This window comes from Muscardinus avellanarius (assembly GCF_963383645.1).
Source record: "Muscardinus avellanarius genome assembly, chromosome: 10".
Lineage (NCBI taxonomy): Eukaryota > Metazoa > Chordata > Mammalia > Rodentia > Gliridae > Muscardinus > Muscardinus avellanarius.
Genome location: NC_137796.1, coordinates 1,949,308 through 2,019,554, shown reverse-complemented (window position 1 = coordinate 2,019,554; position 70,247 = coordinate 1,949,308). Strand labels below are relative to the sequence as shown.

General features: G+C 57.9%; 1 protein-coding gene across 3 annotated transcripts; it reads right to left on the bottom strand.

The window, feature by feature from the left end:
* Positions 1 to 47,357: 47,357 nt before the first annotated feature.
* FBXO31 (F-box protein 31) lies at positions 47,358 to 68,668 on the bottom strand (the record flags this gene model as incomplete). Of its 3 annotated transcripts, none has more annotated exons than XM_080704046.1 (9): positions 47,358 to 47,580; positions 48,324 to 48,667; positions 49,517 to 49,670; positions 49,761 to 49,870; positions 50,706 to 50,780; positions 51,417 to 51,584; positions 51,889 to 51,965; positions 57,933 to 58,004; positions 68,338 to 68,668. In XM_080704046.1, 9 exons carry the CDS (start codon positions 68,666 to 68,668, stop codon positions 47,358 to 47,360), a joined length of 1,554 nt encoding a protein of 517 aa, XP_080560172.1. The 3 variants fall into 3 exon arrangements, with proteins under 3 accessions (XP_080560172.1, XP_080560173.1, XP_080560174.1); XM_080704047.1 differs by having other exon boundaries at positions 49,761 to 49,867; XM_080704048.1 differs by lacking the exon at positions 57,933 to 58,004.
* Positions 68,669 to 70,247: the final 1,579 nt, after the last annotated feature.

Below are 70,247 nucleotides of genomic sequence, written 5' to 3'. Positions count from 1 at the left end.
ATAAAACATGGAAACGGAAACTGCTACACAATTAATCTTTTTTCTTCTTCTTCTTTGCGGTACTAGGAATGGAACCTAGTGCCTCTGAGCTGCACCCCAGCCCTATGTTTTAGTCTTTATTATTATTTTATGTTTTTTTTGTTTTGTTTTGTTTTTGCAGTGCTGGGGATGGAACCCAGGGGCATTCTATATCCAAGCTACACCCCAGCCCAATTTTTTTTATTCTTTATTTTGAAACAGGGTCTCACTGCATTGCAAAGACCTTAAGTAGCTGAGGCTGGCCGAGAACCGTGTTCCTCCTGTCCCGGGCTCCGAGTGCTGGGGTTACACTGCGCCCCACACAGGGTCTCGTCCTCTCACCTCCTGCTGCTACACATTCAAAAGGCCATGTTGTCTGCCACAAACACATGGACCCCGTGCTTGCCCGCTTAAGCAAACAGCTTCTGATGTCACCTCGCCTGGGGCTCCTGCCTGGTGGTGAGCGCCCCGGATGACTAGGGTGGTGGTGTTGTGAGTCCCCAAAAGCGGTTACATGCCTGCAACTGACTCACTCTCTCTCTCTCCCTCCCTCTCTCTCTCCCTCTCTCTCCCTCCCTCCCTCTCTCCCTCTCCCTCTCTTTCTCTCTCTCTCCCTCCCTCTCCCTCCCTCTCTCCCTCCCTCTCTCTCTCTGGTGGAACCTGAGCAAGGCCTCACAGTGTTCCGATGTCAGTTTCCTGGCCTGGCTCTTTTACTGCGGCTGCATCAGAAGTCACCCCTGCGGGGCGCCCCCGGAGACCTTAGGTACTATTTTTGCAGCTTCCTGCAGCTCGACCATAGTGTCAAGGAGTAGAAAATGAAACCCCTCCGTATTTCCTCTATTCCAGCCAGCTTTCCCCCTGGACTCGAGCCGTGCTCTTTGTAAATGGTAACACACCTGCAATCATCTGGTCAGGGGGCGGCTGGCGCCAGGGGGTCCCCCCGGGGAAGGTGCAGGAAACATTCCCACGCGCTTTCTGCAGGGGGAGTGAGTGGGCGTCGTGCCGGGGACCCTGCGCCCCTGGACTGTCCAGGATTGCGCCTCACGCCAAGCGGACGCTCGAAAACTCGGCAAACAAAAGGGACTGAGGACCATCACCCACTGACCCGGTGGTCCTGTGGGAGGCCAGTATGCCCCAACTCAGAAAACCACAGAGCACCTCGCAGGGACTGTCCTCGAGAAAAGGGAGGCATGACTGGGTGGGCCGGGAGGGCTGGGCCCTTACAGACCCCGGGGATGCAGCGGGGGTGACAGGTGTCCCTGACCCGAGGCTGGGTCAGCAGACACTTCAGCTCCTCCACCTCCGTCTCCACTGGGCAGCTGACCCGTGCTCCTAGGAAGCGCACCTCAGGCTCTCGGCTTCCCCTTCTCCGTCTACACAATGAGAAAGCCATGGGACCGCTCTGCACAGGGGTTCTCGGCTCCAGCTCCCCACGCAGCAAATGTCCTGTGGGTGGAGTGGCTCAGCAGCGAAGCTGGGCCGCGTCTCCGCCCCAGCCTGAGGACTCCTAACCGCTGGGGATTGACGGTATCCATGCGAGCTGGGGTGGCGGCACAGGCCTGGGTTAGGGTTAGGGTTAGGATTAAGGTGGTGGCGGCACAGGCCTGTCATCTTAGCACTTGGAAGCTGAGACAGGAGGATCACAGACTCAAGACCGGCCTCAGCAACCTACCCAGAGCCTATTGCAAAATCAAAGCAAAATGGGGCTGGGGGTGTAGCTCAGAAATAGAATATCTCGCCGGGCGTGGTGGCGCACGCTCGTAATCCCAGCATTTGGGAGGCTGAGACTGGAGGATCGCAGTTCGTGGACAGCCTCAGCTACTTAATGAGGCCCTCCACAACTTAATGAGGCCCTCTGCAACTTAGTGAGACCCTGTTTCAAAAGAAACAATAAAAAAAATATAGGGTAGGGGATGTAGCTTGGAGGTCAAATGCCCCTGGGTTCCATCCCCAGACCCACAAAAAAAAAAAAAGAAAAGAAATAGAATATCTCTGAGTTCAATCTGGAGGACGAGGAGGAAGAGGAGGAGGATACCCACCTAGATTATATTTAGTAAAATGGACAAGTCTAACTTTTCCATTGGAACAGTCACCAGAATTAGTTTTGTAAGTACACACTTATGCCAAACATGTTATGAGCTGGGCGTGGTGGTGCTTGCCTGTCATCCCAGTACTTGGGAGGCTGAAACAGGAGGATCAGAAGTTTGAGGCCAACTTCAGCGACTTCGTGAGACCCTCGGACACATTAGCAAGACCCTGTTTCAAAACAAAAAGCAAGCCGGGCGCGGTGGGCACGCTTGTCATCCCCGCGCTTGGGAGGCGGAGACAGGAGGATCGCGCTGGTTCGGAGCCAGCCACGCTGGCGTAAGAGACCCTGTTTCCAAATATAAAAATATAAAATAGGTCTGGGAGTGTAGCCCGTGGGAGTGTATCCTGGAGGTAGAAGGGCTTCCAGGAACCCCAGTACCACCAAAAAATAAAAAACAAAAAGCAAGAGAGGCTGAGAGTATAGCTCAGAGGTAGAATGACCCTGGGTTCAATCCCCAGCACAACAACAAAACAAAACACGTTCTGAGATCAATAAGCCCTTCATAATCCGGCAGATATTTAATCCTCGGGCTACTTACATGTGTTTCATCCCCAGTACTGGAAAAAAAATTTACTCCCCAGAGAAGAATTACAAAATTTTTTTTTTTTCCTGGTATCAGGGATGGAACCCAGGGGCAATGTACCTCCGAGCTACACCCCTAGCCCTCTTTTTTTTAGTCTTTTTATTTTGAAACAGGGTCTCATTGAGTTGTGAAGGGCCTCGCTAAGTAGCTGAGGCTGTCTGTCTGTGAACCTGAACCGTGGTTCTCTGGACTCCGCCTCCAGAGTGCTGGGGTTACAGGCGAGTGTGCGCCACCGCGCCGGGCTAAGCCACAAATCTTAATTTGTTTGGGGGGAGGGGGGAAATCCCAGAGGTGGGCTCAAATGATTTTCTGGAAACAGGTGACCCGTCGGGATTTATGAGCCCACGACACGGACAGAATGAGTTGTATGTATATGACATGTTCCTGGCAAAGTGTCAGCCATACATTTCAAAACTGTGTTTTAATTAACTCCAATAATAAAAGGCAAAGGCACTGAGTAACTAAATTCCTGCCTCGAAGCATTTTTTTTTTTCACTTAAATGGATCCATTTGTTTCATCACAGACCCAATAGAAATTCATAGCCCCAGATACGAGGCCCGGCTGCCCACCTCGGCCTCTGACCACAGCCCTGGCTGCGGGCCGGCCAGGCCGCTCCAACTCGCCCGTGGTCCCCAGTGATGAGGCTTCCCGGCCCCTCGCACTACAGTCGTGTTAACAATCGTGGTGCCAGATGACCACACAGTGCCTGCCCCATCCCCTGCGAACCGGGCGCTCTCCAGTGGAGACCCCCAGGAAGGCCCCCTCCACGCGGCTCCCAGGACTCCCCCGGCCCAGCCCCAGGGCTGCCATCTGCGCTGCGGTCTCCCGCTCGCCATGCATGACATGGCCGTGCCAGAGCTGAGCCCGCCCGCTGGGCACTTGGGGGTCAGGGGCACTGGAGGGGTCTCCCACAGAGAGTCTTCTCTTCCAGGCAGGCTCGTGCCAGCCTCAGGGCCTTTGCACGTACCGCTGCTCCCTTACCTGTAGCATCCCTCCTGGCCAGCTCCTGCCCCTGCAGGTGGGAAAGCGCCGACTCCCAGGGACCCCTTCTCTCCCGGACACCGTCCTGACCTGTCACCGGGCAGAGGACCCGTGGGCCAAGCGCCCACACACGCCTGTCCCCTGCACTTCCAGCACGGCTCATGCGACCCAGACACGCGAGGTTCTACAGTCTCCATTCGTGGCCCCTACCAGACTCAGGACACAGAGCCCGGCCAGGTATTTGTGAAGACTCGGAGTTCTGGGCCTGCGGCCTTCGAAGGAAAGGTTTCCACGCTTGTGCTCTTCCGGTTTCCTTCTTTCTTGCTTTCCAGGTTTACAAAGTGAAGTGAGCTCACATAAAGGACCAGGCTCTTCCGTTAAAGAAAGAAAAGTGAGCAGGCGCGGTGGCGACCATCTGTAACCTCAGTACTTGGGAGGCTAAGACGGGAGGCTCGCAGGCTCAAGGCCGGCCTCCACAAGGCAGCAAGACTCTCGGCAACCTAGGGAGACCCCGTTTCAAAACAACAACACAAAGTGAAACTGGCTGGGGGTGTGGCCTCGAGGGCGAATGCCCGGGTTCAGTCCCCAGGGCCACCAAGGAAAAGTGTGTTTCCCAGCGACTGATGCATATACGTAGCACACACTGCACATTTTATACAACACTAGTCCACGTGTGTGCAGATTTGCCTCTAAGGACAACTTAGTACTTTACGATATGCTTTCAACATTTCCCCATTGTTCCAAAGTAATATTTTTTGCTATTAGAATATATAATAAAGTTCTCAGGGGAAGAAAACCCAGGGTCAGTCTAGGCCAGCAAAAGAAACAGACTAGGAGCTTATATGACTTACCTTCGTCTCCAATAAGGGAAAGGTCTGAAAGTACTTTATACCTCCTCAATTTAAAAAATACACTGGAGCTAGGTGAAGCGGTACACGCCTGTGTTCCCAGTACTCGGGAGGCTCAGACGGGAGGGTAGCAGGTTCAAGGCCAGCCTCGGCAACTTTAGACACTCAGGAATTTAGTGAGACCCTGTGTGTGTGTGTGTGTGTGTGTGTGTGGTACTGGGGTGGAACCCAGGGGCTTTTCTACCTCCGGGCTACACTCCCAGACCTATTTTATACTTTATTTGGAAATAGGGTCTCACTAAGTTGCCGGGAGCCTCACTCAGTAGCTGAGGCTGGCTTCGAACCTGTGCGATCCTCCTGTCTCAGCCTCCCAAGCGCGGGGATTACAAGAATGTGCCACCACGCCCGGCTGAGACCCTATTTTAATTTTTTTTAAGAGCTGGGAATCTAGCTTAAAGGTAGAATTCCCCTGAGTTCAATCCCCAGTACCCCCTAAAACATTTTTAATCCAAAGGGCTGGGGTATAGCCCCATGGTAGAATACCCCTAAGTTTAATTTTCATTGCCAAGTTAATTTTAAGGATAATATTTTTAATATATCAAGTTAAATAAGAAATAATACTATGAATATCGATTTCACTTTAATTCTAAAATGTGCCTACTAGAGTTTTGGGGGGGAGGGGATTGAACCCAGGACATTCTGCCTCTGTCTACACCCTCAGCCCTTTTTCTGTGTGCGGGTCTGGGGATGGAACCCAGGGGTATTCCACCTTCGAGCTACGCACCAGCCCTATTTTTTATTGTTTATTTTGAAACCAGGTCTCACTGAGTTGCAGAGGGCCTCACTAAGTAGCAGAGGCTGCCCATGAACCACGTTCCTCCAGTCTCAGCTTCCCGAGTGCTGGGATGACAAGCGTGCCCACCACGCCCAGTTTACTTTTTTTTTTAACAGCATCTTATAGGTTAATGATGAGTCTCACTACTTGCTAAGGCTGTCCTCACACCTGCAATCCTCCTGGCTTGGCCTTCCAAGTACTGGGATTGTAGAGAAGACGCTAACGCGCATACATGTAGCTCCTGCTGTTTGTAGCAGAGGCCGCTGGCTTGGCGGCCCCGGGCGAGTGACCTCACCGCTGGCTCTAACCGAGGCACACAGGCAAGAGCGGGGTTTTTTTTTGCAGCACCTGACAAGCATAGCTCCCAACCCAGCCGTTCTCCGGGCGCGCCCTGGTCTGCAGGGCCTGGGGGCCACGCCGCCTTTGTTTGGTAAAGGGCCGATTGGCAGGGAGACACTGAGCAAAGACAGCAAGCAAGGCCCTGCCCTGTGGTCAGAGGGACGCTGAGGACATGCAGGAGGCGGCAGGTCTCTAACTGGAGGCCTCAGGACTCAGCCAAGCTCCAGGTGCGGAGGGGAGGAGGGAGGGGACCGAAGGAACAGGGGAGCGGGAGGAGGGAAGCCCAGCTCAGCCTGGCAGAGGTGGAGCGGGGTGGAGCTCGCAGAGGGCCAGGCCTTTCTCCTTAGGTCTCCATGCTTGGAGGTAATTATTTAAACATTCTGTACCTTTCAAACCAGCAAGCAGCAATTTCCAGCCCCAAACACCCTGTGCTCCCCGTTCAGAGAGGGGTAATGCAGCATGGGCTCCACCAGGCTGCAGGAAGACATCTCAGCCCGGGATGAGAGGCCATTCTGCTAGGCTCCCTCACGTGCTGCTGCTGGCTGGGCCCGCAAAGCAAGAGTGCAAGGACGGTTTGTGACCCACTCACGCCCCACACCAGCGGCCCTCACACTGTGATGGATGAGGGCCAAGGACTCGCCCTGAGCTGTGTCCAGGGCCCAGACTGCACTTAGAGCCCCGTATGCTCCGAGGGGAAGGGATAACGCTGGCTGCGCCTCCCAGGCACACTCCTAGTCAGGAGCAAGTGGGAACCCTGTTTGGCAGAAACTGCATCCCTGCTGCACTGCCCACAGGAACCAGCCTGCGACACACAAAACTTGCTGGTGCTGGTCCCAAGCTGCCAGGCCTCGAGGCCGTGGGCCCGCATTCCCTGTCCTGATGCCTACAGAGTCTGAGAAAGGCTCTGCCCGAGTCCAGCTGATAAAACACAGGCTCTCCTCTGCTCTGCTCTGCTGGCTTACAGTCCCACTAAGTCCCCCAAAGGACAGGCCGGAGAGTTCCCAGAATGCACCTGGCACTGCCTGGGCTTCCTCCTCCTGTCTGTCTGGCATGGACCTCCCCAGCTCCCCTGTTCCCTCAGTGCCCCAGGCCCCTCTGCTTCTGCACAGCTGTGGTCTCCCTCCACTCTCCGCACCATACTGATTTACATTTCCCCTCACTGCCACAGCCGGCTGCCGGCTCCGAGACGCCGAGCACCTCTATCCAACCCTACGGTATCTGTACATGGCAGGTGCTAACTGCAAGCAGGGCAAGCGGGGGGGATGCACAAATGGATGGATGGGTGGGTGGATGGGTGGGTGGATAAATGGATGGGTGGATGGGTGGATGATGGGTAAATGGATGGACGGATGGTAAGTAGATGGTGGATGGATGGTGGGTGGGTGGGTGGATTGATGTATATGGATGGACTGATAGGTAAGCAGATAGATGGGTGGATGAATGGTGGGTGAATGTACTGATGTATGGATGGGTAGGTGGGTGGGTGTGTGGATAGATGGATGGATGATGGGGAAATGATGGACAGGTGGATGGATGGTGAATGGATGGGTGGATGGGTAAGTAGATGGGTTGTACATGGGTGGTGGGTGGATGGGTTGATAGGTGGATGGGTGGGTGGATAAATGGATGGATGGATGGATGGATGGATGGATGATGGATGATGGATGGATAAATGGATGGATGCATTAATTGATGGACAGGTGAATGGATGTATACATTGATGGATAGATGGATGGACAGACAGGTGGACAAATAGTGGGTGGCAGATGGATGGAAACTGACTAAGGAAACAGTCCGGAGTCCTTCTGGGCCTTCCCTATTTGACATGAAGCAAGGAGCCCAGCATGAACTCCAAAGCAGCAGAGGGGTTTGAACCCTCCCCACCACTGCGTGGCCCTGGACACGTCCCATAACACCTCTGTGCGTGGTGACGCGCCGCCCGCCTCACGGGGAAGGAGAGCGGTTGCCCTTTGGGAAGCGGTAGACCAGCGGCCAACACGGGGCAGGACGGGGACCCTGGGGCGTGTCCACCGCACCCAGGCCCCACGCAGGAGGCCCCTCGCCCAAGGCTGTTTTAGTGCTGGCGCACTCGCCAGCTGAAAACCAAAGGTGGGGAGTTAAACCTCCGGCCGCAGAAGAGGGATTAGCAGCCTTGCGTCTGTTTACTTATTCAGCTCCCTGCCTCTCTGGAGGAAAATATCCTGAAAGATTAGCTTATGTGGCGTGAACACCAGGCCGCAGTGCAGAGGAGGGGGCTCTGTCACCCCAGCTGCGCGAGCCTGGAGGAGGGGTTCCGCAGGTGGTCCCGGCCCAACTTCCTGGAGGCCGGGGACAGAGCGAACGGCCCTCCACGCATGGGACTACAGCGTGAATGCACTTTTTAGACCTTGAATTAAAAAACGGGAAGGCCGTGTCCATTCTGCCAACTCCACACGCTTAACTTCTAAAACAGCAACCCGTCGAGAGCTCGCAGGGGACGCAGGGCTCACCGTCCAGAGGAGCCCAGGAGAGACGTGCGCCTGACGCGGCTGCACGGCGTCCTCCTCTGGACGGCCTCCCCTCCAGGCCTGGGCGTTCACAAGCGACTTTGGGAACTGTTTGTACTGTGGCATTACAGCTTTCAGAGGGAGTCATGGCTCGGTGCCCGCTAAGAAAATGTCCCATTCCAAGTATAAAATCAACCCCTGAGGACGAGGGGAACCTCAGAGCCTCCTGTCAGAGGTCATCCATGCCATGCGTTGTCAGGCGTGTGAGGCCAGAGAGACCCACGTGGGCAAAGATCAGACCTGATGCCTGGAGGCCAAGCCGGTGTGTGAGAGGGGACTTTGCAGAGGAAGCCCCAGGCTACGTCAGCTCTGCTCTGCCAGCCCTGGCAAGTGACAACACCGTCCTCAACTCATCCTCGGGTCTGCGAACAAGATTCAACCAGGGGCCGCTCGGAATCCCAGCATTCGGGAGGCTGAGATAAGATTCGTGGTTCGCAGCCAGCCTCAGCTGCTTAGTGAGGCCCTCTGCAACTCAGTGAGACCCTGTTTCAAAATAAAGAATAAAAAATAGGACTGGGGGTGTAGCTCAGAGGTAGAATGCCCCTGGGTTCCATCCCCAGAACTGGAAAAAAAAATTCAACCAGGGGTGGCACTTGGAGACACTCCTTCGTAAAGTGCTAGACGGGTTTCAAAGCAGAGCTGTGGTGGTTGCTATCTACGCGGAAAAGGGGTCCCTTCTTTCTCTTCAAGGAAGGGGCTGTCACTCCTTTCCAGACCCCTAGATCCCAGACAGGCTGCTGGTCACTCACTAACCGCTGCAGAAGGCGAGGCTTGGTGGCAAAGGAGCTGAGCCCCTGAGATCTGCATGGAGACTTTGGGCCTGGTGACAGCTAGTCTCCCTGGGCCACATGTCAGATAGTTCTTTTAAGAAAATACTGTGTTGACCCAGCTTTGGGGCACTGGACAGAGGCCAGTCAGCTCCCCCTTCCCAAGTACCTGTCAAGTCCACTCCAGAGCCACCTCCCTCCCCATCAGGGCCCCACCTCAGTGCCATCAGCCACCTGCCTTTATCCCCCAGGACCAGGTGCCGACAACTGAGGAGAGCCGCTAGGCCCTGGAGCCTGCAAAATTGTTCAAATTAGCCTGCCTGCAGGAGCCTGAACACACCCTCAGCTACTACTGCTCCAGCTGCCCGGGTGCGACCCCACGGCAAGATCAGCCTGGTTAGTAACTGAAAGCTCAAGCATGCAGACCAGGACAGCCGCACAGTGCAGTGCCTACAAGGATGGGGACAGGGACCCGACTCTCATTCCCTCAAAGCTGCATTCAAGAGGATGGCAGAGCCAGGCGTGGTGGCGCACACCTGTCACCCCAGCACTTGGGAGGGCGAGCAGGAGGGCCACGGGCTCCCGGACAGCCTCAGCTACTTAGCGAGACTCAGCAACCTAGTGAGACCCTGTTTCAAAATAAAAAATAAAAAGGGCTGGGAGTGTAGCTCAGAGGTAGGATGCCCCGGGTTTCATCCCCAGTACAGACTAAGGAGAGGGAGGAGGAGGAGGAGGAGGAGGAGGAGGAGGAGGAGGAGGAGGAAGAGGAAGAAAAGGAGGAGGAAGAGAAGGAGGAGGAGGAGGAGGAGGGGGAAGAGAAGGAGGAGGAAGAGGAGGAGGAGGAGGGGGAAGAGAAGGAGGAGGAAGAGGAGGAGGAGGAAGGGAGGAGGAGGAGGAAGAGGAGGAGGAGGAGGAAGAGGAGGAGGAGGAGGAGGAGGAGGAGGAGGAGGAGGAGGAAGAGAAGGAGGAGGAAGAGGAGGAGGAGGAAGGGAGGAGGAGGAGGAAGAGGAGGAGGAAAGAGGAGGAGGAAGAGAAGGAGGAGGAAGAGAAGGAGGAGGAAGAGAAGGAGGAGGAGGAGGAGGAAGAGAAGGAGGAGGAGGAAAAAGACAGCAGAGATGAATCAGACACCATGCTCCTCTCTGCCCAAGCCAGGAACACCCTCAAGCCACAGAGGGGAGCGTAGGCTAGTGGTAGGTTTTGTGAGAACCTGACACATTTTCTTTCTTTCTTTTCTGAGACACACCTCAACGGCCAGGGAACTTCTAAAACAAATTAAACCACAATTAGGGCCAGGAAGGAGGTCTCCCCCAGGACAGCAGCTGTTTGATGTGGGGCTGTTTGTTTGCTTTAGCGCTCCTGCCATCTCGTTCCTGAACAAAGGGTAGAACTGCCTCTGGATCAGGCGAGGAGATCTCGGCTGGCACGAGTCAAAGGCTAGACAGAGGGCCCCACGACCAACGTCCCAGGCCCGGGACCCACAACCCCAGCACGCGTCTCACTTACCCTCCACGTCTCCGATGATCATGACACCCTCCACGTGCCCCCGGGGGGCCTGCTAACTGCCCAGTTCTCTCTGGAAGCCCTGGGTGGTAGGGACTGTCCTCCGGGGCCTTCTCCCAGCCTCTTGCCCCAGCATGAACGGCAGCTGGGGAAGCACCAGCAGTGACCTCAGGCTCCATCTTCTAAGCCCCTGCCCACCACGCCTATCCCCAGCCCGGCCACCCATGACGTCCTCCTGAGGGGTACCTGGTCCTTTGCCAGCCCCTGCGAACATGCCTTGTGCTAGGGATGTGTGTCTTTGGTGATCTCTGCCCTCGGGCCCCAGCTTTGCAGACATGGGGAAAGCTTTGGAGGGCAGGAGATGAGAGTTTCTCTAAATGAGCTTGACGAAGGCACAGACAGAGGAGTCCGTGGAAACTGGGACCTGGCTTGCGCTGGTATTGGAAAATTGCTCCAGCATTAATTTCCAAAAGGTAAAAAGCAGTCAGAGCCTGGGTGCTGGACGGGCGCTCAGGCAGGAGGGCGGCAGCTGTCACGACGCGGAGCTCCCCTCTCTCTGCTCTTTGTTCTAATGTCTGCCCAAAGTAAAGCTGTTAGCCCTAAAAATATGTAGAGGCAATCTGTGCCTCTGTTTACCTTCTCTTCCTTGTGATCTGGCCTGGGTATAAGAAAATAAACTGTGTTACTTCAAAGCCCCCATCACTGGCGGGCAACCAATACAGCCCAATACAACAGAGGTAAAGGCAAAGTAGATTACTGACCCCCGCACTTAGTAAGTGCACTGTCCGGAGACAGAGGCACCACCTGCCTAAAAATAAGTTACTAGACCGTTGCCTTGGTAACGCTGATAAAAACATACAATACAAAATCCGTGTGTAAAGGCTGGGGGTGGAGGGGGAGAACTCCATTCTGGCTGCCCAGTGCACCTGCTCTTCTCTTCCCTTTCTATTTTCTACTCTTTTGTAAAGGCTTGTTAGAGCTGCACTGAGCTGCCTCTTAGTTTTAATTTCCCTGTTCAACAAATTCTAGTTGATAGAGGAAAAGAGCCCACGGTGCGTTATAACCGTACCACGGCTGAGGAGTGTTTACCACAGACCATGGAGGCCTGCCCACCCACACGTCCACGGGGCTCTGTGGTAGGCTCCCCCTCCAGCCACACTGCTGACGCCTGGGGACAGCTCCCACAGCCTGACCACGTGGCGTTCCGGCCCCCGAGCTCAGGAGCTGCCGGCCACCATATTCCCATCCACAAGGAAGCAGGTGCGGAGGGTGGAAGGGCGGGAGTCCGGAGGCACAAGTGCTGCCCGGTGGCGCTCCGCTGGCCCAGCTGCTGCGCCCGCCTTCATCCCAGGAGCCCACTGCCCCCCACCTGCTCCGGCTCTATCACACACACTCGGCTCTGTCCAATCCAGTTCTGGTTTTGTTTTTGTCTGTGTTTTTAATGGTGGAGAGATACACATTTAGCTCATCTGCAGAGTGCAGCCATCGCCACTGTCTGCCACTGTCTGGTTCTAGAATCACGGTCCGCTCTCATCACTCCGGAAGGGAGCCAGCGCCCGTGATGGCCGCCCCGCCTCCACGCCCGGCCCTGTGCTCACTCCTGGACATCTCACACACGGCATCATGCGGGACCTCCATAGAGCACAGTGTCGGAGAGATTCTGGAGCCAAAGTCTGCGTCCTCCTGTGGCACCACAGGTGGGGACTTTTCTGGGGTTCACCCACATGAACATACCCATGGACCCCACTTTGCACATGCAGCCCAGTGCGCTGGACAGCTAGCTCGCCACCAGCTCATACACAGAGGAGAAGGGTGCGACACCCCACACAGCCGCCCGCCCTTCAAGAGCCTCCGCACACGGCCCGCCACCTGCTGCAGCGTGCACTCCCAGCTCGTCACTACCTACTGAACCCCTGTCCACAGGAAGCGACTGTGGTCCCCTGAAATTCTGCTGCTGAGACGCCCCCTCCCAGGCCCCCCGGTCACAGCCATCCTGCGAGTTTGTAGCACATACCTATCTCAAGGGACCTGCCTGCTGGCAGAGCTCTCACGCAGAGACCTGTGTCCACACCGACGTCCCCGCACCATGCACACAGCACCAGGACCGCCCCTCTCCCCACTTCAAGTCTGAACGGCTCTGCAGAGGGGCAGAGCCGATGGGAGCTGGAGAGGGACAGGCTGAGGGCTGGCGAGGCCGACTCCACTGGAGAGGCAGCAGGCTGGGACGGGCCAGGGCTCGCCACCTCAGCGAAACCTTTGATCCCACTCCTGGGGTCTTCTGATTTATGATATGCATAAAGCCAACTGATTACAGGCCGACCATGTTCACCACCCGCACCTCGGCAGCACCCAGGCTGCCGTTTGAGGCACCAAGGACCCAGCCGGCACATCACAAACCCTGCCCACCACGCAGCCCGTTGGGGACTCAGCCAGGCGTCAGACACCACCAGAGCATCGGGGCTGCCCCACACACTGAGAAGCCGCCGGAGTCATACGCGGGCGCCTTGGCCCTGGCCTGCTGATGGCTTCACCATGCTTACCTTCTTTATTTGGGGGGCAGGAGAGGGTAGTTGGGGATGGAAGCCAGGGCCATTCTATTTCTGAGCTATGTCCCCAGCCCTTTTGATTTTTCTATTTTCTGTGGTACTTAGGATTGAATCCAGGAGCATTCTACCTCTGAGCTAATTCCCAGCTCATTTTATTTTTTATTTTGTAACAGGGTCTCACTAAGTTGTAGAGGGCCTCTGAAGTTGCTGAGGCTAGTCTCGAACCCGCAATCCTCCTGTCTCATTCCCCCGCATACTGGGATTGCAGGCATGCGTCACCAGGCCCGCTCCCTGCTGGCTTTGATATGAAAAGGCAGTTGAGGCCCATTGTAAACTGAAGCCGTGCAACCATGACCCGTGCCGTGGGAAGACCCAGACCTGGTGTTGCTTGGTTGGTTGGTTTGCAATGCTGGGGACGGAACCCAGGGGCATTCTAGCTCCGAGCTACACCCCCAGCCCTATTTTTTATTCTTTATTTTGAAACAGGGTCTCACTGAGTTGCAGAGGGCCTCACTAAGTAGCTGAGGCTGTCCGCAAACCGCGATCCCCCTGTCTCAGCCTCCTGAGTGCTGGGATCACAAGCGCGCCCAGCACGCCCGGCCAAGACCTGATGCTATTAAAACTTTCTCTTTGCCACGTTGACTCACAGGCCGCCTCGCGTCGAGGCCGAGTGACCGAGAAGCGCAATGCTGACTTCAGGTGTTACATTTCGGTGGCTAATGCTCCCACCTGGGGCAAATTCTTCCTTAATAAGAATGGCAAGGATGAGCTGGGTGTGGTGGCGCGTGATTCACGGTAGCCTCAGCTACTGAGGCCCTCCGCAACTCAGTGAGACCCTGCTTCAAAATAAAGAATAAAATACAGGGCTGAGGGTGTAGCTCAGAGGTAGAATGCCCCGGGTTCCATCCCCAAACCCACCAAAAAAAAAAAAAAAATGACAAGGATGGCCGGATGTGATCCACATGCCTGTAACCACGATATCTGGGAGGCTGAGACAAGAGGATGATAGGTTCGTGGCACCTGTGTGAGACCCTGTTTCAAAACTAAAAAGGGCTGGGGATGTAGCTCAGAGGTGGAATGACCCTGAGTACACACACACACACACACACACACACACACACGACGATATTTTTAAAAATCCCTAAATAGCCGGGCGTGATGGCACACACTTGTAATCCCAGCATTCGGGAGGCTGAGACAGGAGGATCACAATTCAAGACCAGCCTTAGCTACTTAGGCCCTCTGCAACTCAGTGAGACCCTGCTTCAAAATAAAGAATAAAATACAGGGCTGAGGGTGTAGCTCAGAGGTAGAATGCCCCTGGGCTCCATCCCCAGGACCACACACACACACACACACACACGCGCGCGCGCACACACACACACACACACACACACACACGAATCGCTAAGTAACAAAAGCACTGCCCGCCCTGAGGCAGCAGGTCACAGCTCCCGCCATTGACAGCAGAAAACGCTGGGAGGCGGGAGGCGGCAGCCCCAAGACCTGTAAGGAACGCTGGGCTTGGGAAGTCAGCTGAGAAGTGGGAAGAGACACCTGACACCTGCACGGAGCGAAACGCCGAGGCACTGCGTCCCCTGGGAAAGGCCTTCGCGTGTCAGGGGGCTTGTGGGATTGCAAATGTGTATAAATGTACTTTTGGGGATTTTTTTGTTTTGTTTTTTTTTTTTTTTTTTTTTTTTGGTGGTACTGGGGTTCCTGGAAGCCCTTCTTCCTCCGGGCTACACTCCCAGACCTATTTTTTATATTTTTTTTTATTTGGAAACAGGGTCTCTTAAGCCAGCGCTGCTGGCTTCGAACCTGCGCGATCCTCCTGTCTCCGCCTCCCAAGCGCGGGGATTACAAGCGTAAATGTACTTTTTGTGACAGCTGAAGAAATGGGGCGAGGTGGGCCCTGGGGCCAGGGCTGCGCTCTGAACGGGCAGGCGGGCCGGAAGGAGACGTTGGGATTAAAGATTGTCATCTGAGTGGCGCAGCTGATGAAAGCCAGGAAATTCTGGACGTGCGCACTGACAGTCTGCCACTCCGGTTTTCCACTCCGGACCCCGAAACAAAAGCCACACTGTGCAGTACCTGGGGCGGCGCTGGCACGGCTGCCCAGGGCGGCTGCGCTTTCCTTCCACTTTAATGACTTCACAGGGGTCAGTGTGGGCTTCTTCACCCCAAACGCTGAAGTCCCAGGGCCACCGCATGGCCGGCCAACCCCACATGCATGGGGACAAGCGTGATGTCCGCCAGGCTGCACGCAAACAGTCCTGGCACCGATGCTGCTCTGGAAAATCAAACCCCACCGTGCTGACAGCGCCTGGGAAGGAAAGCAAAACGCCAGGGACCAGAGGCCCTGGAGGGGCCGTGCGCGTGCACCCACGCACGTGTGTTCAGAGTGAAAGAGCAGGCGCCCCTCAGACGGCAGCCGCTGTCTGCCGACAGACACTCTGGGGAGCAATGGGGGACCCTAAGTCACTGGAACCCGAAACTCCCGCAGTGACTCACCGTGTACAGCGACAGCCTCTGGATTGGGGCACTGCCGACCGCCCCGGCGGCTTGCAAACACCTTGAATTAAGGAGTCCGGGGCGGGGACCACGGCCTGCGGGGGAGTCAGGGCCCAAGCCAGGGCAGCAAGAGGCCTGGGCGCAGGACCTCGCCCCGCTCAGGACCTCCGCCCGCTCACCCCAAGGCCTTCGCCCAGAGACAGCAGCACGCCTGCAGGCTGAGGGGAAGCCAAGTCCGCAGCCCGATGCAAAGAGGTACAGAGGGCAGGAAGTGCCTGCGCTCCACAATTCCAACCTCTCCCATGTTCTGGGGGGACACCGGGGTTCAACCCAGGGCCTCACACATGCTACAAGCACTCTTCGTGTGTTATTTTGAGACAGTCTCACGAAGGCCGACTCCTCAGCCTCCCAGTAGGTGAGATTTCAGGCTGCACCCGCCTCCCTTTTCCACATGTCAAGTCTGAAGCTCCAGCGTTCCAGGGAAGCGCAAACCCGCAGCCATGAGGCTCTACCCTCATCCAGGGCCTGCTTCGCCCAGCCCGAAGCCCTCCAGAGGCCCAGCGGGCGGAAGGCCGGGAGTGAGGCCCTTCACCGGCCTGGCCGACGCACGCTCCACCCGACCCTCCGACCCTCCGTCTCATGCCTCTCCCAGCTGTTCCCTGCTCCTGGTGCCCCGTCCTTCCATGCCCAGCTCAAGGGCGCCTCCTCCAGTGCTCAGAGGAACTGCCAGAAAGACCAGAATCCTCTTCCCCACAGGTCCACCAGGCAGGTGGGCTGTGCCTGTGGATACACTGCTGGGGCCTACATGCAGTAGGAGCTCCATAACTGCAGATGTCACTGCTCACACACACAGTTGGGCTGCATGCCTCCGCAGGGCCCTCTCGGAGCCACAGAGCAGGGCCCTCTCGGAGCCACGGAGCAGGGCCCTCTCGGAGCCACGGAGCAGGGCCCCGCTGCATTCATCAGCTCAGCTGCACCCTGGACAGCCCATGACGTCCAGTCTCCTGTCTCTACCTCTCATTCGAGGAAACTGAGGCTCACGGTGGCCCTGTAACTTGCCCGGGACACAGAGCAGGGACCGGGGCCAGTGCATAGCCCGGAGCCCGCCATCCCCAGCACTCAGAAGTGCACAACTCAGCTCCCGGCCTTCCCACGATGTCCAGGCAGAGCCGGACGAATTCTCCTCTAACTTAAAACGGGCCTCAAAGCTCAGTGCAGAACCTGGACGAAGACCTGAACTCGTTTTCTATTTTCGTGGGTTTTCCCCTTCCGGATTTCTGGCTCAGATACCCAGTAATAGTGAGCCCTTGATCTTAGAAAGCGCAGCAGCTCATCGGGGCCATAAGATGCAGGACAGTGCCATCTTCTGGCCAGAAGGTGCAGGGCAGCGGCGTCCCATTAGGGTAGGCTTGGCCAGCAGCCTCCTGAGCTGTTGGGCCTTTCTGTTCCCCTTGGGATAGGAAGGGGACAGCAGGTGCTGTCAGGAGGGGGCGGTGGGCCCCCGGGGCTGCAGCAGGAGCTTGATGACTCAGGGCCTTGGAGGCTTCAACAGGGAGGCACCAAACTGGTCCCCGAAGCAGACAATACGGGGTCACCCGGCAGCCCAGGTTGGACACAGAAAACCAGTCAAAGGAGCCATGGCGGGGAGAAGAATGGCCATGGAGAGGAATGGGCTCTGACACACGTCCATCACAACACCAAGGAGCCCTGGAAACGAGACACCATGCTGAGCAGGCCTAGCCAGGCTCAGAAAACAACGAGGTGTGTGCTTCCTCCCGTATGCAGCAGCTAGAGAGACGTTTGTAAATAAGTAAGGGTAACACTGAGCAGAAGAGCAGAGGCTCCAAAGAGTGACTGAGGGGGCTGGGAGGGGAGAGGAGAGCGAAGGCGGGGATGGGGTAAGGGCTGAAATAACGTGACGTGTGAACACAAAACCACCCGCCCAGCCTCGGGGCGGACACTGGAGGGGAGGCCTGGGGGAGGGCTCAGGAGTTGTACATGGTACCAAATACTACAGAATCCATACGTCTCACACACACACACACACACACACACACACGCACACGCAAGATGCTGAGTGACAGAGCCAGTGTCTATGGACTGCCCAGGGCCGGCAGCTTCACCAAGACAGAGAACAGATTAGCAGTTGCCGGGAACAGTAACAAAGGATTCTGAAAGCACCTGAGGCAATAAAAATCCTCTGCTGTGGCCTGGATGGAGGTGCTGAAGGCTTGGTCCGGGGGGTTTGCTGCAAGGTGCTGTGGACAGTTAGGACCCGGGCCCAGCCCATCCTCTCTGCCGCTCTGCTTCCCGGCCTGTGATATACGCAGCCTGTGCCACTGTGCGTTTCTGCCAAGGTGGGCTGCCAGGGGCCATCCTCGGTTGAACTGAACCTTGAACGCCACAATGAACCTTTTCTCTTTTTAAGTCACTTGCCTCAGGCATTTCGTGGCAATAAGGGGAGGCTGACCGGCACAGACTCTACAGTGTGTGACTGAAACGCCAGTAGGAAAAAGAAGGAGCAGTAATCGTGCGGAAGATATCTGGAGAGATAACGGCCACAAATCTTAGAAAACTAGCGAAAACCTCGAGTCACAAATCCCAAAAGAGCAGAGAACCTCACGCAGGAAGTTTTCTTTTAAAGAAAGACATCATATCCAAACTACTAAAAAATGAAGAGAAAAAGAAAATCTTGAAGGCAGCCAGAGACACCAAAGGAGGCCAACAACGGCCGCCGACTTCTCGCCGGGGTCAGGACACCGGAGGAGCTGACGCGCCCGCTCCACGGGCCGAGAAAGTAACTGTCCACGAGCACCGTGCCCCGGGAAGGAGCCCCTCTCACAAAGGAAAGCAATTGTTTTCAATTTCAGGAAAAAATCCCAGAATACTAGTTACCAGTAGACTTGTGCTGCAGGATATCCCAGGAAGTTTGTTCGGGTGGAAGGGAGGATAAAACCAGACAGGAACTTGGATCCACACAGGGAAACAAGGCTCTCTTGAAATCATTCAAATGAAGGTAAGCTAAGAGACCCCTCTGAGCACTCTAAAATACAGAGTGCAGCCTGGCACAGCGGTGCGCATCTGTGATCCCAGCACTTGGGAAGCTGAGACGAGAGGATTGCAGGTTCAAGGCCAGCCTCAGCAACTCAGTGAGACTCTTATTTCAAAATAAAAGGGCTGAGCTGAGCGTGGCGGTACACAACTGTAATCCCAGTACTTGGGAGGCTGAGAGAGGAGGGTTGCGGGTTCGAGGACAGCCTCAACAACTTAGAGAAGTCCTATGTAACTTGGTAAGATTCTGTTTCAAAATAAAAAATAAAATAGAATTGGGGGTGTCACTCAGAGGGAGAATGTGCCTGGGCTCAATCCCCAGTACCAAAATAATAACAATAATAACAACAAAGAATGTCTATAGAAAGCTAGCAGCGAAAGGCCGTGGACTCGGGGTGCCTGTGACAGCCAGCGCACGTCTGCAGCAGCAAGCCGGGTAGGAGGCCGGCGACAGCTCACACACCATGCACCAAGCCCATCATATTTGAAGGTAGCCCGTGACGCGCTGAAGGCCTCAATCTTAAACCAATAAAATATTATCAGCGCCTTAACACACACACCGCTGACGTCTCGCAGGGCTCAGAACACGCGGGTGTGAAGCAGAAGAGGAAAACAGCGTGAAGGCAGAGACGGACGAGGTTTTGACTTGCATCTCAGACCAAACCGACCACATCTGTAAAACGTGGAGAGGGCTGCCTCAGCCCGTTCTGACGGGAACTGAGTGAGGTCACACGTGCCCAGCGCCGACTCTAGGTAAGTGCTCTGTAAATATTTGCTGAACGAGTTGATTGCTCAGTGTCACCCACCCAGTCACTGGAGATGCAGCCGGGATTTCTCCCAGAGCGGAGCCCCCCGCACGGCATGCAGACGCCGGCACCGGGCGCGCGGGCAGTTGGTTACCTGCCAGCCCGCCTGCGTCTTCACGGCCCCGTCTGGGAGACGGTCCACAGTCCGCTCCCTCTTCCGAGACTCAGTCCCCCTCCCAGGAGCTTATATGTGAAGCAGACAGTTTGGTTAGTAATGGCAGTCAGGAAAAATAAACTTGCCTGGAACAAAGCACAAGGAGCCCCGAGCGGCCCACCCCGAGGAGCCGGACGCATCTGTCTCCCACATCTGCAGCGCACATTTCCCCTGCGAGGAGCGTTTGCCCTTGTGGGTCTGACCTTGGGGAGACCCCAGGAAGTCTGGCTGGTTGGAAGATGGATGTACGAACCGCACACCGCTGGACAGCGGGGCAGCCAATAAATATCCTCCACCCACCCGTGACACGCACCCATCGTTACGAATCGCAGCGGCCTTGTGTCCGAACCCCCCGCTCGGAGCAGCCAGGGAGGCCGGGGAAATGATGTTGGTGGCTGGAATCGCCCAGGTTCCACTTTGCAAGAGAGACCTGGCCCGCTGAGACGGGGGAGCTTCTGGAGTGAAGCCGGAGCCCAGTGGCAGAGGCCGGCGTCGCCCGCCATCCTCCCAGCCGGCCAGTCACTTCTGGCCATTTCTGCGCCCTAGCCCATGCCTGGCTGCGCGGAACGCTTCTTGCTTTCTACCAGCTTTGCGGGCTTCCTACAGAACCGGTTCTGGTGGCCCAGGGAACGTAGTACTGGGAACATACAGCACCCAATACATGGTACTTAGCTCTTTATTATCACCACCTAAGTGACTATGATGGTGAAACGCCCCTTTTCAGAATCCAACACTAGATACGGGCCCCCCAGACATGCAGACAGAATGGCCAGAGATGAGCTGGGTGTGCCCAGCACTTGGGAGGCTGAGACAGGAGGATCACACGGGTTCAAAGCCAGCCTCAGCTACTTAGTGAGGCTCTCAGCAACTTAGTGAGACCCTGTTTCCAAACAAAATATAAACTAGGTCTGGGAGTGTAGGCTGGAGGTAGAAGGCCCTTGGGTTCTACCCCCAGTACCACACAAAAAAAGGGCCAGATATTAAATACTCTGGGCCCCGAAGGCAGATAAACAGCGCGCATCACACCTCCCTACTCCATGCTCATGACAGACATTGCTAGTTGATCACAGAGTTCAGATGTGGTCTCATCCTCTTTTTGGACCCCTGACCCTGCCCTCCCGCCAGCAGACTCACCAATAAAGCTGAGTTGGCCCGGAATGAACGACATCCTTCCTCCCTGGAGACCGTGTCATAGGAGGGAGAGGGCCGAGCGCCTGAGGGGCCCCGTGGGCCACCTGCCCACCGTGCCGAGTGGATTCCAGATGAGGCAGTAGGACCCAGCTCCCGGGCTGAAGGCCTTAAGAGCACACTCGGGCCCGCTCCTTTAAGATGCACTGTGCTGTTCTGGACTGAATCCTGGATCCAGAGATGGGCATTCAAGGAAAAGCCAGTGAAATCTGGCCGTGGTCGGGTTACGTAGTGTCCGTGTGCTGGCTCCTCCTGCAAATGCCAGGCCTGGGGGGATCACGGGGGCATGTGGGTGCAGGTGTGTGGGACCTCGTACTATCACTGCAATGTTTCCATTAACCTAAACTTATTACAAAACAAAACTAATTTTTCGTGGTTCTGGGGATTGAACCCAGGGGCATTCTACCTCTGAGCTACAATCAGCCCAGTTTTTTTATTCTTTATTTTGAAACAGGATCTCAATCCATTGCAGAGGGCCTCGCTAAGTAGCTGAAACTAGCTTTGAACCTGAAATCCTCCTGTCCCAGCCTCCCAAGTACTGGGATTACAAGCATGCACCACCATGCCTACCCAGTGAGACAGGAGGATCGCGGGTTTGCGGCCAGCCTCAGCAACTTGTGAGGCCCTCCACAACTTAGTGAGACCCTGTTTCAAAATAAGAATGAAAATAGGGCTGAAGTGTATCTCAGAGGTAAAATGCCCCGAAATTCAATCCCCAGTACTAAAAAACAAAAACAGTAGTCCATCTGACAGAGGAGGAGCCCAGCCCTGTGTACACCACCAAGTTCCCTGGCCTGGGCTGTGTCCGCCTCACTCAAGCAGGGGCCGGGGGGAAGGCTAGGGCTCACATGGTCTAGAGGTAACCGTGACAAGCATGCACTCCGGCTTTCCAGGGCAGATCCGGGGCCTGAGTCGCACCCACTCAGCCAGGCTGCACGACTTTGGCCACGTCACCGCACCCTCTCTGAGCCTTGGTCAGCAGCCAGGCAGTGTGAGGAGCGGGAGGGGCACACCTGGTGGGAAAGAGGACACAGTGACTCTCGTTACTGTAGGCTCTCGAGGAATGCCAGCCCATGCCGGGTGTGGCGGCACATGCCTGTAATCCCAGGACTTGGAGGCTGAGACAGGCAGGAGGATCGCAGGTTCAAGGCCAGCCTCAGCAACTCAGCAAGTCTCAAAAAATAAAAAATAAAATTTAACCTTTTGTAAAGGGCTGGAGCTCAGAGGTAGAATACCCCTGGGTTCGATCCTTAGTACAAAAAGGAAAAGAAAAGACCAGCCCAGTTCCCTCCTGGCACAGAAGAGCAAGGCATTCTGGGTGGATAGCTTATACCTTGCTTGGCACTGTCACTGGTGACCAGGACTTGATGGGCGGGTCCTTCCTGCTCCCCCCTGGCTGTGGATTCTGTTTCTTACCACAGCAGGGTAACTCGCTTCCCCAGAACAAAGGACCCAAAGCAAAGGAGAAGCCGGGCATGGTGGCACATGCTTGTTGTAATCCCAGTACTTGGGAGGCTGAGACAGGAGGACTGTAGTTTTGAGACCAGCCTCCAGCCTCGGCAACTTAGTGAGGCTCTCGGTAACCAAACAAGACCCATTTCAAAAAAGTAAAAAAGAGGGAAAATGGCGGGGGTGTAGCTCCAAGGTCGAATGCCCCTGGGTTCAATCCCCAGCACCACAGAGAAGGCAGGAAAGAAGGGAAGGGAGAGGGAGGGAGCGAGGGAGGAAGGAGAAAGAAAGACGAGAGGAGAGGAGAAAGTAGGCAGGAGGAGGCCGCAGCACCTCTGATGGCGGCCCTGGGGAGCGGGGCGGCCTCGCCTCTGGGACTCTGTTGGTCGCACAGAGCGCGCCGGCACAAGGGGCCAGGGCTGGTGAGGCGCCCAAGTCCAGGCGCTCCGCGGCAGGGGAGAGCCTGTCTTCCTCGGTGCACCTGTGGTGGCCGCCATCCGTCAGCAGACGGGGAGGCCTCCGGTGGCTGCGGGCCGCCAGGCGTTAACGCCTCCCTGGCCGGGGCGATGGCCCCGGGGTCCATCGGCCTCCCCCGGACACAGCAGCGAGTGCGAGCCGGAGGTCAGCTGGCGAGCCGCTTCCGAGGGTCTGCGTTTACTGTAAGGGAAGAATGTGGATTGCCTGAACAGGGCTCGCTGTGCCCCGCGGCGACCGGGTCGTAATCAGCTTCTCTCCCACCTGGAAGCACAGAAATGGGGCAGCCCGGAAACCCCAGCGAGCGGTCTTTGGAGTGGTTGGGGAGGGTGGGAAGAAAGTGGCTACTTTAATGGGAAAGCTAATGGCAAAGTGATCGTCTTTCCACTGCTTCCAGAGTGGAAAGCGCAGCCTCGGGCTTCCTCCCGGGACGCCCCGGGGACCCAGGAGGAAGACACAGGACCAAAGAGCATCCAGGAGCCTGGCCAGAGCCAGAGGCCAAATGACAGGGCGAAGCAGGATCCAGATGGCGGGGAGCAGGTGCTGAGCGAAGCTGGGCAGGCGCTAGGCCTGCCTTGGCACCAGGGGCCGGCTCGGGCACTCCTCCTAAGGAGGTGGTGCGTGGACTGGTGGTGGGTAGGAGTGCGGTTGGCTGGCTGGATGATGGACAGACACATGGGTGAGTGGGAAGATACATGACAGGTGGATAGGAGTGTGCAGAGGCAGGTGGACAGGTGGATGATGAGTGGATGCAGCATGGGGAGATAAATGGACAATGGACGGTGATGGGTGGGGAGATGTATAGACAGCCAGGTAAACGGGTAGATGGACAAATGATCGATGGGTGGGTGGTATATGGATGGACGATGATGGATGCTGAGTGGACAGGTGGGTGGATGGGTGGGTAGACGATGGTATAGATGTGTAGATGGATACAGGGATGGACGATGGATGAGTGGGTGGGTAGATGGGTAGACGATGGGCGGGCGGTGGAGGGCGGATGGGAGGACTGATGAAGAGACCAGGAGATGAAGGATGGGGTCCTTACTCTGGTGGTGACCACCAAACTGGAGGTCCTGAACCCCCATGCCCTGGCCTCTGTGGGCCCTGGCGGCGAGCTCAGGAGACCAAGGCTGGCTGAAACGCCTCTTCCAAACCTGGAGAAAAGCAGCGTCTCTTTTTTCTTCCTCGCACGTGATGAAAAGGACTTCACAGGCCCCAGACAGGTCTGGCACATGAGGGTCAGGAGCTGGGCACCTCCCCAAGCATACACATCGTTAAAGTCCCCTAAATAAACGTGGCCGCCATTTCACACCTATGAATAGCGCGTTAAGGACGCACCGAGCGGAGAGAGCTCATTACCCGGGATCGTTAAATGGCAGGACCGGCACAGCTCTGCGGGAAGCCAATTAGGCCCCACTGTCGGTGGCCAGCGGCACAGAGACCAGCGTGGGCACCCTGAAGCCCTGCTGGGCTCTGGCTGTGCGCGGCAGAACCACGCGCAGGGTGGAGGCACCACGGTCATAGTGGGGAGCCCGACCAGCACCGTCCCCAGATCCTGCGTCCACCCTCGGGGAGGGCTCGGCGGGGCCACCAGCACAAGACCCCGCGGCCAGCGGCCTCCCGCTAGGGCAGCTGGCGGGACGTGAGCCGAGTGAGCTGCGCATGCTCGGTCGCAGGCGCCCCGCGGGTGCCAAGGGCCTGGCCTCCATCTTCCTGCGCACCGGTGCTCTGCGGCTTCGCCCTCTGGAATTCTGGGTGGCACAGCATGACCCCTGCTGCCATACTTCTCCAACAGGGGGCTCTCCTCCCACCTGGAGCCCCAGGCCCTCTAGGCCCAGTTCCAGACACCCACCCACTCACCCCCCAGTGGCCACGTCGTTCCGTGGCTTCAGAAGGAACCGGCTGGCCCAGCGTGGCGGAGGCACCTGGGGTCCTAGTACTTGGGAGGCTCTTTGCAACTCAGTGAGAAGCCGCTTCAAAAATAAAAAGACTAAAAACTAGGCTGGGTGTAGCTTGGAGGTAGAATGCCCCTGGGTTCCATCCCCAGTACCGCAAAAAAAGTAAATAATAATAATAATAAGAAGGAGGAGGAGGAGGAGGAGGAGGAGGAGGAGGAGGAGGAGGAGGACGACGACGACGACGACGACGACGACGACAACGACGACGACGACGACAGCGGCGGCTGGAGCTGAGCTCAGAGGTAGAATGCCCCGGGTTCAATCCCTAGTAACACACACACGTACGCACACGAGCCACCTGGTAACTTGGACTTCCCCAGGCCTGTCCCTTCCCCTCTGGTGCCCAAAGCCCACCAGGATCTCTGCTCAGCCCACGCCTAGGTGGCCAGCGCCTCCCTTCTCTCCAGGCCAGTTCTCTTCTCGGCCACCAGAGGGAGCCCGCCCCCAGCCATGTCAGGCTGGCCACTCGGGCAGGAGCCCACGTCTCCTCTCCCTGTGGGCCTGGGCTCTGGACTTACACCTGCCCTCCCCTGGGCCTGCACCCTGCCCGGCACTCCCCCCACAATTCCCCCAGCTCCCTCCATCCCGGCTCAGGGTCCCTCTTCCAAGTCAGGCCCGCCCCGCTGCCCTCCCTCCCAGGCAGTGGAGTGCCACTTGCCAGCACTGCAGCCCTTCCCTATTCTGGAGAGCAGGGCCTGCTGGGGAGGCAGCAATGCCTGCGGGTCACACCTCTCTGTCCCCAACTCTGCCACTGATAAAAACCAGACACCCAGGAACGTCTGGCCCTGCCTCTCCTTGCTCTGAAAAGCCGGTGGCAGCCAGGCCACGCACCTGCACTCCCACCATTGGGGAGGCTGAGACAGGAGGCCTGCAGGCTCAAGATCACCTCAGCAACTTAGGGAGGCCCTGCTTCAAAAGAAAAATCACAAGGGCTGGGGGTAGCCCCCTGGGTTCAATCCCCATCTCATCTGTGAGAAAGTAAATGGGTCCCAGCTTGCTACCAGTGAGAGCTGGGCTTGCCTGCAAGGAAGGAGCTCTTGAAGCCACAGCCCAGGACCACGGCCACTCCACACTGTGAGACAGGGCCTCGGGCATGTGGCTGCCCACATTGAGATGTGAGTGGATAAATACCGGGTAAGGCCCAGGGCTTGGGGACACTGGCTGGCAGCTCCTTGCCTGGGCAGCACAGACGGCCTTTCCACCATCACAGATTATAGTAGACAGGGCTGGAGGTCTTGGTCACCGCCCGAGGAGGGTGGCCGGGCAGGGGTGTGGACCAGTGGGTAGGTGGGCAGGGGATAGTGGTGGGTGGTAGGTGAGCAGAGGACGGCTGCGTGGGGCAGGCGGGAGGGTGTGCGGATGGGAGGGAGGGAGGTGCTAGGGGCCCCCCGACTGGGGTCCCAGTGCTGGGGCTGTCGGGAGCATTGTTCCCCACCCACTCCAGTCCCAGCTCGCCCTCCGCACCAAGGACCTGGAGCCCGTGCCGTCCGGTGGTGCCTCACGCCGAGCGTCCGCGTGGCAGCTCAGGGCTGCAGAGGCCGGCTGTGCCCCACGTGGCACTGGAGACAGTGTGGCTGCGCTAACCAGGGGCAGGTGCAGCCCCAGTGCACCTCCCAGAACTCTGGTGCACAAAACAGGGCCAGCATCCTACTATAGACCTGCAACAAAACCACGGCCGCCGTGGTCAGACACGCCCTGCCCGCCCCTGTGCTGCGGAAGAGCGAGCAAGGCGTGGCAGAGCTTCACAAATAACATTTATTGGCTGCACGTGCACCAGCTCCGCGCCGCTGCGGGCCCCGAGCCACCTGGGTCGAATCTGGGCGCAGCGGGAGCAGCCGGGCCGGGCGCGCCTCGGGCTCCCGCAGGCCAAGGCTCTCGGCCGCTCTGGACTGTGACTAGCGCTTCACCCGTGTTCTTGATAGCAGCTGAAGATCCCGACTTCAGATCCAGAAGAACTGGCTGGAGAGCAGGAGGAGGCCGGTGCGGGGGCCGTCCCAGGCCGGGACGCCGGGCATGGGCCCCGCCAGATGGACACCCACTCACACCTTCCTTCCAGGAGGGAGGACCACCCAGCGTGAGGCGCGAAGGGCGGTGGGCAGGCCCAAGGAGGCATGAGCGCCACGTCCCCTCGGGCCGGTGGGCAGCAAGGCCTCCTCAGAGACCCTCTGGGCGCATCTTGGGAGGCCTCGCGGGCACCCCAGGCCCCCAGACACAACGGGTTGGCAGTGGAGCCTCTGCCTCTGCGGAGAGCTGAGCTCCGAAGCAAGCAGACGCCACTCCCAGGGGACTCGCGCGCCGTCACTGCCATGAGGGGCAGGCCTGCTGGGCACCTGGGCAAGTGGAGGAAGCCCAGCACCTGCTGGACGTGGCTGCCCGCCCCAGGGCGGGGCACCACCAGCTGAGTGCGGGCCAGGCCACCCGCCCCTGGCGCCCGCTTACCGTATGGCCACCATGGCCCGCAGGACGGCCTGCAGGAGGGCCAGGAGGCCAAGGCTGAGGGGCAGGAGGGTCCCCAGGGCCAGCAGCCTGTCCTGTTGCGGCACCTGGAGCCGCTGCCACTTGAGCAGGAGATGCCTGTCGCCACAGATCTGCCAGCGGTTGTGCCAGGAACGCAGGTCCACGGGGGCTTCTGGGGATGGGGGTGGGGCTGAGGCCAGGGCGCCACCCAGCCAGGGCCCCAGGAAGCGGGGCAGCGAGACTGGTGGGCTGGCCCTGCCCACTGAGGGAGCGCACCCAGAGAGCAGGGCTCTGGCTGGCTTCTGAGTCTCCAACTTTTAAGGCGGCATGCTGCCGGGCGTGGTGGCGCACGCTTGTAATCCCAGTACTTGGGAGGCTGAGACAGGTGGATCCAGGTTCGTGGCCAGCCTCGGCTACTTAGTGAGGCCCTCCGCAGCTTAGTGAGGCCTTTTTTCAAAATAAAGGGTAAACTCGAGCTGGGAATGTAACTCAGAGGTAATATACCCCTGGGTTCAATCTTCAGTACCGCAAAAAATAGAATGAATTAAGTGCCACGCTGAAGCATTCCTGAGTAATGTCTAGCTGGGATCTGCTCCCAGACTGCTAGCTGACTTTGTTGGGATTTTTTTGTTGTTCTTTTTCTTTTTTTGCAGTACTAAAGATTGAACCCAGGGGCATATTACCTCTGCGCTACATCCCAGCCCAATTTTATTCTTTATTTTGAAACAGGGTCTCACTAAGCTGCAGAGGGCCTAAGTAGCTGAGGCTGACCGCGAACCCGGATCCTCCTGTCTCTGCCTCCCAAGTATTGGATGACAAGCGTGCCCACCACGCCCGGCTGTTGTTTTGTTGTTTGCTGATAGGTGAAGATGATGAAACCAGAGTAAGGACCTGCGCTGGGCACCAGGCGCGAGGGCCTGCAGGTGTTTGCTGGTGGGTGCACACGACTCAACAATAAACTTTTTTTTTTTTTTTTTTTTTTTGGTACTGGGGATGGAACCCAGGGCCATTCTACCTCCGAGCTACACCTCAAGCCCTATTTTTTATTCCTTATTTGGAAACAGGGTCTCACTGAGTTGCAAAGAGCCTCACTATGTACCTGAGGCTGTCCTCAAGCCGCGATCCTCCTGTCCCCGAATGCTGGGATTACAAGTGTGCCCACCGCACCCGGCGCCAGCATTTTAAATGAACACTAACGGGGTCCTGTTTATTTGCTGTCTTTTGTGGCACTGGGAATTGAACCCAGGGCCTCCCACACTGAGCTATGCCCCCAGCCCCTTTTTATATTCTGTTTTGAGGCAGGGTCTCACTAAATTGCCCAGGCTGGCCTGGCACGTGGGGTCCTTCTGCCTCGACCTCTGGCTTCGCCGCACCTGGCTCCCCCAGGAGCGATGTGATCGGGCCCCAACTCTCATGTGGGTCCACTTCCCGGCCGCCCACAGCCCCTTCCCTGGGCGGCAGGTCCTCCTTGCAGACAATCCCCACGCTCTCTGGATCCCTGCTGCATGGGACTGCACGTGGAGTCTCCTAGGCCATTTCAAGCAGGGCTTGTCGCAGCGAGGACAGCCTTTAAAACATGACGGAGAACTCCAAAGTGGCCGTGTAAAGGCCGTGTAACTCATCCTCCTGTGTGTTACATTATCAGTTACATTATCCTGTGGTGCTCAGCTTTGCACCAGAAGAGGTACACATCATCCCCACGCACTCCCAGCCCCGTGCCTCTGGGGCTCCACTCAAACCACGTCCCCTCCCAGGACACCGGCCATGCAGACACCCTGTCAGAGGACACAGCGCACCAGGGAGGCCCTCAGCAGGGGAGCCCCGTCAACACAGCGCAGTCACCCACTTTACAGACAAGTGCCGGGCGTGGTGGTGCCCGTCTGTGATCCCAGTACTGGGGAGGGAGCCTGAGACAGGAGGATCATGGGTTCGAGGACAGCCTCAGCAAGTAGTGAGACTCTCATTAACCTACTGAGACCCTGTTTCCAAATAAAAATAAAATGGGGCTGGGGGTTTAGTTCAGAGACAGAATGCCCCTGGGTTCAATCCCAATACCACAAAAGGAAAGGTTGGGAGTGTCGCTTGGAGAAAAAAATGCCCCTGGGTTCAATCCCCAGTATAACAAAGAAAAATAGGTAAGCCGCAGCAGGAGTGGAGAAGCCGGCCTCCGCGGCGCGGGGCCAGTGTGATGTCTGTGTGTGCTTGTGCACGCGCTGGGCGCCATGCGTGTGGGCACACACCATGTCTACCCTGGAATATGAGTGGGCGTGTACTAAGTCACAAATATATGAACACGTGGTGCAACGAACCCACTGTGTGTGGACATACAGTGTGCCGTGAGTGTGTGAGTACGTGGCGGGACATGCGTGGGCTATATACCATGCTACAGCACGCAGACACCATGTCACAGACATACATGTACGCACAGGCCACGTCATGAATTAGAGACTGCGCTGAAGGCGCACGCCGAGCGCTGCCTGGCCAGCTGCAGCACTGCTTTGTCTCAGAACCGGCGCTGCGGCTCATGGGCCCTAGGAAGGCAGGTGATGCTGGTGACGGGGGCGCAGCTGTGCCCCCCGCTCTGCAGGGTTCTGGGCACGAGAGCAGCGCCCTGCCCCCCTCATGAGACCCCCGTTTCTCAGGGAGGGCAGAAGTTACCTTGCATGTCGGGGTAATTCCGCTGCCTTATCACCACCTAAAAGACAGGAATGCGGGCGAGCATGCGGCCAGCGCCCTCGGGGCTGGGGGCTCACCCAGGTCCCATCAGTCCCTGCCCTGCAGCCAGAGCTGTGGGGGCCAGACATGGCCACAGCCAGAGGAGAGGGGATCTGAGTGCTGGCCCCCTGGCACCCCTCCTGCAGCCCCCAGGGGGCTAGGACGAGTGGGTAAATGGAGGCAGAGTGAGGCCAAGAAGGAAGGCTGTGGAAGGAGGCAGCCGCGGCAGGTAAAGGGCGGAGGGCAGAGGACAGGCAGTGACTCCCGCGGTGGCCAGGGGCCCCAGCTGCCCGAGCGGCCTCCGGCCCTGCCCTGCCCTCGCCACAGCTATGGGAGCTCCCCGCTGCCCCCCGCCGCTCACAGCCCCTCTGCCCTCCGTCTCCCTTACCTTCTTAGGAGACCTGAGCCCCCGAGGCACCCAGTAAGGCATCGCAGCCTGACCCCTTGGCATGGGGAGGTGGCCCCCGAAGTGGTGGCCCCCGCAAGTGCACGTCTTGGTGGCTTGGGGGATAAAAAACCGGACCCTCTTTGGGATCTACCAGAAAAAAGGTTCAAAGGGAGGGGCTGAGCCCCAGGACAGCCCCGAGGCTCCGCCCCACCCGGCCCTCAGCATGCCCATCCATCTGGCAGGAGTGAGGACTCCCTCATTAGAGCCCAGGTTGGTCGACCTGGGACCCGGGACATCTGGGAGGCAGGACACAGGCTGGGGTCAGGAGAACACACTGTCCCGGGGGTCTGCATGGCCCGGGGCACACGGGGCCTCTCGCTGCCTCACGCCCTCGGCTGAGGAGGGCTCTGCTGCATCCCGACAACATCCACCAGCTCTCAGAGGGGCTTGGCTGTTGGTCCAGCAGTGCCACCCCGGGCCACATCCCCTGAGCACAGGCCTGGTTTGCGATGGGGCACGGCGTGCATAGGACAACACCCTCCGCCCCTTTTTCCACCGCAGCCCACAGCCTGGAGAGCATGACAGGGAATGTAGCCGCCCTCCACCATGGCACCCTGGCAGGTCAAGGGCGCCCTGGCCCGTCCTACCCACTCCCCAGCATGCAGAGCCCGCCCTGAGCCCCCCCCCCCCCAGGGAAGCCTGTGCCAGAAGCTCAGGCCACTGTCCTGGCCGCTGCCTCACTGCCTGGCACCGACCTCCAGCAGGAGAGGATGAGCAGGCGGGGAGGGGTGCCCCGGGCTGAGGCGGCTGGCCCAGGGGACGGGCTAGATTGCAGGGACACACACAGGCCGAAAGCCCGGGATGCAGGCACTAAGCGCTAAGGTCACTGGCACCATGGGCAGGCCACGGCCCCTCTGCGCCAGCATCCCACCCTGCCTGCCCCATGACAGAGCCCAGTCCTGCTCGTGGGGCACGGTGCCTTGTCCCGAGGACTCAGGAAGGGCACACCTGAGCGGGACACAAGAAGGATCCAACTGGTGAATGGGACTTTATTAAAAACTGCTCACCTTGAAAGATACTATAAGAAAATAACAGGCCAAGTACATGGAAAATACTCAGACTGAACACCTGATGAAGGACTGGGATCCAGAGTACTTTTTTTTTTTTTCTTGTGGTGCTGGGGATTGAACCCAGGGATATCCTACCTCTGAGCTATACCCCAGCCCTATGTTATTCTTTTATTTTGAAACAGGGTCCCATGAAGCTGAAGAGGTCTTTGTTAAGTTGCTGAGGCTAGCCTTGAATCTGCAATAATCCTGTCTCCGCATCCCAAGTTCTGGGATTACAAGCGTGCACCACCACATCTGGCTCCCAATTTTTAAAACGGGCAAAGCGTTTGAACTCTTTGTCAAATAAAAGGTGCAGACAGAAAAAGCATATAGAGCCGGGCATGATGATGCCCACTTGTAATCCCAGTACTTGGGAGGCTGAGACAGAAAGATCGCAGGTTCAAGGCCAGCCTCAGCTACTGAGTGAGGCCCTCTGCAACTCAGTGAGGCCCTGTTTCCAAATAAAGAATAAAAACCTAGGCTGGAGGTGGATCTCAGAGGCAGAGTGCCCCTGGATTCAATCCCCAGGACTACAGAAGAAAGAAAGAGAGAAAAGAGATAAAGAAAGAGAGAAAGAGAAAAAAGGAGAGAAAGAAAGAGAGGAAGAGAGAGAGAAAGAGAGAGGGAGGGAAGGAAGGGAAAGAAAGAGAGAAGGAAGGAAGGAAAGAGGGAGAGAGGGAAGAAGGAAGGAAAAAATACATGAAGATTACCTTCAACATCTGTAGTCATTTTTCCCCTCTGTGGAGCTGGGGACTGAACCTAGAGGCATTCTAACCCCAAGCTTCACCCCCAGCCCTTTTTATTTTTTGTTTTGAAACAAGATCTCACAAAGTTGCTGAACGTCTAAGCTCCTAAGGGCCTCACTAAATTGCTGAGGCTTGCCTCAAACCTACTAGCCTGCTATCTCAACCTTCCAAGAACGGGAATTATAGACACGGGCCACCGTGGCCGGCTTATTGGTCATTTTGGAAGTAGGAGTTAAAGATGGCAGGGATTTCTCACCTATTAATATGACTAAAATTGGGGCCAAGGATATAGCTCCATCGCCAGGACCATTTTAAAGAATGACCCAAATTCAAAAACCTGCCTTGGTGAAGATTTTAAGGTAATGGATATTAAGGAAATGGAACTTCACACGCTGCCGAGAGAAGCCCAGAATGGTACAACCACTTTGGGAAACAACTGATGGTTTTTCAAAAGGTAAACATACACCTACTGTATGATTCAGAATTCCAATCCTGGGTATTTAGCCAAGAAAAAAATGAAAGCAGATGTCCTTCAAAGACTTGCACATAACCGGACGCAGCGGGAGGCTGAGACAGGAGGATTACAGGCTCATGGCCAGCAAGACCCTGTTTCTAAATAAAAACAGGACTGGGAGTGTAGCTCAGAAGCAGAATGCCTCTGGGTTCAACCCCCAGTACCACAAAACAAAAAAACAAAAAAAGGAAAGGAAAAAAGACTTGTATATAAATTTTCACAGCTGTTTTATTTGTAACAGATAAAAAGTGGAAACAACCCCAATTTCCTTCTGAATGAACAGATAAACTACGGTCTATTCTTATCATGGGACCCACTCACTATGCAAGGATAAACTCAACTAGTGATGCACACACCTTGTGGTGAGCCTCAAAATAAGTCCAAAGGGGAAGACGCCAGACGAAGGAGTTCATGTAGATGACAGAATCCTAGAAATGCAGGCTAAAGGCTGGGCGTGGTGGCACACACTTGTAACTCTAGTACTTGGGAGGCTGAGACAGGAGGATCGCAGGCTGGCATTAACTTAATGAGACCCTGTTTCCAAGTAAAAAATAAAATAGGAAGCTGGGCATGGTGGCTCACGCTTGTAATCCCAGTACTTGGGAGGCTGAGACAAGAGGATCGGGGTTTGCAGACAGCCTCAGCTACTTAGTGAGGCTCTCAGCAACTTAGTGAGACCCTGTTTCAAAATATAGAATAAGCCAGGCATGGTGGTGTACGCTTGTAATTCCAGCATTTGAGAGGATGAGACAGGGGGATTCACAGGTTCAAAGGCCAGCCTCAGAAACCTAGTGAGACCCTGTTTCTAAACAAAAACAAAGCTGGCGTGGTGTGCACACTTATAGTCCCAGGAGTTGGGAGACTGAGACAGAAGAATTCTCGGTTCCAAGCCAGCCTGGCAACACAGTGAGGCCCTCCACAACTTAGTGAGACCCTGTTTCCAAGTAAGAATTTTTTTTTTTTTTGGTGGTATTGGGGTTCCTGGAAACCCTTCTACCTCCGGGCTACACTCCCAGACCTATTTTTATACTTTTTTATTTGGAAACAGGGTCTCTTAAGCCAGCACGGCTGGCTTCGAACCTGTGCGATCCTCCTGTCTCCACCTCCCAAGCGCAGGGATTACAAGCGTGCACCACCACGCCCGGCAAGTAAGAATTATTTTAAAAAATTGGGCTGGGGGTATAACTTTGGAGGTAGAATGTCTCTGGGTTCAATCCCCAGTACCAAAATAAAATAGAAAACTAAAATTAAAAAGCCTGGGAGAGCCAGGCGTGGTGGCACAGGCTTGTAATCCCAGCATTCAGGAGGCGGAGACCAAAGGATCACTGGTTCACGGCCAGCCTCAGCTACTTAGGCCCTCTGCAACTCAGTGAGACCCAGTTTCAAAATAAAGAATAAAAAATAGGGCAGGAGTGTAGCTAGGAGGTAGAATGCCCCTGGGTTCCATCCCCAGACCCACAAAAAAGTAAAAAAGGCTGGGAGGGGGGGGCCAGGCATGGTTGTGCACGCTTGTAATCCCAGCATTTGGGAGGCAGAGACCAGCAGGATCACACAGGTTCGCAGCCAGCCTCAGCTACTTAGTGAGGCCCTCTGCAACTTAGTGAGACCCTGTTTCAAAATAAAGAATAAAAAACAGGGCAGGAGGTGTAGCTTGGAGGTCAAATGCCCCTGGACTCGATCCTGAGCAAGAGAGAAAGAAGGGAGGGGGAGGAAGGCAGAGGAGAAATGCACACTGAGTCAAGAGACAGGGCAGCTTGGCAGCGGGGGCCGCGGGGCGTGGAGGCCAGGCAGCCAAAGGCGCACAAGGCCATCGTCCAGGGCGGCGCCTGCTCCTCATTTGGCCATGCTGCAGCCTCACCAGGAGCACAGAGCATGACTTGCCAAACTGTGCACTCCACACACGTGTGGCTCACCATGGGCCAATCACATCTCTAGAAACTGACTTTTGTTAATCTGTTTAAAAAATATAAACTGTCCCCAGAAATTGTAAAATATCCTCCACATAATACTTATAATTCTGCGGGCCCATAGGTCTCCCGACATTCACTCTGAAGTGAAGGCCCTGGCAAGTCACCTACCTGCTTTCGGGGTCTCAGGGACAGAGGAACCCAATAAGGCAGCTCCGCCGTGGCCCTGGGCACAGGCAGGCGGCCCCCGAACCTGGCCTGACACTCACAGCAGATGGGTTCTTTGAGAACAGTGTTGGGGCTGGGACACACCTAAGCAAGGTACAGAACAGAATTAAGGTGATGTGGTGCATGCGCACATGTGCATGTGTGCGTGCATGTGTGTGCATGCGTGTGCGTGTGTGTATGCATGTGGGTGAGAGATAAAAGGAATTGGGCCCAGGGGCGTTCTACCTCCAAGCTACACCCCCAGCCGTTTTTTAGATTTTTTGTTTTGAAATAGGGTCTCACTAAGTTGCTGAAGGCTTCGCTAAGTGGCTGAGGCTGGCCACAAATCTGCGATCCTCCTGTCTCAGCCTCCCTGGTGTTGGGATGACAAGTATGTGCCACCCCGCCCGGCTTGAAATGGCATTCTGAAAGTGAGCCAAGGTCTGGAATAACCAGTGGGCAGGAGAGCGCCGGGGAGGGACAGGTGCTCAGCCCCTACCACGACTTTGGAAGGGGTGGTCATTCAGAGAGGGGCCCAAGAGCCAGAAGACTGGGCCCGGTGGATTCTTGGCCACCTTACCACGAACGCATCGCAACCCCCCACCCCCAGGCAGGTTCACCAGCTCCAGAGCCATGCAGGTCGCTGGCTGCTCCTCTGGGCCCATCTGTGTCCTTCACACGGTGCTAGTTGTTGGCTGGGCTTGTCCTTACCTCTGGGGGTAAATGATGATGCCCGGGGCAGATAACTGAGGGCCCCTGCCGGTTCTCCTGGAGCTCTGGAACTCGATGAGGTGTCATGAGGACCTGGGTGGGGGAAGACCCAGCGTAGAGTCTTTGGGGCTCAGCGATGGCACCCACAACCACACACCGGTGTGTGTGGCACATCCCATCAGGAGACACGGCCTCTGGACCTACGTCCTCCCCACTCTCCCACCCCATCGGGTCGAGCAAAGCAGCAGTTTGCTTCCTTACCGAACGGTCTGTGAAGCGCGCCTCTTGCCTGAAGGTTTGAAATGTACTCTTCCTGGAAGAAAACCAACAGAAAGGCTCAGAACATTCTGGGCTCGGTGTAAAGGGACGTGGGTGCAGGGCACTGGGTGTCCTGTTGGACTTTTAGCGCCAAGCCCAGGAGGCCATCTGCGAGCTGACGTGGGCAGCCGGCGAGCTCGTCGGGTGCCAAGGCCAGCGTCCTGGCTGCTCACTGTCGTGGGGTCCTGCGTCCTGGCTGCTCACTGTCGTGGGGTCCTGCGTCCTGGCTGCTCACTGTCGTGGGGTCCTGCGTCCTGGCTGTTCACTGTCGTGGGGTCCTACATTCCCAAGGCAGCTCGCTCCAGCGTGCTCCAGCTAGACATGGGACTGCCAACAACCCGCCAGGAACGCGAGCAGACACCCAGAGTTTACTGGGTGCTGAAGGAAAATGCTATCAAAACCATACAGTGGAAGGAAGCCGGGCGTGGTGGCACGGGGCTGTAATCCCAGCACTTGGGAGGCTAAAACAGGAGGACCACAGATTCCAGCACAGCCTCAACTCACACAGCGAGACTCTCACAACCTTTGTTTCACACCCCTAGCCCTTTAATTTAAAAGGCTAGGGGTGTAGGTCAGAGGTAGAATGCCTGTGGGTTCTATCACCTGTCCCACACACACCCGAAACCATACAATAATGAAACTCCTCCTGGTATAGGAACCTGGGTAGCTTGCAATCCCAGCATTCAGGAGGCTGAGACAGGAGGACTGCAGTTCAAGGACACCGTCAGCTTCTTAGTGAGGCCCTTTGCAACTGAGACCCTGTTTCAAAATAAAGAATAAAAAACAAGGATGGGGTGTAGCTAGGAGGTAGAATGCCCCTGGGTTTCAGCCCCCAGTACCGCAAAAACAAAAACAGAACAAAAATAAATCCCTGGGTGCTTTGTCTCTAGTGACAGAATTTGGGGCTACTCTTCCCTCTCTCTCCCTCAAGATGAACACAGCGGCCGCTTGCCCTGACCGTGAGGTGTCCAGTGCTGTGCCCGCGGAAGCCAGAAGATGACACAAATGTTCTGTGGTTCGTTATTAGCACCGTGATCATCGCTGTTGCTATTTTAATTCGAGTGATGGCCTCAGGTCATGAACTACTTTCCAGCTAACTCAGAGGCTGGGGGTGTTGCCTGTACGGCATCCACACCCTCTTGTGGTAAGGACAGCCTTGCTGTTTTCTTTCTTGGGGCTCCCCTGTCGGCCCATGTGGTTCAGGTGGACCAAACCCAGCGCTGCTGGCCTGGAAGGTAAGGTCAAAGTGGCCTGAGCTCCGTCCCGACCGGGTGCCTGGTCAGGCTCAGTCTCGGGGCTGTGCTGGGAGTGGGGGGGCCACGGCTCCTCCTCTGTCGCGGGCCAATCTGACAGCATGGGGACCTCGAGAGGCCTTGGGGACCATCTTCCCCACGACGGAGGCCATCGCACAGGGAGGAGGCCAAGCGACGGAGGGAGGCTGCCAGCCCGCGGCCCGTGCCCACCTGCGTCCATCCATGCCTGCTGGCCCACTCCTGACATTTCCGGCCGCGCCCACACTAAGCTGCCCGCGGGCGCCGGCGGGCGGCGGGGTGCGGGGCTCACGGGCGCGGCCTCGGGGCGGCCTGGGCGGGCATGGCGGCTCTGCGGGCTACAAGGCAGAGCCGACCCCGCGGGCCCCGGCACACTGCATCGTGGCGACCGGGGGACGGCAGCGATCCGGCCCAACTCTCACGGGCACCCCCTCGCCACGGTGCGCGGCCGCCATCCCGGCTCGCACCTCGGCCTCCCAACAGCTTCCCGCGCGCCCCGGGCGCCCCGCTGATTGGCCCGCGTCCAGCCAATCAGACGCTGCTTTGTAGCGACGTGCGCTTCTCTGGCGGCTGATTGGCCCTCGCGGCGGGGCGGGGCTGCGGCTGAGCCTCCGGGGCGCCAGGGTAAACGCCGCTCGCCAGGCCTTGGGGGCCGGCGTGTGCGCCCGCGGGCGGCCCCAGTGTGTGCTGCGGCCCCAGTGTGTGCTGCGGCCCCTGCGAGGACAGAGAGGGAGGGACAGAGAGGACTGCGGGGGCCACAGCGTCCTGGAAAAAGCAGATCGCAGGCCGGCGCGGCGGCGCACGCCTGGTCCCGTGACCCGGGAGGCTGAGACAGGAGGGTCACAGGTTCAAAGCCAGCATCAGCAACTCTGCAGGATGCCCGGCAACCTAGCGAGACCTTGTTTCAAAACAACAAAAAATAAAATAAAAAGGGCAGGTGGGGGGTAGCGCCACGGTGGAATCCAGTCCCCAGTAACACCGCACACACACGCACACACACGCACATGCCTTAGTCTATTCAGGGCATACTTCTACTTAGCCATTTGCTACGTTATTTTGTATTCAGGTGTCGCTGTGAGACAAATTCGCTGCATCCTGAAGTGCTGAACCCGGCAGCCATACAGATGGCGTCAGATTGTGGCTTTTAGAGAACTGTGTTTCTAGAGCAGCCTGGGGGTGGGGTTCAGACAGCTGTCATCCAGAGCCCAGGTGCTTTGTGAACTCAGCGCCCTCTGGCTTCTTTCCCTCTGCCTCCTTGGTCTCTCCTCGCCACCCCAGCCCCACAGGTGTGTGCTCTGGGCATTTGCTAAATAGGAGACAGGACATCGGCAGTGGCGGCTCACACCTGTAATCTCAGTACTCAAGAGGATCACAGGGTCAAGGACAGCTTCGGCCATGTAGAGAGACTCAGTAAACTAGTGAGACCCTGTTTCAAAACAAAAAGTAAAAAGGGCTGGAGGGGCTGCTGGGTGGTAGAACGCCCCTCGGTTCAATCCCCAGTACCACAAAAATAAGAAATACATTGGAGACAGGATTATGCCTTCATACTTCAATAAAATCCAAAGCTTATTGCCTCTCCAGTTACATTCCGTATCTTAAACTCCAGTTTGTATTTCTTAGAAATGGATAGATCTAGCCGGGCGTGGTGGCGCACGCTTGTCATCCCCGCACTTGGGAGGCTGAGACAGGAGGATCGCGCAGGTTCGAAGCCAGCCTCTGCTACTTAGTGAGGCTCTCAGCGACTAAGACCCTGTTTCCAAATAAAGTATAAAATAGGTCTGGGAGTATAGCCTGGAGGTAGAAAAGCCCCTGGGTTCCATTCCCAGTACCACCACCACAACAACAACAAAAAGAAAACTAAAACTAAAGGGCTGTGGGTGTAGCCCAGAAGTAGAAAGCCACTGGGGTCAATCCCTAGTACCAAAAGAAGAACAGCTCATAGGTTTACGCGGTGACGCCTATAATCCCAGTTCTTGAGAGGCTGAGAGAGTAGGAAGGGCCAGCCTTGGCAATTCAGTGAGACCTTGTTTCAAAATAAACAATAAAATTGGACTGGGGTTGTAGTTCAAGGGTAGAATGATCATGGGTTCAATCCCCAGTACCTAAAAAAAAAAAAGAGAGAAAGAACAGAAGAGAGGCCCGTCCTCCAGGAAGGACTCCGCGCTCTGTGCCGCCCACAGGACGCGGTGTCCAGCAGCGTGCTGACCAGGGGCCCAGGGTGGAGGCTGCCAGGGCACATGGCACCTGCCCAGGAGGCTGACCGGGGAAGACGGCCACTGCCACTCCTCTGCAGTTTCTTTCCCTGTAGCTTTGAAAACATGACTGCAGGAGCCTGCATTACCACTGATCAAGAAAAAAACCAAGCCGGGCATGGTGGCGCGTGCTTGTAATCCTAGCGTTTGGGAGGCTGAGACAGGAGGACCCGGGTTCACACACACACACTTAAAAAAACAACTAGGATTTTTAAATCCCACTTCCCTTACTGGGGACTTTGGGGCCCCCTGGGTCCCTGTCATCCCATGGGTTGGTTGACGTTTTGTAACAACTGTGCTTAGATGGACTGCCACCCAGGCTGCCTGTGGCACCTGCGATGGGCAGTCCCCTCCGTAGGCTGGCCTCGTGCCACTCTGCCGGCTCAGCCCCTTACCCTGTCCTCCAGGGGTTGTGGGCGTCGCCGTCACCCCGTATTCTCCTGTCTCTCCAAGGGCTCTAGAGGGCTGAGGAACACCGCGTCCTGGGGTCCCTCCACTCCGCCCCCGCTGTCTGCGGGGGGACACAGGATCCTCATCACCCTCCCCCGCCCACCCAGGCTCTGAGACTCTGAGACTTCCCAGGTGCCTCGCCGCCACCTCACCCCACCGCACCCCACGCCCCAGGACCAGGGCCGAGACCGTCCCTGGGAGAAGGGCCACCGCCCACCGGGCATCCGCACACCTGCGGAGCTTGCGTACGGTGGAGCTGCGGAACGCTGGGGATAGAGGGGCTCCGTGGCGACGAGGCAGGCGCTCCGCTCGGCTCCTCTGCCCCTCGGGGTCCTGAGGGCAGCGGGGCTCTTGGGCCTGAGACAGAAACTCGTCCTAATACTGCGCCAGGGCTCGGGTCCGCGGCCATGCTCCATCATGGCTTTTTTTGTGTGTATGTGGGTCTGGAGATGGAACCCAGGGGCATTTGACCTCTGAGCTACACCCCTAGCCCTATTTTTTATTCTTTATTTTGAAACAGGGTCTGAGTTGCAAAGGGCCTCACTAAGTAGCTGAGGCTGGCCGTGAACCGTGATCCTCCTGTCTCAGCCTCCCAAATGCTGGGATTCCAAGCGTGCGCCACCACGCCCGGCATCAGTCATGGCTCTCTGGGGGATGGTCACCAGAAGGGTCATTGGTCACGGGCCTCAGCATGGATGCCCTCTGCCACCTGGCTCTGGCAGGGACAGCAGCAGCCCTCAGTGGTGCCTACCGAGTGTCACAGCAGCTCCGGAGCAGGCTGGGGACAGGGCGCCAGGGCAGCAGCCGGCAGGCGAGAGCTGGCCTGGATCTGACGCCCGCTCTCCTCCCATCCCCACGGCCGACACCCCAGCTCCTCCCCGGACTCCACGCTTCGCGGGGCCGGCACCCCAGCCCTGCCAGCTGGTGCGGGCGCTGCCTTCCTGTAGCAGGCCCTGTAGCATGCCACGCCCAGGCTTTCTGGGCCTTGCGTGGTCTGCGGGACGCTGGGTAACACCACACACACACACACGTGCGAACGCTCACACCCACACAGATGGCACTCTGCTGCTCAAGCTCCAGCGTGGCCTCCTCTCCCAGCACGTTCCTCCCGTCCGAGCCGCAGCGCCACACCGCGCTGCCGCCATGTCCTGCCGCTGTGCCACGCTGCCGGTTCCTCCTACGGCCACGGCCTTTGCACACGCCGTTCCCTCGTCCCACTTGCTCTTCCCCCGGCAGCGCAGGCCGCCTCGGGGTCCGTACCTTTTCAAGGAGGCCGCAGGGGAGCTTCCAGGTCCATGTAACAGGTGACCCCAAGAGCTTTTTACTTTGGTACTGGAGACTGAATTCAGGGGACTCTGCCTCCGAGGCATACCCCCTTTCATTTTTTATTGAAGCAGGGTCTCACTAAGTTGCCAAGGACCTACTAAGCTGAGGCTGGTCTCGAAGCTGTGATCCTCCTGCCTCAGCCTCCCAAGTACTGGGATTACAGGTGTAGTCCCAGATCTAGTTTTCAGATAGGAAAGACAGTGGTGGTGAGAGTGTCGTGAGACTGTGGGACAGGATGATGTCCAGGTTGGTGACAAGATGATGCGGTGATGGTGGCGGGGATGGTCATGGCGGTGAGAGTAGTAGTGATGGTAGTTGTGATGATGGTAACGATGATGGCAACTATGACGGTGGTGATGATGGTGATGGTGGTGATGGTAGAGGTGATGCCGGGATAATGGTGATAGGGATTTGGAAATAATAGCTAGTATTTGTAGTTCCGAAGACTACCATGTGCGCTTTTTGCAACTGACACAGACCTGTGAGGTCTGTTTTAAAATAAAAATAAAAATAGGTCTGGGGGTGTAGCTCAGAGGTAGAAAGCCCCCGGTTCAATCCGCAGTACCAAGAAAATATTTCAGAGAACCATACAGAAGACACCACATTGACCCCTTCAGCAGACGTGCGCTTCCGCTGACAGAGGGGTCTGTCATCCCGACAGGCCTCCGGCTGGCACAGGACTGAAGGACTGTGACGACCGTGTGGACTGAGTATCACTGGCACAACACGTGCGAGTTCTGCGGACCCACAGAATGCCGATTCGCAGCACAGCAGGTGGAGAGGCAGGGATGGCTGCGAGGCTGCAGGGCCTCCGCCTCCGGAGCGAGCTGTGTGCCTGGGCCCGTGGCAGACAAGTACACTGCAGGGTTCCAGGGGCATGAGCAGAGGGAGCAGAGGTGGACCCGGAGTCCTCTCTCCCACTAAGCCGTACCCTATTTTATTTTTTACCGTGACACAGGATCTTGCTCAGTTGCTGAGGCTGGCCAGGCACCTGCAGCCTTCCTGTCTCAGCTCCCAAGCACTGGGATTACAGGTGTGCACCACCACACTGGGCTCTAATGGGCTAGCTTCCAGAGTAGGGGTCTTGAGGTGGGTGGTGTCATGATCAACAGGACACAGACGCTGGCGGTCTGTCATGCAAACCTCAGCTCTCTGCCAAGACACCTAAAGGAAAATAGAGCCAGGCCTGATGAGGCATGCTCGTAATTCCAGTGCTTGGGAGGCTGAGACGGGAAGATCGCAGGTTCAAGGACAGCCTCCGCAATTCTGTGAGGCTTTCAGCAAGTTAGAAAAACCATTTCAAAATAAAAATAAGGCTGGGCATGCTAGCGCACGCTTGTAATCCCGTGCTTGGGAGGCTGAGTCAAGAGGATCACACAGGTTCGAAGCCAGCCTCAGCTACTTAGTGAGGCTCTCAGCAATTTAGTGAGACCCTGTTCCCAAATAAAATATAAAATAGGTCTGGGAGGGAGAAGCCTCTTCCACCCCCAGTACCACCAAAATAAATTAATTAATTAATTAAAAAATAAAATTAAGCCGGGCGTGGTGGGCACGCTTGTAATCCCAGCATTTGGGAGGCTGAGACCTGGAGGATCGCGGTTCACGGACAGCCTCAGCTACTTAGTGAGGTCCTCTGTAACTCAATGAGACCCAGTTTCAAAATAAAGAATAAAAAATAGGGCAGGGGGTGTATCTCAGAGGTCAAATGCCCCTGAGTTCCATCCCCAGACCCGCAAAAAAAAAAAAAAAAAAAAATTTTAAGTAAAAATAAAAACAAGCAGGGTATGATGGAAAACGCTTGTAATCCCAGTACTTGTGAGGCTGAGATAGGAGGATTGCGCAGGTTCAAAACCAGCCTCAGCTACTTAGGTTCTCATCAATTTAGTGAGACCCTGTTTCCAAAAAAGTATAAAACAGGTCTGCGCATATAGCTCAGAGGTAGAAGGCACCTGGGTTCCATCCCAGTACGACAAAAATAAAATAAAATATAAAAATAAAAAGGGCTGAGGGTACAGCTCAGAGGTAGAACAGCCCTGAGTTTGAGCTCCAGTACCAAAAAATGAAAATGAATAAATAAAACACGGGGATGTTGGAAGCCCTGCCCCCAGCCGCGTGTCCACTCCCCAGTACCACTCTGCCTGTTTCTAGGTTCCTGCATGTAAACCGATGCGCGTTGTCTTACGTCTGTCTGTGAATACGCTACAGCGTCTCATTTTATTCAACATTTTACGATGAAACAGCAGTGCATACTCTGCAGGCCGCTGCCCGGGTCCCTCAGCTCCGCCTGGTGGACGCCAGGCCCCTGCGAGCCCGCTGGCCCTGCCGCCAGCCTCCCAGGATGCTCCTGGCGGAATGAGCTTCCTGCAGCTTCAGCCCCGTGAATCAGCACCTGCTGTTCCTGTGCGGCGGCCGTATCTGTGTCCCCAGTTCCCCGCATCGCCCCCAAACAGCAACAGCATGCCTGCCACTGGCCGCCACGTCCACGGAAAACACCCCTTCCATAAAGCCAGGCCAACAGCGTTCAGCAGCAACTCTGACTCCCGGGAGCTGGGATGGACAGGAGGTATTTCCACTTTCTGTGCTGACTATTCTTTTTAACAAATATGTATGACCTTGGTTAATAGGAAGGAAATAAAAAGCAGTGAGCGAGGTCCTCGGCCCAGGGCTGGCTGCAGGCACCCGGGCTCCCCTCCCAGCCCAGGAGAGGGCTCCGTGCTCCCTGGGGTCCTGGCTGGGGACAGGGCCACACACAAGGCAGGCCAGCGGTCCCCTGGGTCCCAAGGAGCCCTTAGCACTCCACCCCGCAACGGGAAGCCCAGGCTGTGCTCCAGCCCCGGCGTCAAGAGGCTGCTCCTGTTCCCACCAGAATCCCAATCACATCCCCAAGAACAAGGCCCATGGCAAGGCTTCAAAACAGGTTTATTTAAGACTGAAAGGAGCAACAACCACACGCGTTCAGGTGACAACCTCCCCCGACATCGCCCCGGGGACCGCATCGGGCACCGCCGCGCAGCCCCATGCCTTCCCGGGCAGCCCTCAGCCGCCCTGCGCTGGCCCAGAGCACCCTGGAGAGCCCAGGACAGCGCCAGTGTTCTCCCCTCCGCACATGCGTGGCCTCAAACACCCACCCAGGGCAAAACTCAGCCAGAGCCAAGGTCCCGACCCTCCCGCGCACTGCCTGGAGGGCCTTCCCGCGACCTTGGCGCCTCCGAAGGCTAGTGCCTGGGTCCTGGGCTGTGGGGAGCAGTTCAACAGTTTGGCACAGTCTCGTTCCTATTCCAGTATCAGCTGAACTGAGATGACCTACTGCTTTCTTCTCTTATGCTATCTCAAACTACAGTCTGGATGTCTCCCAAAAGGGGTCTGTGTTCAACAGCGGGACTGGTGAGCCGGGGTTCACTGAGGCCGGGAGAGGGCTACGTGGGGACATTCCTAACGCTGGAGAGGAAGGTGCTGAGCACGTGGTGGGTCTGGAGAGGTGCAGCCGCGGCGGTGCTCAGGCCTCATTACAGACTGGGGCGCCCGAGGGCTGTGCTGTGGGACACCGTGGTGAGGAGGAGGACGGCACAAAGCTGGGAAACCAGAGAGAGTGGGCCCTGGAGCAGCAGGGCCGAGCTGGCCCCGAACACTGAGGAGGGCCACCGGGGGGGGGGGGGTGAAGAAACTGGACACCTACAAACTGAGCGTGATGCCCGGCAGGGTCACAGAGCGCCTGCCAGCCAGGGGCGGGGGTCCCTGCTGCCCAGGCCACGGCAGCACGTAGCTCTGAGCTCTTGGAAAGGAAGAAGGCTGGCCAGCAAACCACCTCTGCATCTGCCCTGCACAGGGGAGAAGCAGCAGCCTTCTGCCAGGCAGACCTGTCCGGGACACGGGTGCCTGGAGTCAGGGAGGACGGAGGGGGCTGACAGCCCAGAGTGGGGGCCCAGGGCCGTGTGCGTGTGCCGTGAGCGGCGGGCAAGACAGGGTCCCGAGACTCGCCACTCACAGTACACGTGGGCACCGCAGGTCCAAGCCCAGCTGGGCCGACACGTCCCAAAGCTGCCAGGCCCAGGTCACAAAGCCCGAAAACAAAGACATCTGTCACATCTTCAAACAAACATTCAGCCCTGATGGGGAAAAACCATGACCTAAGCGCGTCACTTCTACAGAGCGGAGCCGGGCCAAGGATGCACATGTCCAGCGAGGTGGCTCTCACTCCAGGCTGCAGGACCAGCTGGGGCCCACACTCACAGCAGAATAGCACAGAAAACAGAGCAAAGCCGCCAGGCCGCCCCAGCTCAGCCTGTGCCCTCCCGAGAACACCTGCGGGCGCAGCGCTTCCCTGAACTGGGTTAACAAGGGCTCCTCCTGGAACCGGTTTTATCAGAATCCAACTAGGACATCGGCCTTTGCAGATCCTCACCTGCAGCCAATCAGCCGAGGACCTTGATGTCAAAGCAGCAACCAGCGCTGGCAGGTGCGCGGGGTCTGTGACGCAGAGCGGCTGAGGGCGCCGCCAGCAAGCAAGCCACAAGCGCACCGCAGCCTCGCCACGCCCGGCGAGGGACCCAGGCCCCCAGCACACAGCGGGGCCGCGCGAAGCCCAGAGTATTCCCTAACCGTAGCAATCAGTAGAAAGCTGTCATCTGTCCAACACTAGAGGCAGGCTACGTAACTAAGGGCCCAGGCCGTTCCCTCTCAGGACCCATCTATGCCATTACACTTCACAGCGGACAGAGAAGGCTGAGATGGAGAGGGTCCTGAGAGCCAGCCTCAGCACTGCGCCACAGCGCTTCCTGACCAGGCGACGGCGAGCTGGCCAGCCACAGCCCACTCGGCCTGCTGTTCTTGGCCCTGGCTCTCCTCGCGGCTGCGTGGCCAGGGTCACCAGTGGAGGACCGCCTCATCTGGCAGGAGGAGTTACACCAACACAGGAAGGAAAGTCCAAGGCTCGATCCTGCAAAACATACTACTAGAGACTGGGGCCAGGCCCAGACGGTGGCGCACGCCTGTGATCCCAGTACTTGGGAGGCCGAGACGAGGATCACAGGTTCGAGGACAGCCAGCCTCAGCAAGAAGTGAGACTCTGGTCAACCTAGCAAGACCCTGTTTCAAAATAAAATCAAAATAGGGCTGTGGGGTGCTGCACAGAGGTAGAATGCCCCTGGGTTCCATCCCGAGTACCAAAAAGAAAAGAACAATAAAACCAGGAAGGAAGGAACTGGGACAAAGCTCTCGCAATCCACTGGAGGCCCAGCCAGCGGCATCTTGGGCCGGGGAGACACAAGTCTCTCCCAGCACAGCTGCAGGAGGGAGGGAGCCCTCCCCCTCTTTTACTTGTTAGTGGTATTAAGATTGAACTCACAGGCCCTCCCCTGCCCCTGCCTCTTCCTCCAGAGTCTTAGCCACCAGCCAGTCCGCTCTGCTCCGGGCACAAAGCGAGGAATGGCAGCGCGTGGAAGCCAGCACGTGGAGGCCAGGGCAACAGGCGCCCCGGGCTGGCCTCTGCGCGGGTGCCGTGTACACACCTCCTTCCCTCACCCTCCCTGCAGGCGCGTCCGGGTGCCCAGCAAGGGCCCGACCAGCATCCCAGTGGAAGCGCCACAGCAAGGCCCTGGAGGCAGATGCCACACGGCACAGGACACTGGCCGCTGCGCCTCTCGTGGCGCTCAGCACCTAGAGGCCGCCCTCCCACCGCGAAGGCTTCACAGTGGACGGACCGTGGACGGCTCCCGAGGGCTCACGTATACACACTATGCTTAACAAGCAAGGCAGGGTGGGGCTGAACACGCACGCACACGCGCAGGACGACTCCCTGCGTGGAACCAGCCACAGCGCCAACCCGGTCGCGCTACCCCGGGTTCAAATGCTGCAGCGTGCAGCGCAGGCCGCAGGCAGTGCTCAGGATGAGTCTCCCTGGCAAAATCGCTGGCCCGTTCTCTGACCTGTAAGCTGCGGTCAGGGTGAAAAGGCCTTTCCGAACCCTAAGTCACTCCAGGGGCCTCACCCACCCTGACCTCAGCTCAGCCACGCCTGGGGACCGCTGGGCTCCCGTCTCAGCCAGTCCCCAACGCGGCGCCTTCCTGGCTGTTGCGTCTCCAGGAGGCCGTGCCCGAGCTCGCCTCTGCGCTCCTCCAGAGCAGGTGCATTCTGGTTCATTCATTTTTTTCCCTTTTTTTTCAATACATACTTGCTTTTTCCTTCATGGCTACCGACAAATATACAGGAATATGTTACACACTATACACAGTGTCTCAGGGCTGGGCCGGGCCCATTCTGGCAAAAAGGCCGCCTTTCCAAAGCGCGTGCTGCTTCACTCCCGGGGTCAGGCCAGCCCAGGTGGCCGCGCGGCCGCAGTCAAGAGGTGAGGGACTGGATGTTCTTGAGCATGTCGTCGAAGGCCTGCGGCGAGGGCGCGTCTGCGTTCCGGAAGGTGGCCTGGACCCGGCTGTACAGGCTGAAGGACTTCAGCTCCAGCCAGAGGAAGCCAAAGCGGTCCTCGTCAAAGAGGATGAAGATGCCGGGGGTGCGCTCGGGGCTGGTGAAGCCGTGGCCGGCGATGAGGCCCGTGCCATAGAAGCTGAAAGGCAAGAGGGAAGCATGAGGGTGTGCAGCTAGGGCCCCGCCGGGCACCCGCACGCCAGCCCAGCCGCGCCAGGCGGCCCGGCCTCTAAGGAGACCTGCCTGCGCAGGGGGTCCAGAGGCCTCAGGCCTGTCCTTGGGTTCTGCTGGGGACAGACCTGGCAGCCCCCAACACAAAGGGCCAGGGCTCTGGGCTGCCAGGATGTCAGAGACGTGGGCGGAGCCCACACCCACCACGAGCAGAGGCTGGAGCGCTCGGCAGGCCCGCCTCGGATTTGGCTCTGATCACGCTTCACAAAGCAGAGCAGGGAAACCAGGACCCCAGTTTCACGTCACCACGTGAACAGCTGGGGTGTAGAGGGGAGCGGCGTGGACCAGGACATGCACGGGCGCTCAAGGCCACGCGCACCCAGGGCAAGGACGGGCAGGCGGGCCGGGACCTCCAGAGGTGCTGTGGCGCCGGCCGGCTCTGAGCGTGCTGAGTGGCCAGCAGACAGTGCCAGGCCCTGCCCACTGTCCAGGCACCAGAGCGCGGGGCGTCCCACCCTTCCTGTCTGCTCCTGGTCAACTAGAAGCACTTCGGGAGCGTGCTGCGTGGGTGTGAGGGGCCCACGTTCCGGAAGCCCTGCCGGCCTCACTTGAGGTCCTGCTCAGGGGGGCAAAGGACAGGACCCATCGTGCCCCTGCGGGAGGCCCACCAGCCCCCGGAGAGCCCGGCCCACCCGGCCGCCCCGTCCTTACCACATCCTGCAGGTGCGAGGGTAGTCCTCGTTCCTGGAGCTCACACCCATGGGCAGCACGAACGGCTGTCCCGGCCCAGACGGGGCTGCTGGCTGGGCCGCGGCCGCGCCGTCCCTGGGCTCCCTGCCGTCCTGGGCGGGCGCCCCGTCCGCAGCGCTGGCCGCCAGCTGCTCCCGGGGCGGGCCGGGGTCCTCGGCAGCCTCCTGCCGCACCTGCTCACGCACCTCCAGGACGATCCGCGAGAGCTCGCTGAGGCTGCGGAGGCTCTCGACGTCGGGCAGCTGGATGCGGTGCCTCAGGTCGATCTCCACCGTCTGCTGCCCAGCAGGGATGTTGGGGTCGCCCTGCGGGGCCGAAAGGTGGCGGTCAGTGGGGCTCGGAGCCCCAGGGAGCCCTGCACAGCCTCCAGGCCAGATCTGCGCTGCCAGCATCACAGCTCCCTCCCTGGAGCTGAGTCCAGATGCCTTAGCCAGCCAGCACCGGAGCAGCACCAAGGATGGCGGGGAGGGCCGTGAATGACATGAGGACGGGGCGGGAGCCCCTGGGCCGCCAGCATGCACGTGTGCACGTGTGTGCCTGCTGCTCTGGGAGCGAGCCCCGTCTATGGCGTCTGGCTGCTGCCTGAGTGAGCCTGCCCAGGAGCGTCCTCCAGCACTACAGCTGCAGGGGCTGGGGGCCAGGCCTTGGTGAGGGGATAGTGGGAATGTGGCCCTGGTTCTGGGCCCTGTCTTTCAAGGGGGCCGTGGCCAGACAAGAGATAAGGGAAGGCTGCTCCTTCCAGACACGTTAGCGCTATCAGCCAGAAACCACCAACACCTGTCAGCTGGCAGTGGGGACTGTAAACGCGACCCAGAAGCAAGCAGCCAGGCATGGCAGCTGCTCAGGGCCCCGGCAGGGTGAGCCCAGGAAGCCCGAAGGCATGGCCCACCCCCAGCAGCTTCTAGAGCAGTCTGCTAACTCAGGCCCTTCCCCGGGCTCTAAGTCAGGACTTCTGACTGGGCCTGCCTGGGCAGCCAGCCTCCGCGCCACTGCCAAAGCCACCCAGAGTGCACACCAGCCCCTGGGGCTCGAGAATGGTTCTGGCGAGGCAGACGCAGGAGGGGCGGGACACCAGCATTCCCCAGGCTTCCAGGGGCGGAGCTGCGGGACGCCTGCCAGCCTATGACCGCACCGGCGCACTGCCACCCGCTCACCGTGATCTTGGTGCCCCGGGCACGCCGGCCGTGGAAGCTGAGCATCACAATCTCCAGCCCGTGGCTGCCGTAGGTGCCCTTGAAGAGGCCAGGCTTGATGAGGTCGTCGGGGCGGCTGGGCGGGAGGTAGATCCGGCGGTAGGTCAGGCAGTTGCTGTGGGGCAGCACACAGAAGGGCCCGGCGCTCAGCCGGCGGCCTGGCAGGAGGAGGGCCGCGCTGCGGTCCCAGGGAGGCCTCACTCACTCGTACTGACTGGTGTAGATGAACTTCATGAGGATGAGCTCCTGCATGTGCTCCTGGAAGATGTCCTCCAGCGTGCGGCCCCACTCCTCCCTCAGCCACGTCCGGAACTCCTTCAAGAGCGCAGGAGGGGCGCTGGGAGCGAGCCGAGGCGCGGGGCAGGCTGCAGGCCCGTCCCTGCGCAGACTCCTGAGCCGCCACCCACTGGGCCCCTGCGTCCAGACATGCCCAGGTGAAAAGCACAGGGTTTGGGGTGGCAGCTCCCCAAGGGGAAAGCTGGGCCCACCGGGTCCCTTAGGGCCACGCTGGAGCCAGAGACCCATCTAGACTACCGACACAGCCCTCGTGAACCTTGCCACAGCACCCATAGGTGGGCAGAGCGGTGTCCGCACCGAATCACAGCTCACACAGACCACCCTGGCTCTCAGGCTCCCAGGAGCATCTGGGTGCAGCAGCCGAGTGCGTCGGTGCCCACCATGGGCAGAGAGCTGAGAAACAGAGGGCTTCTGCTGCTCCCCGTTCTGAGCTCACCGAGGGGAAGCAGGGACAGGAGCCCTCCACTCGCAGGGACACACATGCACACACGCACACGCACACACACGACACTGTTTCTAAAAGGAGCCCTGCAAGTGTCTGTGCAAGACAGTGGTGGAGAACATGTGAGACAGGCCTGCTGCCCGCCTCTGTTTACTTGTTAATCTAGTGGTGCTGAGGACTGAACCCAGGGACCTTCTACGTGACATATGCCCTCAGCCCTATCTTCTTACTACGTTGTAGAGGGCCGAAGCTGCCGAGGCTGGTCTTGAACCTGCAATCCCGTCGCAGCCTCCCAAGTACTGGGATTACAGGCACTCCGCCAGGCCCACTTCTAACCTTGGGGCCTCGCACACTGCATCCTCCCCAGCGGGAAGGCCGGGCCTGTGCACCTTCAGTGACGCGCGGGCTCACCTCCTGCCTCCCGCCGGACATCCTGTGGTGGTCGGTCTGGTTGCACTTGGTGGAGAACTCGTCCTTCTTCACGATCTTCAGTGTTGTGACAGAAGGAAAAACGACAAGGAGCCGGTCATGCTGCCAGCCGCACCGGACGGGACCACGGTCACCTCTCACCACTGCACCCACCAAACCCATCCACAAACATCAAAGACGCAACTAAAACATGCTGGGCAGAGGAAGGCTTCTAGAAACCCAGGGTGCATCTTCTAGACAGGCACCCATGCCTCACAGCGGCTCAGAGCAGCAGACAGGGCTATGGCCAAGGTGCTGCCCTGCCACGCCAGGCCGTGCCACACTCACTGGGGCTGGCATCAGAGGCTGGGCATTTGGCCAGAAGCAGTGACGCACCCTTGTAATCCCAGCATTCGGGAGGCTGAGACAGGAGGATCTGTGTTTGCAAACAGCCTCAGCTACTTAGTGAGGCCCTTTGCAACTCAGTGAGACCCAGTTTCAAAATAAAGAATAAAAAAATCGGGCAGGGGGTATAGCTCGAAGATAGAATGTCCCTGGGTTCCATCCCCAGACCCGCAAAAGAAAGAAAGCACAAGAGAGAGAGAGCGATAGAGAGAGAGAGAGAGAAGGCGCGAGCCCATGCGCGCAGACATTTGATTCCATGCTTGCAAACAGAACGAGGGCTCCGTCCGAGCGTGGAATCACACCACCCACCTGGACGTGGCCGCTGTGGGGCCCCCGGTGGCCGTACATGCACTGCACGGTGGCAGACCTCCTCTCCATCAGGTGGATCCGAAACAAGGGCTTGAACCTCAGGGGGTCATCCACATGAGGGTCGTGGGGCGGCAGGTACATCCAGCCGATAATGAACAGGCCGTCCACCTGTGGGGCAAGTCCAGCCATCCACCTGATGCCTTCAGCTTCCCCCACGCCGGCCGCCAATGCTCAACCTCCACGGGCGTGCAGCGGGTGTGAGCGCACAGGGGAAGGCCCAGGGGCTACTGACGACATGTGCGCTCTTTTGGAAATTAAACCTGGTCCCCAGAAAGCCGCCTGAAAAGTTTTCTCACTTCCTCGAGTGCCAGGCCACGCCCAGAACAGCCTGCGCCACTGTGGACGGGTGCAGAGGCCGAGGGGCGCCCTCCCGCCTGGGCACTGACCCCGCGAGGCTCGGGGGCTGACTCACCACCACGTTCAGCAGCCCTCCGTACGGCCCGATGTCCGGCTGCCACAGCCCCAGCACGTGTCTGTACCGGTGCAGCACTGCGGAGAGAGGGCAGGGCGCACTCAGAGCCATGTGCAGACGGGGAAGGGAAAAGACAGCTGAGGCCCCCGCCCGCCCCCGGGAGAACCTGCAGCCAGCACTGGGCCACACCGCTGCGTCCAGAGCCGCCGCGGCAGGAACGGCCAGCCGGCAGGAGCTCAGCTGAACCACGGGCCCCACCAGGCGGGTCCAGGCCTCCATGGGGGCTTCTACAAGCCCCGTGCCAGAGAGCAGGACAGCAAGGCAGACGTGCAGGGCTGGAGAAGCCTGAGTCAGCAGCCCTAGGAGGCCACCACCCCGGCCGGCCTGGGGACAGAAAGAGGAAGCCACCCCGGCCAGCCCAGGCCCACACTTCAGCAGGCCTCAGATGAGGGCCACGGCTCCCTACCCAGCCCGAGGCCGCTCAGGAGATGTGGGGAAGACAGCCTCCCTGTCTGTGGCCACACCGCGCGGGTGTCTGCTAAACAGACAGCAACCACCAGGACCAGGAACCTGAAGGAATGCTAGTGGTGGACATGGACAGCGGGACGCAGGCACAGGGTCAGGGCCCACTGTAACGGACACGAAGCGGTCAGCAGGGAGCACCGTGTCGCGGCATTGCAGAATCCGGGGGGGAACCTGCCTCGCGGGACGCTTCTTGTAACTCTTCTAATTTTAAAACTTCATACGGTAGCGGAAGAAAATAAGGAACACTATTCAGCCTGGCCCTGTCTCCTACTCTTCCGCCTTCTCCCAACTTGCCTGTCAGCAACGTCCTGCTCCTTCCAAAAATCAACCATTTCGATCTCAAAGCCTCCAGGGAACCTGTCAAAAGGATGCCATGTACTCTTGGCATACCAAAAGGGAATTTCCCTATTTTGCTGAAACAAAGACTCTCAAACACAAAACCCAGCCTCGCGGCATGGCTGGCCATGCAGGACAGTCCTCCCTGGATCAGGCTCTGCAAAGCCCCGGGGCGGAGAAGCGGCCACGCCCTGCTGCAGTGCCTCCGCCAGGGGAGGCTGAGGGCTGTGTCTCACGGCCAGCACCTTGGAGAGCTCACCTGCACCAGACAAGAGCCCTAAAGAGCAAGGCTCGCATGAAAGCAAACTCCTGCGGTCCAAACTGCACAAGCCCAACCAGGGGTCAAGCGGCCACTCTGCTGGACAAGCAAGGGCAGCGCCGCCTGCCCACCCACTGTTTTCATCAGCACTCCCCCACAGTCCACGTCTCCTGCACACAGCCTGGGTGGCCGCCTCCCCTGCCCCCGCATCCCGAAGCCCGGGGGTCCCCTGGCCAGGGTGGGGAGAGGCCCGGGGCGTGGCCAGAAGAGGTGCAACACTGCCGGTCAGGGCTGCCGATGGGGAAGTGAAGAAACCCCTGGAGTGTTTAGGAAACGCTGTGGACCCAGGTGTGGCGACTGTCTCATCCGCCAGGGGCGCACTGTGTACTAGTCGCCACGGCAGGAAGCCCGGCTCCGCCGCCGCGCTAACAGGCAGTGGAGAGCTGGACCAGGCGGCAGTCTGAAAGAGCCCTGTGTGCATTAACACCACGCAAGAGCCCTGCCCAAGGGGCAGCCCAGAGCCCCAGCAACAGCTGGCGTCCGGAGCGCCCCTCGGGGAGAAAGCCCCGCGCAGGACCCAGGTGTCCGGCAGTGGTGGCCCCCGCTTCACTTGTGTCCGAAAGGAAAGCAGAAACACACCTATCAGGACTGGGGGCACGTCACGTCACGTCACGGACAGCAGGGACTCAGCCGAGGGTCTCGCCCCTGGCCAGGGCGCTGCCAGACAGAGAGCTGCCTCCTCCCCAACCCCGGGCTTCCCACCTGCAGGCGCAGCCACGAGCCCGGGGCCAAGGTAGCCATCTGGCTGCCTCCCACGACGCGGCAGCGCTGCACCCTTGCTCCACCCCACCGCGTGACAAAGTCAGACACCGCTGAGCCAGGAGCCGTGGTGCACACCTGTGATCCTAGGACTCGACTCAGAGGCTGAGGCAGGAGGATCACAAGTTCAGGGCCAGCCTGCGCAACTTAGCAAGACCCAGCTTCCAAATTAAAAATACAAAGGGCTGGGTGTGGTGGCACACACCTGCACACCGGTACTGGGAAGGCTCTGAAGGGAGAATCACAGGTCCAAGGGCAGCCTCGGCCACTTGTGAGAATCAAGCCTAGCAAAACCCTGTTTCCAAACAAAAAAGGGTACAGCTCAGAGGCAAAATGCCCCCAGGTTCAGAATCACACAGGAAGTAAGATACAACGGGCTGAGGATTCAGCTCAGAATAACACCCAGGCACTGGTCACCTCTGCACGCAGGACGAGAGGTGCCGGCCACCGTGAGGACAGGCACGTAATCCACGCCTACCGAAGCCACTGCCCAGAGCCTGAGGCAGCGACACACGGCCAAGGGTGAAGTAAGCAGGGACGCCGTGGCCAGCGGCCCGGCGCTGCGGGCTGGCATCAGCAGTGTGCTGCCACCCAGGGCGGCCTGCGGGGTACCCCCTTCCAGCCATCTCGGCGCGCGGCCCGCAGTGACAGGACCATAGGCACGAGAGCGTGCCGACACTCCAGAGGCGCCAGCACCACCAGCCAGCCTGGCTGTCTAGTCACTAACATTCAGGGCCAACATGCCAATTGCTGTTTAAAGACTCCAGAGAAGTCTCCAAAGTGCACAGCTGCGGGTTCTCCTATCTCCTGAGGTTTCCAGGTTTTCTACAGTGTTTTGTGACTGCGCTCAGGCCTGGGGTGGGGGGTGGGGCGCTCCACACCCTCCGGCCTGAGGCAAGGCGGATCCGCCTCAGCCCGCCGCAAGGGCAGCAGCACACCCCAGTACAACTGTGGGGCTGCCCGGGATCCCCCGGGCCGTGTGTCGTTCCAAGGAGCCTGGCTCCTGAAGGCCGGAGCCACAGACGCAGGACGCACAGAACCTCTGGTGTCTGCGCATGTCTGTCCGCCGTGCCAGGCGGCTTCCCAGCAGCAGCGCAGGATCAATTGTTCCCAGCAATTCTGGCTGCGTCACTGCCCTTGGGGCTGGGGAGGAAGCCGCTGCCTGCAGGCCGGGCAGGGAGGCCGGCTGGTGGAGGACACGCGCTGTGTCCAGCGATGACGGCCAGAGTGGCCCTCCTGCCCGGCCTCTAGCCACTTGGCCGGGCTGCCGCTCCCCTGCTCTGGCTGCCACCCTCTCTGCTCGGTTTGGCAAACAAGAGGTCTGTAGTGTTGTCCAAAGTGCACACATTCTGCCCAGAAGCACGCTGAACACAAGGGCTCCTCCGCAGGACTTTGGGACTGTCGCCCAATGAGGGCCCATCGCCACCACACGCCCAGCCCTGCGGGGTTAGGAGCACCTGTGGACGCGCGGCGCATTCCTTCCACCCCCGGAGCTTCTGTTAGGAACGGAGCACCTGTCAGACCTAGCTGTCTTTCTGCTCCAAACAGGTGGCGCCAAAGCCTGGGCCTCTGACGGGCAGGAGTAACAAACAGGCAGGGCCAGGGCCTCTAGAAACTTTAAAATGGCTCCCAGTGCAGACAAGTATCTTTTATCTCTTTCAGCTGAGATTGGTGGTGGCGCACACCTGTAATCCCAGTACTTAGGAGGCTGAGACAGGAGGACTGTGGTTTGCGGCCAGCCTCAGCTACTTAGTGTGGCCCTGTTTCAAAATAAAGAATAAAAATTGGGCGAGGATGTAGCTTGGAGGTGGAAGGCCCCTGGGTTCTATCCCCAATACTAAAAAAAAGAAAGAAGAGCCCGGCATGGTGGCACACGCTTGTAATCCCAGCATTCAGGAGGCTGAGACAGGAAGATCACGGTTCACGGACAGCCTCAGCTACTTAGCGAGGCCCTCCGCAACTCAGTGAGACCCTGTTTCAAAATAAAGAATAAAAAGTAGGGCAGGAGATGTAGTTCAGAGGTGAATGCCCCTGGGTTCCGTCCCCAGTACCGCAAAAAAAAAAAAAAAAGAAAAGTTTCCACTTGACTCAACACCCTCTCCCTCTCAGGGCACAATTCCTTCAGGGACTCCCAGCACACGGGAGACACGCTGCACCCAGGCTGGCTGGAGAGGGCGCCTCAGGACGACACTTCCTTCCCAGCAGAGGGTTCCCTGGGCCAGCTTGTGCTCGGGACCTGCAGTGGAAGCGCCCTGGGTGGCCACTGGAGCCTAAGGCCCTGTGCTTGGTCTCTTGACAAGGACTCAGCGCGACCTGCCATGCTGGGACAAGGACGCCAACTCCACTTGAGCTCAGCAGTCCTCTCCAGTAAAGCTTTCAAGCGCGCCGGGCGTGGTGGCGCACGCTTGTAATCCCCAAGCCCGGGAGGCGGAGACAGGAGGATGGCGCAGGTTCGAAGCCAGCCTTGCTGGCTTAGGAGACCCTGTTTCCAAAAAACAAAATAGGTCTGGGAGTGTAGCCCGGACGTAGAAGGGCTTCCATGAACCCCAGTACCACCAAAAAAAAGCTTTCAAGCAAATTCACAAACACAGTTGCTGCCCTGTGAAAAGGGCCGCGGAGCTGCTCTCACCAGCACAGGCCACGCCATGCTGGGCACTCAGTGGCAGGCGTGAGACTCGTCCCCTGCGTTCTGCAAAGGCTCCAGGGTCAAGAATCGCCAGGAAACAGAAACCCTCATGGGCCGGCAGCCAGCCCCACCCCATGCCACGCGCCTCTCCGCAGGATGCAGGGCACAGCAGGAGGCCCCGTGTGCACCTCCCTGGCGCCAGAGGACCCAGGCACACCGCGGTGACACCGCGCGCCTGCAGGGACCTGCGCTCAAGCGCCTCCCGCTGCTCTGAGACGCTGTGAGTCGGGTGGTCTGCGGATGCCGAGAGCGGCCAGAGGTAGGAACGTGCCCTGCGAGCTGCTCACAGGACCAGAACAGCCACAGAGGGAAACACAGGCACTGAGAGGGGCCAGCCAGAGGTGGTGGGCCAGGGCTGTGGGGACACCGGACAGCCTGCTCACAGGGAACCGGAGGGAGAGGGGAGCTGCAGGATGTGCAGCACGGAGCAGCAGCAGCCTCCCTGGACACCCGGGACGAGGGAAGACGCCGGGGCTTCACTCCCAAGCGCCATCACACGGCCACCTCCCGGGAAGCAGCAGACTCAGACCCTGGAACACACATGCCGGAAGTACAGAAACTGTGTCCTCGGCCCACGCTGCTCAGACCCAAAGGTCCTTGGACAAGGGCTCGGCAAGCCGCTGGGAGCTGCGGTGACCGCGAACATCTGCAGCCATCTACAGCACGGCACGGCCAGCTGTGATGCACGTGTCAGCCGGGCGTGGTGGCGCACACCTGTGATCCCGGCATTTGGGAGGCTGAGACAGGAGGATCACAAGTTTGAGGACAGCCTTAACAAGTAGTAAGGCTCTCAACAACCTAGCAAGACCCTGTTGCCAAATAATAAAATCGGACTGGGAGTATAGCTCCAAGGCAGAATTTTCCTTGGTTCAATTCCCAGTAGCACAAACACACAAAAAAGTATACATTTCAAAAGAGACGGTAGGGAAGAGTTTGAATATTCTCAACATGAAGAAATGATGAGGTCTGAAGCGACAGGTACACCAGGTACCCCGACCTGATCAGCAGGCACAGACACCGTGACTACACCGTGCCATGAAACACGAGCTGGGGTGAGTAAAGAACAGGTGAGTGATGACCAGGTCCAGGTCCCCGAGGAGGGAGGAGAGCGCGCAGTGCGCAGGCTCAGCACCGGCCGGGTCTGCGCTTACCACGCCACTACAGGGGAGGGCGCAGGCGCCTGCAGGTCTCAGCCAGCACGCCGCTTCTCCAAATAAAGAAACAGAACAGCACAGCCCAGAGGCTGAATGACCCTGGATTTAACTCCAGCACCAAAAAATAGTAACAATAATAAAACACAATCACGCATAATAACGCAAAAACATTAAGATGACAGCAGGGTGGCCTAAAAGACCCGTCACCGCCGAGCTCGGGCTCCGGCCACACGCAGTTAATGACAGCGGCAAAACTGAGACTCACGTTTCGCGTAGACATCTCGACACGACACACCCGTGATCTCCAGCTTCCGCAGGTTTTCACAAACACCGTATTCTGCAACGAGAAACATTTGCTAAAGTTTAAAATCAGAAACACCGAGCCTCAGAAGCCAACAGACCAGGGCCAGGGGTTAGGGGACAGGCAAGGGTGTGCAAGCCTGCGTGCGTCTCCCTGTGGTGACTGCTCCGGGGCGGGCCCTGGCCGCCTGCACCCGAAGCTGCTCCTCCGGGTTGGGACCGGCGCCGGGTCCCAATGGCCACAGGGCCTCAAAACTCCACATGCTGGGAGTTCTGCTCATGGTGGCCACCGTGCAGTGCCTGAGACACGCCAGCGGGCGGCTGGGCCGGGCTAGAGAGCTTTCCTGCGGCCTCCCTGCCCTCGTCCCTGCCGCCTGCTCCTGCCCTCTGCCATACCCCCAGCCCAGCGCTCACCCTCCCAACAAACCCCAGCCCTAGGGTAGAGCCTGGGCAGCGTGGGGAGGAAGCAGCTACCCGCCGCACAAACTGCCGGGCATTGCACCGGGCACTGCCTGGCATCACCACACAGAAGCCTGTCAGCAGGCCTGGGAGGCGCCAGGTCATCCCTACTAACACCAAGAGGGCAGGCAGAGAGGTGCCGGGACTCCCAACAAGGAGCGCGCTTGGCGGGCCGGACACACCGCACTGAGACAGGTCCTGAGCAGTGGGTGCGGGGAGTGGGGCAGGCAGGGCTCCCCCACGACCATCACCCCGACCAACCTGTGCGTCCTGGGCCAGCAATGTGGGCTCGCAGCATGACCTCTGAGGGCAGGGCTCTGCCCGTCCTGACCCGGGGAGGCTGGTGGCACTGCCCAGGCCTCGATCGTCTGAAGTGGACGGGCAGTCTGCTGACCCCGCCTCACAGAGTTCCAGCAGCCCCGAGGCGAGCCCTGCCCTCAACAAGACAGGTGCCAAGGAGCCCGGGGCGGGGGGCGGGCGGAATCCCAACACCAATCCAAGCAGAGCTCCGTTACAGACAGGGCCGAGAGGCCCTCTGGGCGGGGGCTCCCGCTGCTCATTCGCTCCTGCCTCCCATGAGACCCCAGAGCACCAACAGAGGCCCTTCTAGAGGCAGCCCTGGGCGAGACACCTCAATCCAGGAAGCCCCGCTGCAGAGCACGCCCGGCGAGACACCAACAAGGACGGACAGAAGTGCGGAATGACCGAGGCCACACTAGCACTGCCCGCCAGGGCGCCATGGAGCCACACACGCAAGCCACTAGTACAAAGGACAACGGCAAGAGCCGGGGTGCGGCTCAGTGGCCAGGGCGCTCGCCCAGGGCACACCAGGCTCTGCCACTGAGCACGTACGCACAGGTGGGACCAGCCATGTCCACCGATACAGGAGGATGGCACGTTCAAGCCCAGCCCGGCGACTCAGCCGGGCTCCCAGCAACCCAACACCCTGCTTCAAAGCAACACATTCAAAAAGGGCTGAGGTGCAGCTCAGAGACAGAAGGCCCCAGGCTCCATCCCTAGAACCACAGGGACAAAAAGGGTTAGACCAGATCAGTCAACCCCCCAACCCTCCCCGTCAGCACTCTCACTGGAGAAAAACAGAATACCCATCTGCTCATATTTGCAAGTGCAAACAGGAAGTGGGCGTCCAGCTGACAACAGAGAACAGGGCGGCGGCCAGGCACGAGCGGCGGCCACCCGATTCCTACACTGCCCGCCACTCCCTGCGCGGAGCCCACTGAGGCCTATCTCTTTAAGTGCGTTGATGCAGTACAACCTGTTCTTCGACTGATCGCTGCAGTCAACGATTTCTGTAGTCAGCAGAGGAGGAAGGAGCACACCCAGTACCTTGGGGTCGACCTTGAGAGGAACTTCTGGAACACAGGGATGGCGAGGGGCCCTGGCTGTGGCGTGGGGCCAGGCGCAGTTAGCCGTGGACGGTGCGGGCCGCCTCCAGGAGACTCTGCCGGGGCGGACCTGCCTTCAGAGTGGAAATGCTCAATGCCTTGAGCCCGAGGCTGACCAGGTGTACGGTGAACCGGCAGCGGGAGTGTCTAAACGCCCACCTGCAGGACAGAGACGCGCCACCCGGGGCCGCAGCTTTTTAAGGTAGCAAAGAGCTAACACTGGCACAGGACTTACGAACCACAGCCAGCTTCAGAGAGGAAACCTGACAGCTGGCAGAACTGGTGTAACTGCAAAGTAAACGCAGCGTGGCGGTACCTACTCGGACAGCCTGTTACTTAGGCCCTTTGCAACTCAGTGAGACCCTGTTTCAAAGTAAATAATAAAAAATAGGGGCCGGGCGTGGTGGTGCACACGTATACCCCAACATTCAGGAGACTGAGACAGGAGGGTCGTAGTTCCCAGCCAGCCTCAGCTACTCAGGCCCTCTATAACTGAGTGAGGCCCTGCTTCAAAATAAAAAACATAAAATAGGGCTGGGAGCATCGCTCAAAGGTAGAATGCCCCTGGGTTCCATCCCCAGCACTGCAAAAAAAATAAAATATACTAAGAATAAAAGGGTGGCGGTGTGGCTCGGAGGCAGAGGGCCTGGGTGGGAGAGTAGCAAAGCTAGGTGCTCGTCCACGAGCCATCCCCAAGGAACCCTCACGGCTCCTCCTGACTCCCAAGGCCATCACCACCAACCACATCATTCCAACCAGCGCTCCGCCAAGAAACGTGCACTGCGTTCTTCCCACGGGAAAATCCTTGCTTAAGCAGCGGCCTCCCGCAGTCCCCGAAGCCATCAGGAAGTGCCCTCAGAGCGAGCCTGGGCCCGGGGCTTGCCAGCAGCCACGAGGTGGCCCAGAAAACTAACAAGCACCGACTCCGCCCTCCACACACAGCACAGCCAGCCCGGCAGGCCAGGCTGCTCAGACTAGAGCGGCAGGCTGTCAAAGCACTCCATCACCACCACCACCATCACCACCACCATTATCATTGGCGGCACTAAGGATGGAGCCCAGGGGCATTCTACCTCCGAGCTATATTCCAGCCCTGTTTTTATTCTTTATTTTTAAACAGGGTCTCACTCAGTAGCTGAGGCTGGCTTTGAACCTGCGCAATCATCCTGTCTCAGCCTCCCAAGTACTGGGATTACAAGCGTGCGCCACCACGCCTGGCAAAATGCTAAGTTTTCTGTGAAGTAGACCTTTACAATAAGGAGGAATAAACTGCCACTTTCAATACTCTAACTTAAGGAGAGGGGAAATCACGGGGTCAGGGTGCAGCTCAGCGGCAGAGCGCCTGCCTGGTGGTCACATGAGCCTGCCTTCAACCCCCAGCGCTGTAAAGAAGAAAAAGAGCAAAGGAAGCTGGGCATGGTGGCACACGCGTGCAACCCCAGCACTCGGGAGGCTGAGACCGGAGGATCGCAGATTGAGCCAGCCTCAGCTACTTAGTGAAGTCTTCTGTAGTGAGACCCTATTTCAAAATCAAACATAAAACACAGGGAGCCGGGCGTGGTGGCGCACACTTGTAATCCCAGCACTTGGGAGGCTGAGACAAGGGGACTGCGGTTCGCGGACAGCCTCAGCTACTACTTAGTGAGGCCCTTTGCAACTCAGTGAGACCCTGTTTCAAAATAAAGAATAAAAAATAAGGCCGGGGGTCAAGCCAGGCATGTGCCGCATGCTTGTAATCCCAGTGCTTGGGAGGAGGATCGTACAAATTCGAAGCCAGCCTCAGCTACTTAGTGAGGCTCTCAACAACTTAGTGAGACCCTGTTTCCAAATAAAGTATAATAAAATAGGTCTGGGAGTATATCCCAGAAATAGAAAAGCCCCTAAGTTCCACCCACAATACTCAAAAGTAAAAGGTATGGGGGTATAGCTCGGAGGTAGAGTTCCCTGGGTTCCATCCCCAGTACTGCAAAAATAAATAAATAAATAAATAAATAAATAAATAAATAAATAAGGCTGGGGGTATAGCTTAGAGATAGAATACCCCTAGGTTCAATCTCCAGTATCTCACACACACACACACACACACACACACACACACACACACTAAAGGAAAAAAAAAATTCCAACCAGAAAATTTCCCAAAAGTCACTTTTAAAATGTTCTGCCAGCCAGGCCTGGTGGCATAGGCTTGTAATCCCAGTACTTGGGAGGCTGAGATGGGAGGATTGCAGTTCGCGGACAGCCTAAGCTACTTGGTGAGGCCCTCCACAACTTAGTGAGACCCTGTTTCTAAAATAGAAAATAAAAAAATAAAAAAATAGAAGCTGGGCGTGGTGATGCACACTTGTAATCCCAGCATTTGGGAGGCTGAAACAGGAGGCTTGCAGTATGAGGACAGCCTCAGCTACTCAGTGAGGCCTTTGCAACTTAGTGAGACCCTGTTTCAAAATAAAGAATAAAAAATAGGGCAGGGCTGTAGCTCGGAGGTAGAATGCCCCTGGGTTCCATCCCCAGTTCTGCAAAAAAATAAAATAATTAAAATGCTTTGCCAAGCTGAGCAGTGGTACATGCCTGTAACCCCGGCACTTGAGAGGCTGAGACGGGAGGATGGAGGTTTGTGAGGTTTGCAGGCAGCCTCAGTTAGTGCAACTTAGTGAGACCTTGTTTCAGAATAAAAAACTAAATACAGGGCTGGGGGAGTAGCTCAGAGGTAGAAGAAGAAAAAATCAAAGGTGTGCTAGTGGCTTGGTCCGGCTGGCGCAGGCTCTGCCCCCAGGACCACGCGGGCCTCGTCTAGACACTCACTGCTGCTCAGTCCCGGCACGCTCCAGCCTCCTCTGTGCCCTGCGTGACACACACCCATCCCGAGCCACCTCCTAGGCCCGCAGCGGTGAGTGCCACCTGCAGATGTGTCCAGAGCCCGCAGCGGTGAGTGCCACCTGCAGATGTGTCCAGAGCCCGCAGCGGTGAGTGCCACCTGCAGATGTGTCCAGAGCCCGCAGCGGTGAGTGCCACCTGCAGATGTGTCCAGAGCCCGTCTCCACGTGGGTACTGACAGCTGAGGACTGCGCGTCACCATCCCAAAGCCTCTCATTCTGAGAAATCTTCAGGCAAGTGGAGGGGGCAGGTCCAAGCAGAGAGGGCCAGGCAACCCCAGAGGTGGTCTGCAGGCGACCAGGACGGCGGCTGAGGAGCAGCTGCGGGGTGACTTCAGGCATCAAGGACATCGGCCTGGGGGGCTACGGCCAGCGGCAACACCGCACCTGCAGGCGGGGCTGCGGTACCGCTGGGGCTAGAGGCAGGCATGGGGCCAAGCAGTGACCGAGGACCCTGAGACTCCCCGCACTCGGCCCCCAGAGCATGGCGCTTCCAGGACCCTGCTCGGCATGGAAGGCAGCTGGCTTTGCACACTAGGTCTGGAAAGTCCTCTCGGCGCAGCCTGCTTACTGCAGAATGAGGTGTAAAGTCTACACCTGGGCGCACGCCCGCCGCGTCCCAGCAAACACCTGCAGCATGAGGCTGGTGTGCAAAGCCGGCACCTACTGACTGGAAGCTTCTACTGTTTGCAACCCCCACCCACCCACCGGCTCCTCACCAGCTCCCCTCCCTGTGGCCGCACCGCCGCGGGGGAGTGCGGGCATCTGTCAGAGGCTGATTCACAGCCTCAAAAGCGGAAGGAAGACAGGACAGACGGACGGACTTCTGGGGAGGACGCTGGCTGCTTCCTACAGCCCCAAGATGCTGGTGTCCACGCGCTTCCTGGCAAGAAAGACCCACCCAGCACTGGGCTGCGTGACTAACGCGACCCTTCCACAGCGCCTGGGGACAGCTGCGACCAGCGCAGGCGGCGAGGGAGCGCCTCCGCTCCGTGCTTCTTGGGCTGGCACCCCAGCACTCCTAAGCCACCAGCCAAGGGGCGGGCGTGACCCACAGAATGCCTGGTCGGGACACAGCAGATCTCAGCCGCTGCTGCCCTGGGCACGGTGACAAGCGATGGCTGCGTACTGTCCTGCAGGAGCTGCAGCCCAGGGAGCCGCACTGAGAGCTGCTCGCCCTGGACAGGACGCGCCCCGCACCGCTGCGCGCCGGGCTCCTTCTGTCCAGCAGCACCGCTGCTTGCCAGCTTCCAGGTATCAGGGCAGACCTGGTTAACAGCAGAACTGATGCCAGGCGGCTCCCAGCTGCCCACTCTTAGCTGGAGTCCCCACAGCCCCATGTGTGGAAATGCCCACACACGCTGCTGATGGGCCTGGACCGAGCTGCGGCTGCACCGTAACGCTCTAAGCGAGCAACTATTCACCTCAGTTCCAGCGTGTCCCGCAGCCCCGATCCTCCTGTCCTCGCAAGGGCTCCTCAGTGGCTCACCTGCCCACGACTGTCAGCCTCGTCCGTCGCCTCCGGGAGACAAATCATCACCTAAACACAACTGTGTGTGTGTGTGTGTGTGTGTGTGGTACTGGGTACAGAACCCAGGGGCATTCTACCTCCAAACAACATGCTGAGCCCTAGTTTTTAATTCTTTATTTTGAAACAGGGTCTCACTGAGTTACAGAGGGCCTCACTAAGTAGCTGAGGCTGGCTGTGAACCTGCAGTCCTCCTGTCTCAGCCTCCCAAATGCTGGGATTACAAGTGTGGACCACCACGCCCAGCTAACACAGATTCATCACTTTAGCCAGGTATGGGGACGCATACCTGCAATCCCAGTGCTTGGGAGGCTGGGAGAGTAGGACCAGAGGTTCGAGGACAGTCTCGGCAACTTAACAAGACCCTGTTACAAAATAAAAAATAAAATAGGGCTGGAGTATAGCTTAGAGGTAGAAAGACTCTGGGTGCAGTCCCAAGTAACACAAATAACTAAATTCTGAGCCAGGAGTGGTGGTGTACACTTGTAATCGCAGCATTCGGGAGGCTGAGACAGGAAAAATTTCAGGTTTGCGGCCAGCCTCAGCTACTTAGTGAGGCCCTTTGCAAGGCAGTGAGATCCTGTTTCAAAATAAAGAATATAAAATAGGGCTGGGGCTGTCCATCCCCAGCACTGCAAAAAATAAATAAGGCTCCATAATTTTTTATTAAAGTTGTAAATTTCACAAAAGTCATTACAAATAATGTTAAAATGCAAAAGACTGCGCCGGGCGTGGTGGGCACGCTTGTAATCCCCACACTTGGGAGGCAGAGACGGGAGGATTGCGCACGTTCAAAGCCAGCCGCGCTGGCTTGAGAGACCCTGTTTCCAAATAAAATATAAAAATAGGTCTGGGAGTGTAGCCCGGAGGTAGAAGGGTTTCCAGGAACCCCAGTGCCACCAAAAAAAAAAAAAAAAAAAAAAAAAAAAAAAAATGCAAAAGACTACACACAAGAGAAACATTTCACAACACATTAAACAGAAACTAGCAGGCTTGATGGCGCACACTTGTAATCCCAATACTTAGGAGAGACAGGAGAATCACGTTTTGAAGTCCAGCCATCAATAACTTGGTGAAACCTTGCTTCAAAATTAAAAAGAAAAAAAAAGGATCCGAGGATATATCTCAGAGGTAAAATGCCTCTGGGGTTACTAAACAACAACAACACACACACACACACACACACACACACACACACACGACAACACGACATGCAGGCCAATACAGGGCAATTTTTTTTTTTTTGGCAGTACTGGGGATGGAACCCAGGGGCACTCGACATCTGAGCTATACCCCAGCCCTATTTTTTTTTTTTTTTGCAAGTTTGGAATGGAACCCAGGGGCATTCTACCTCCGAGCTATACCCCCTGCCCTATTTTTATTTTGAAGCAAGGTCTCCCTAAATTGCAGAGGGCCTCACTAAGCTACTGCGGCTCTCCAGGCCTGCGATCTTCTTGTCTCAGCCTCCCAAGTACCGGGATTATAAGTGTGCACCACTACACCTGGCACAGTGCAACTTTTCCAGGAACTAAGAAACCACAACACAATGTTGTAGACACCAATGGTGTATACAGTGTACGCATAGGCAAATTTTTTACTCTCATAAAAACTTGTTTCACTAAGCTGCTGAAGCTGACCTCAAACCTGTGGTACCCCGCCTCAGCTTCCCGAGTACCAGGATCACCGCTCAGCCATTTTTATTTTGAGACAGGATCTGGCTAGGCTGTCCAGGCTGGCCGTGAACCTGCAATCTTCCCGCCCCAGCCTCCTGAGCAGCTGGGACTCTAAGCGTGCACCACTGTGCCCAGCGTGCCGTCAGTGTTTTTCCATTTCTCACAGTGGGGTTCCTCCAGTGTCATGGGGTCACCTGTGTGAACGAGACGGCTTGGTTCTGGGGTCCTGAGAGCAGTGGAAAGAAGGGGGCCTGAAGTCTCCAGAATGTCCCCAGCTGCTTTCTGAACCTCACCAGGACCATGTATGTTTCCATTAGCAATTCTAAGGATTTACCCTGAGCTGCAATTCCGCTTCGACAGGAGCCTGCGAATTTTCTGACAACACAAAAGATCCCGTTATCCTATTTAGAGCTGACTGATGGAGAAACTCCTCTAAGCACGGTGAAACATTCACAGCAGATCTACCATCGCAGGCCTAGGAGATGCAAAACATGCAAATGAAAAGGCAGAGGGTGCAGAGCCGGCGTGGTGGCGCACGCTTGTAACCCAGCATTTTGCAACTCAGTGAGACCCTGTTTCAAAATAAAGAATAAAAAATAGGGTTGGGGAGTAGCTTGGAGGTAGAATGATCCTGGGTTCCATCCCCAGTACATCAACACAACAAAAAAAAAAAAAGGTAGAGTTTGCAGAAAAAGAGAATTAACTTTCTTGGCCTCAATATTAAAATGTGAAAACAAGCCAAGCATGGCAGCGCACACTTGTAATCCCCACGCTTGGGAGGCTGAGACAGGAGGATCGTGCAGGTTCGAAGCCAGCCTCAGCTACTCAGTGAGGCTCTCAGCAACTTTGTGAGGCTGTTTCCAAATAAAAAATAAAACAGAACTGGGCATAGTGGTGCTTGCTTGTAATCCTAGTACTTGAGAGGCTGAGACAGGAGGGTAGCAGGTTTGAGAGCAGCCTCAGGAAGTATGAGACTCATCAACCCAGAGAGACTTTCTTTTTCTTTTTCTTTTTTCTTTTTTTTTTTTTTTTTTTTTGTGGGTCTGGAGATGGAACCCAGGGGATTTGACCTCCAAGCTACACCTCCTGCCCTATTTTGTATATTTATTTTTGAAAATGGGTCTTACTGAGTTGCAGAGGGCCTAAGTAGCTGAGGCTGTTCACGAACCACGGTCCTCCTGTCTTAGCCTTCCAAATGCTGGGATTACAAGCGTGCACCACCACGTCCAGCCAGAGACTGTTTCTAAATAAAAATACAATCGGAATGGGAGTGTAGCTTGGAAGTAGAATGCTCCGGGTTCAATCTCTGGTACCAGAAAAAAAAAAAATTAAACGGTCAGGCATGGTGGCACACACCTGTAATCCTAGTACTTGGGAAGCTGAGACAGAAGGATCAAAGGTTCAAAGACAGCCTTAGCTATTTGGTGAGGCAATTCACAACTTAGTGAGACCCTGTTTCCAAACAAAGAATAAAATAGGGCTGGAGGTGTAGCTCAAAGGTAGAATGCCCCTGGGTTCCATCCCCAGTACTGCCAAAAACCAAAAAACAAACAAAAGAAGAAAAAAAGCACTTCAGAAGTCCTGAAAGACGCATGCAATCTCCTAATTTCTATAAGCTATACAAAGCAGCCTTCAAACCACTAAGACAAAGGAAACAGAAAACCCCAAGGGCGGCCGGGCCAGCCTGCTCCGAGTCAACACAGTAGGACGCGTTTAGGGCAGGAGGTCTGTGTGGAAAGAAGCCTTCCCAAAGTTAAGAGTCCGAGGGCAGGGCTCTCTGATGACCTTTCCTTCCTTCCTTTGGCTGTGCTGCACCGTTTGGAGTTATTTTAGCCTACTTTTTTTTTTTTTTTTGCGGGTCTCGGGATGGACTCCAGGGGCATTCGACCTCTGAGAGACACGCCCGGCTTGAACCTGTACTTTATATCAAAACACGGGAGCTGACTGTACAGGAGGGGGCTGCCAAGGCTGAAGTGCAGAGGACCTTGAGCTCCAGACTCTCTCACCTGGCGCTTCTGCTCCTGCCCACAGTCCTGCCCAGCACGGCGCTGACCGACCCCAACCTTCCGAGGGCCAGCTGCTGCCCCCGCAGCCCAGCTCCTCGGCAGCAGGGCGCCCAGCTCCGCCCCCGAGCCCCGGGGCGCCGGAGGGCAGAGGCAGCGCGGCCGCACTCCAGGCCCCCGTTCACAGGGGCGCCAGCCCACCCCACACCGGGGGCTCCCCAGCCCCACGAGCCCGCGACGCGGGCGGCGCCCGGCGCACCCGTCCCCGCACCCCCGTCTGCGGCCGCTCCCGAGGTCGCGGGCCCCAGGCCTCCCAGGCCGACCCCGGCCCCGCCATCCCGTCCCCGCGCCCAGGCCCCGCTCCGACCGCAGGCCGGCGCCGTCCCCCAGCCCGCCCGGCCCGGAGCCCCGCCCGCCGCGCTCACCCTCCCGGCAGCGCCGTCTCCAGATGGTGTCGGTGTGCAGGATGCGGCGGAACTTGGTGCACACCTGGGCCAGGCTGGGCAGGTCGGTGCCGGGCAGCGAGGCGAAGATCTCCACCAGCAGCTCGGGCGGCAGCTCCAGCAGCGAGCAGCGCGGGGCTGGCGGCGCGGGGCCCGCAGGCCCGCCGCCCCCGGCCGCCTCGATGCGCTCCTCCTCCGGGTCCGTGTCCGGCTCGCTGTCGGCCGCCGCCGTCTCGGCCGGGCCCCGGCGCTGCTGGCGACGCCGGCAACCGCGCGCCGGGCCCACGCCGCAGAGCCGAGCGCACACCGCCATGCCCGCCGGCTGGACAGACGGCCACACGCTGCGCGCTCTGCGCACGCGCGGCCGGCGCCGCCGCACGCAGCGCCCGGGCCTGGCCCCGCCCCGCCGCGCGCCACGCCCCCACGCAAGAACAGCCGGCCTGGCCACGCCCTCACGCACGACCAGCCCGGCCTGGCCACGCCCCCCGCGCAAGAACAGCCGGCCTGGCCACGCCCTCACGCACGAACAGCCCGGCCTGGCCACGCCCCTCCCGCAAGCACAGCCCGGGCCTGGCCACGCCCCCCGCACAAGAACAGCAGGCCTGGCCACGCCCTCACGCACGAACAGCCCGGCCTGGCCACGCCCCTTACACGCGAACTGCTGGGCCTGGCCACGCCCCCGCCGCGCGCCACGCCCCTCACGCACGAACAGCCCGGGTCTGGGCCCCCCCCCGCCGCGCCCCCCGTAGACCACGCCCCGTGCGCTGGCAGCGCCGGAGGACGCCTGCAGAGCGGCGTAGGCCCCGCCCCTGCAAGCCCCGCCCCGCCCTGTCCAACAAGACCCTCGCCCACCAGCAGCCCCGCGGAGCTCTAAGACCCCAGCCCAAAGAGATTCACCCACGGCGCCGGTGTGGAAAAGAGCGTACAGTACCGGATGCAAAAATGTCTCGGATGCCCCGTGTGAGGATCGAACTCACGACCTTCAGATTATGAGACTGACGCGCTACCTACTGCGCTAACGAGGCTCCGCGGCGGGCCCGAGGCAGAGGCCCGTGCAGAGGATGGCGACGCTTCCCCGCCGTCCACGGGCCGGGCTGTGCAGTGCTCGGGACGCTGCACCTGTCGACCCTTGACCCGAAGCCCACTGCAGTCACTTCCCCGGCTGCCCGCCGAGGCTCCAGGCCCCCAGGGAGGGGAGGGCCCCGCCGAGCCCCGCCGAGCGCCGCCTCTCCACGGGCTCCGGGACCAGAAACTTCCACCACGCAGCCATCCCGGACAGAGGTGGCCTGGGACTTTTCTCTGCACGTCATTTCCACCTTTTGGCTCTACATGAATACACGGCCTAGTTTTAAGTTCATAAAGTTTAAATGGACGCGGTGGGCGGAGGGCACCTGTGGACCCAGCTACTCGGGGTGTCGACACAGGACGAAGACAGCCTGGGCAACAGAGCAAGGCCCTATTTCAAATATAAAGATATATAGACCCGGTTTCAAAATAAAGAATACAGTGCGGGGCGTGGTGGCGCACGCTTGTAATCCAGCTCAGAGGGAGAATGCCCGTGGGTTCCACGCACGTGTGTGGGGAAGGGGTGCTGGGGATTGAAATCAGGGGCAGTCTACCTCTGAGTTACACATTGCGGTGCTGGGGATGGAACCCCTGAGCTGCAAAGGGCCTCCATAAGTAATAACTGAGGCTGTCCTCGAACTGTGATCCTCCTGTCTCTGCCTCCCAACCGCGGGGATTACAAGTGTGTGCCACCACGCCCGGCTTCATTTTTAATTTTGAAACAGGGTCACACTCAGTTGCAGAGAGCCTCACTAATTTGGTGAGGGTGGCTGTGAACCTGCGATCCTCCCAGGATTATAGGTGTGCTCCACCACGCCCGGCTCTTT